Below are 72,089 nucleotides of genomic sequence, written 5' to 3' on the forward strand. Positions count from 1 at the left end.
TCCTGAGAGTCTCTTCTGCTTTTTTTTTTAAATACATATTCTGCCTTTAGTCCTTAACATTTCATTTGCAATTTTCTTATAAAAGATTTCAAAAGAGGAGAATTAAATCCAGGGAAAATACCGTAAGATCCCTTTATGGTAAAACACATAAAAAATCAGTGCTTAAAGGGAGGGGAAGATGAGTATTAATAGAACAAGTTATGCACACAAATAGCTTATGTCTGGCTTTTTTTTTTTTTTCGCGACCCTTGAAAAGATGATAACATTGCGCATGTCTGATGTCTCTAGAACTTTACAGCAAAGGGTTCTCAATGGTCAAATTCATCACGGCACATCCCTTTAAATTTGCCTTAGAATACCACGTGGAATTGAAAATTAATGATTGCATGATTAATAAAATATGGCCTTTCTTGCATATTTAAGTTTACTATAGGGCCTTAATTTGATAATTTCTTCATGACATTTAGTTTTAAGAACGAGAAACTAACATATTTCTGTGAATTTTCTGTTTCCAATTTCTATAAGAATTTCTCAAACGTATTTTTCATTCTTAATTAATCATACCTGATTTTAAGGCAATAGCTTTGTATACTGACTGCAAGTAACATTATTTTAATCTGTTTATTTGTAGATATATCTGTTTATCAAATTTTCCTAGCCACGAAATTTTCACATGCACTTACCTGCGTACCTATTTTTGCACGCTTTAAAAAGTAATTAAAAAGAAATTATCTACCTCCTGATATATTTTTTATGTACCTTGTTCGTCTTATCGACTCTACATATACTATTAACATTCATGGGATATGCAACGATGACCATGAAAGCACAAGTCTATGAATATATACACTTTGCTGTAAAAGCAGCTGAGAAGGTCGAATCTAAATTTCTTGCAAACCTTATGACTTGTCTGTATTCGAATGAAGCCATTTATGTGTAGACCCGTAAATGTTTTAATTAAGATCTCTAAAAATAACAGTTCGAACGAGTGTTCAGTTTTAAACATTTAACCAATAACATTATAATTTTATCTTGCATCTGATTAAAATATCATAATCTTCAAAAGAATCTTTGGACACTTCAAACACTTAACAAAATAGTCTACAGGAGATAACATATATATAACGCAGATACTGTAAAATAGCAAATCATAGAACCCCTGCAATACCAAATTTATTGCATACGGAAAGTTGTGAGTAGTTTTTTGTGCAGCACATTATATAAGTACTATATAATTTTGCATATAACACCATCAGTATTAAGAATAAATAGCATACCTCTTTATGCTTCTCTTTTTATCCAGTCTTATAAACAGTATAAACAAATTCTTAATGTTTGACCTCCGTGAATTTGAGGGGGTTTCCCGAATTTAAACCGAATATATACTATCTAACTCAAGCCTTCCATGTTCCCGGAAGAAAAATGGGGAGTATATATATGATTGTTTTTCTGACTGCAGTAAATTACATCTTACAATTTTTACCCTTCTCTGTTTATAAGATTTAGACAAGTAAATATGCTTTTCTAATTTTGCAAAATATTAATTCTTGCTATCCTCTGAGTCTGAATATATAGCTGCTTTAAGCTTGGATGTACATAACAGGTTTAATGCAGTTATCACTTTTTGCTATTTTATCATTTTCATGTATATGTATAGCCAGAAGTAAACTTGATTAAGCCATAAATTTTACGTTTCAATTAGCACAATAATTGAAGTTGAATAAATTTTTGATAGGCTTCAGTTCTTTTATTATCAATTTTCTAAATAATTCTTAATAAAAGTATTGTAGATGTTAAAAGCATATAAACTATGTATTTCAGTTATAGAATTACCTTCCATTGATGGATCTGGTTCATTTTAAGGACCCAATTGCAATATCCCTCTTTTTTTAAATTTTTATTTAATCTTCCTTTAACCTTGCATCTTTTGACTGAGACCCTCAACCTGTTACCATTTATAAATAAATATAAATTCAATACATAGAAAAATATTAAAATTTTAGGAGGAAACGGGGGGGGGGAGGGGTTAAAAGTTTACAAAAACAATTCGAAATTATTATATATATATTTTTTTTTAATTTTACAGAAAAAAAAATTATCCTTGAAAAAAAATAATATAACCTTTCCGCAAATGCCTGCATTTTCATCGAAAAATATCACCTTAAAATCCTTGAAAACGCAAAAAAAAATTATATTTAAGTGATTGATTATAAGTGAGCAAAGCATCATTAAAAATTATTCAGTAAATACTCGACGCAGTATTCTGCATATAATTTTACCACCAAACATTTAAAATTTTGTATAGTTCATTTAACAGATTCATTTAAATGTTAACATTACATTAAAGGTTTTTCTTTATACATTATATTTTATGTTATTTTACTATGCCATATTGGATGAAATATAAGAACATAACATATCTAAAACACAAAATAAATCATTAATAAGAATCATTCCTTTTCGATTACATTTATTTATCTCCAATTTTCCCCGCAAAAATATACAAGCATAAGTGCATTTATGAAATTTCAACCCATATATTATAAACATTTTAATGTGTTTAAGATAATTTTCCAATCTACAACTTATCTTAAAGCTTGTATAAATATTTGAATTTATGATATTTTATAAACACATCAAAATATTATACCAATTATGAAACAATGTATCTGATGACACTTGATTGTTTTTATAAAATTCCCAAAGCCTGTATGGGAATTCTATTTTTATACAGCAGCTATGTGTCAGTCTTCCCAGTTTATTTTTTGCAAACCTTTGATCTTCATATTCTTTAAGAAACCCCTGAACTTATGTTGGTGTTTCCTCCGTGTTTTGTGTTTTTGTGTGAGATATAAAGAGATAAAAGTTTAGGGAGAGCTGCTCATAGTAGTATATAATCTCCTTAAGTAAAGACTCATTACATATCCTTTCTTATTAAACAAAACAAGTCTATCTTACAAGTAGCTTTAATAAAAAAGGTGAACTTGCAGAAGGATTTAATGTCATTTCTACATAGCCTACACGTTGATGATGAGAAGGGGTTTCATTTACCTTGTTAAACTGTCTTTTGTGCATTTAAAGTCACGATCATTTAAAAAAAAGTTCTGTCCTTCTGAAGGTCTTCGCATGTAAAGGACAAGCTAGAGACAAAAAAAATGGATGCATGGATTGGTACATGTATATGTTTTGGGGACTTAATTATTTTGGTTGTATATGATGCATATATCAAATTCTCAAATATTAAGAAATTGTTGACTTTGTATGATGTTCAATTTTTTTCCTTTTTGTCATTGCCCTTATAAATCTATTTAAAAAACACTTTATAGGACACCATTAAGATAATTTGAATTATAAATGAAACTTTATGCAGCTATATTTATATATATTACTTATTTAAACATATATTTCGTTGTTAATTTCATGATTTTTGGAGAAAAAAGTTTGTAGCGTCTGTCCATAAGTTTGCGTCTACTCTTAAAGGTCAACAGCTTGTCGATTGTACAGGTTTCTAGTTTCAATCATGTTTGTTTCCGTAAACTTGTTAAGAGGACAAGTTCGTATCCTTATGAGTACTGAAAATCCCCAGTGAAAATATATGTAATTTCAAAAAATTTATGAATATACATGTATTTCTGATGAAAATTTCTAATTGGGGTTTTTCTTAAATTTTCACCTCAAAAAGAAATCCGACTTTTATATTCTATAATAGCAATTTTCCAAGAAAAGGGGAAATATAAACATCAGATTATAACCGAACTGAATTATAACGTAACACACACTATCATTTTAAACAATCAGAGCATATGCATCTAATTTTAATATCTACATGCTCTCAAGTATTCTTTAGTGCATCGCTCGTCGTCCGTAAAGCCTTAGAAGTTTTAAACTTCTGTCATATATAGATGTATTTTTGGGCACAGATCCAGAATGTTTATAGCGTACATATTATATTGTCCATAGGTATTACCAGATTTATTTAGAAAGTAGACTAAAGCTAATACAAATAAAAAAGGCTTTTAAAAATATGAAGATTTATAGACTTAAAAACAAAATAAACGAGATAACTCGATCGAAATTGTAAAGTACTGTAATAATTCTACAAAGCCTTAATGTAAATGACGGTGATCCAACTACAATGTATTGCGTTACGTACTTTCTTATAGAATAATCTTCTGGGTAATATTTTTCATGTCTTGTCAACTGTGACAGATTTTCAGTAGTTTTAAGAATCTGGTGTATTGAGGCAAGATGCCTTTTTAACAACTTAATAATTGATAATGGTAAAAAATAAAAATGCGTAAGAGGTCTCCGAAATAACATTTAATTTTAAAATACTTAAAAAAAAAATTCTACTTTGGTATTGATTTTCATTCGGAATACTGCTAAATCCAAGGCAAACAAACTGTATTTTTTCCTGGAAAGACATTCTTTTTCACGATGTAATCGTTCACGACATTTTTTGGCAGCGATGCAATGAAAAATACTCTCCATTGATTGCCCTGACTTGAACCTTATCATTCATCACAAATGATTAACATTTATCTCTTTTAGGATGACCTATTCTGATTATTATGTTATTTTATAACAGCACACATACATGTAGCAAAACAGGATCCTGATTTTTTTTTCTTCGAAGACCACCACTAGAATTGACATTCACCCTGATACCGGTATTTATGAAGATCTCTCGAAAGGGTGATCCAATTCCATCTAATAGATTAATAATTTTGATAATGTGAAGGGAAATTAGGTTGAGATTTTTCAGCGGCTATCGTTGCACCTGGCCTTTTTCTTTTCTCCTGACCATACGAATTTTGTGAAACATTTTCAGGATGACTTTATAATATTTTCTTTTCTTACTTAATAATTTCTTTTCTTACTTTATACAGATCAGTCATTCTACTATGAATGGACAATTTCAGAGTATAAAACATGAAAAAAATATTTGTTTCAAATAGCAAAGTGGATATCATAATTCTCGAAAGGACATATCATTGATCATATTGTCCACAAATCTGGTATCGTTAACTTTTTACAGCAATTTCAATATACCATTGATTTTAAGGTAATGTTACCGAAGTTGATGCTTGATCAAGACATATTATTTTTTAAATAAAGCTGAATTTGACCAATTTTTCGTTTCTAGTGTTCAGTAAAGAACGCTAAAGTATACGTATGATTCATGAAGTCTCGCATGAATCCGAAATTAAATTAAATTTTCGAGAAAAATATCGTTACGGAAGTTAATCGTTACGGTTAATTCCCAGCAATAAAAGTTAAAATTCTCTTCAATAGTTAAAATCAAAGTTTGTTTTAGGATATTAAACAAAAGTATGAAGCATTTCGCTCCCAAAATAGTTACTGTAAAAAAAATATATACCTTTAATGCAAAAACTTTCCTGAATTACCGTTACGGAAGTTAAATTTTTAAGAGAGACAACTGTTTTTGTCTAATTCATTTTCTTATGTCGAAAATGTAATCGTCTAAAATAGCTGACTCGCAACTACAATCGATGATATAAGGTTCCGTGGTCACTTAGTCTTTCAGATAACATTTCAGATTAAACAAGCATTCTGAGAGTATTGCATTAGCAATACTAGTCCCCTACCGGCAAGTGTAATCTGGTTCCCGTTAAGAATTGAAAATGCCATAATTCCGTCAAAAATTAATGAAGCGGGACGAAATGCAAACTTGTTCTATAAGTAATCAAGGTAAAGCCACATACCAAAAATCAGCTCAATATCTACAAGCGTTTAGAAGAAAATTGCGGAAAACCCTTAAAAATTGAAAAGGCCGTAATTCCGTCAAAAATCAATGAAGAGGAACGAAATGCAAACTTGATCTGTAACTCATCAAGATACACTCACATACCAAAAATCAGCTCAATATCTGCAAGCGTTTAGGAAAAAAGTGCGGAAAACCAAGTGGGACAGACTGACAGACAGACAGAGGGACAGACAGACAGACAGACGGACAGACAGACAGACAGACAGACGGACGGACAGACGGACGGACAGACTCAGAGGAAACCTATAGTCCCCTCCGGTTTCACCGGTAGGGGACTAATAAGCATTGAAATTTCAGACTGAAATTTAAAACAAAATCGTTACGGAAGTTAATCGATTTTAAGCGACATGCTATGATTTAGCATGAAAGGAGATCCTTTATGCATTTCTTTGCGAGAAGTGGTTTGATTTTCTTTTTATAGGATAAAAAAACTTTTTTGAACATTCATTGCAATCTTTTTGAAACGGTTTTATGGCTGAAAATTTCATCTTGAAATTTGTAAATAAATGAAGCGACATTAAGATTTGCAGTGGAATACGTTTTTCAACATTACATTACGTTCATATCAAAACTTTAACTGTATATATATATCGGTAAATATTTACAAACCCATGTGTGCATGTTAAGTCTTAGAGTTGAAATCGGTCTTTAAATTTAGAGTTTAGATATTACAACGGTAACTAAAAGATTCTTAATTGGTCATGTTTTTGTAGAATGACTGAGATGCATACAAAGCAGGATTTGATGATTTGACGTAACATGAAAAAACTGGTATTGGCATGTGGTCTGTTTATTGATATATTAAACAAATACATAAGTAATTATGTAAAGAAAAATATGCTCCATGATTGACCATGACTTGAACCCTATAATTCATAACAAATGATTAACATTTATCTCTTGAGGATGACCTATTTTGATCATTATGTTATTTTATTACAGCACACATACATTGTAGCAAAACAGATTTTCTTTCTTCGAATACCACCACTTGAACTGACATCCACCCTTATCTTTATGTTGGTGATTGAATAAAGACCTCTCGAAAGGGTGATCCAATTCCATCCAATAGATTAATAATTTTTAATAATATGAAGGTAAATTAGGTTGAGATATTTCAATAACTATCGTTGCACCTGACCTTTACCTTTTCTCCTAACCTTAGGAATTGTGTGAAACATTTTTAGACTGACCTTATCATATTATCTTTTCTTACTTTATACAGTTGCATACAAAGCAGGATGAGATGATTTGATGTAATAGATAAACACTGCTCTTGGCAAGTGGTCTGTTTATTGATAAATTAAACAAATACAAAGGTCATTTAATTCTTATGTAAGAACGCTTAATTAAACTAAAAGTTTTCACTTTTTTCGTCGTTGATCAAAAGTTACACATTTCGATATTAAGCTATAGCAATACAGATTTCATTTTGGAAGCCTAGCCATATCGCCTTTGAAGATTGTTGGTTGGGTATTTGATAAAAATCCATATACTGTTGATCACATTTTTTTTTTATTCTGACTTATACTTTTTCCTCACATGTTATGTGATTTCTATCCTAGTAAAGATAAAACAAAATTAAAAACAAAATGACATATAAAGTGGAGTGACTAGCAGTGCAACCTTTATAGACATTGATGAGATGTTCTCTGGTCATTTAATTCAATTTTATATAGATATTTTCAACATGAATTACTAAATATGCGCCTAGTTGTTAGCTAAGAAAAATTCTTAAATACTTTTTTCATCTTAATCATGATAAAATGCATCCACTGGTTCGATGAGGTATTGGAAAACGAAACAAGAATTATTCATTCATTGCACATGTTCCATTGCTTAGTACATGTATTTGTTTTATGAGCACATTTAACAGATCTTTGGCATAGTATTACTCTCTAAGTTGTAGAACATATTCCTACAGAATAACTTGCCTGTTCATTCACAGAATTAAAAAAACTAAAAGAAGAAGAACATGCAATATTGAATTTTATAAACTGGATTTTGTTTCTGTTCTGTTGGACAGGAAGAAAGATTCCCCAAAGAGGATTAGTAATATTGAATTTCCGTCTTCAGTCTAAGATTTGGCAGACTGTAGGACATTGCTCTACATGAGTTTATTTTATTTTTCATAAGGGGAAGAAGTGATTCCAAAATGTCAAATTGGTTTGAAGATTTTTGTGGGATATTTAATGAAAAAAATTTCCATATATTGGTGACCACAAATTCCCCCGTTTTTCTACATTTTCATACGTTGTAAATCTTGTTGTTTCTTACATTTTGATAATGTATTTTCTATACTTGAACAAAACATAGCATAAAAAGTTTAATAACTACTACATGATTTTAGATAGACATCGGTAAAATGTTCTTTTATTTAATCAAAGGTTTTATACAGGTATATTCAACTTGAATGGTGTGTCTGACCGATAGAACGATTCCTTAATAGTAAATGTATAAACTTTTTATTACTTTATCGAACACCGGCTTTTTAAGTAGCAAATATTTAAGTCAAATTGCTTGTTTCTAAATACCTTTGAAAAGAGGTGAGAATAACTGTTCCGATCTATTAAAAAAAACTACAAACAATACAAATCTATGAACAGGTCATAAAACATTTCAGAGGTGGGATCAGGTATACCTAGGAGGAGTAAGTATCCCCTGTCGCCGGTCAAAACCGAGCAGTATATTTTGATCAGGTAGATGGAGTCATCCGTAGTCAAATATAGTATAAAAACGATGGCCTATCAATTGGTTTGAAATGTGACGGTCAAAATACGACCCAATGATAGGGTGTATGTGCAAACAAGGTCATTATAACAACCACATAATGGAGGAAACGCTGACTTTAAACGAGGCTGTTGAAATCCCTGTAACAAATCAATTTATTTGTCAGTAACCTGCCTCGTTTTAAAAATTGATCCTACTCCGAGCTTGCTCTTGACTTTGTCTGGTATCGGATTACTTTCAAAGTTGTAGAAGATATTGCCACAGAATCACTGGGCTATTCATCACAGATTTAAAAGAACTTGACCAGCAACTAATGTTGAATTTTACAAAGTGTCTTTTTTAATTCTATCGGACAGGATTAAAGATTCGCAAAAGAGGCGTAATTTGGCAACGTTTAGATAATTATTCTGCCTGAGTTTTGTTCAGTTTTCATTTGTGGAAGAAAAAATTTAAAAAAATATATATATTAGTTTGAAGACTTTTATGAGATATTTGATGAAAATCCCTAAAATGGCGACTAAAATTTTCCAAGTAGCTATTTTCACAGTCCATTAATTCATTTCGGACATACAATAAAGCTGGGCAGAAGGTAGTTTTGATAGATCCAAAACGTTTAAAACACTACTAGATTATACAACAAATCAGAAAAAGAAGCGGTCTACCAAAACATATTGAGCATGGTTTGCTTTACGACGATAATGAAATATGTGCCACATATGATTCAGTACAAACACAGCTCAAACTGCCTTTCAAAAACAAATCAAACAAAGCACAACAAAAACAGCCTTTTGTGGTTGTTGTTGTTGTTGTTAAATGAGACAATCATTACACAAAGCTTGCAATGTAATTTTATTTTAATAGAAAACATATTTTTTAAAAAAAAAACTGTGCTAGGGCACGCCAACAAGGAAGCTCTGAAGTGCTAAGTTGTTCGGAGCATTTGTATTTGAAATCTAAGGATTATACGTATAATTATATATATTCTTTTTCTTCCACTTAATCTTAGTTTATCGTTACTTATCTAATTGCACAAAAATTAATTTAAACAACTTCATACAAAGATTAATGTCTTTGAGAACATTTCAACCATATAAGTACATGTACATGTATGCCTCCTTTGGGTTTTAATCACCAATAGAACCTAATTCTCCATCCTTAAATACCCATCACGTATAAAATATCTGATATTAATTTACAGTATTTTAGAGTACAAAAGGACTTAAAAAGAGAGATTTTCAAAAATGTAATTACCTATGAAGTAATTAATCAACGAAGATTGCATAGAAGTCGTTGGGGACAATCGATATTTTTACAGTGCAGGAAACTAATTTTGTTACAGCATCGATGCTGATTTGAATGCTTCCTTTGCTTGCTGATTTGAATGCTTCCTTTGCTTGCTGATTTAATGCTACTAATCCTTATCCTGATGCTGTTTTATAATTAGGTCAATGCTACCGGAAGTAGCATCATGCTACCGGAAGTAGATAATGAATTTCAGCATTGCCGTTTAAAGCAATAAAAGTGCCTTTTTGATCATAATATCTCACTATGTATTAATAATGTGAATACTTTAACCAATATTCTTTCTTTCTTTTTTAATTTTTTACTGAATTAAAACTCATTGATTTTCTGATGCTAGTAGGATAATGCTGATTTTATGTAGGTCAATGCTGGTTTTATCCTTTGCTTGCTGATGCTGATCCTGGTAATGCTGTTTTTTAAATGCTGATGCTGATGCTAGCTCGATCCTGATGCTACTAATGCTTATGGTGATGCTGGTTTATGTAACAAAATTAGTTCCCTGCACTGTAGATGAACCAGTCAATGTTGTGTTGCAAAGATGGATAAATCATTAGAAATAGAATGATTGAATTTTTTTTTTACTAGATACATTATTGAAATTAGATTTTACTGATTAAAAACAGAGGGAGATAACTCTTCATAGAAAAATATAAATCTGAAACAATGAGACATTATATAGCTGTTAGAAAGATTTCATGAATCAATATTACATACCTTGCTACAAAAAATAACAATTGAACTAAAGGTATCAGTTTTGTATAATTTTGAAAACAAAAAAAAAATTAAATTATCTTTTTTTCACCAATATTTTAATATTAGCTCAGACCAAAGAAGAAAGATCACTCATATGGAGACGCCACCACTTGCAGGTGGAGGGCTGCAAATTTTGACCTATACTCGGCACTCAGGGCCATTAAGTAGTGAGGGATCTTTTTCGTCTATTCTCCTAGTGCGGCACGGAACCTCGATCGGTTTATACGGTCTCATCCTAAAGACCGGTCTCCAAGTCCCACATCGGGATTCAACTCCGCGACCTAAGGATGAACTCCGCGACTCTAGAGTAAATGCTCTAACCATGCACTGCGCCACGCGGGCGACTTAAAGAGGAAACGGTAAAATTTGTAATAAAAATGTTCTACTGTACGGGGCATTTATCTCTTGTTTGTTGTGAATTTGAAAATGAAAAATTAGTATCCTTAAAACAAAACTGAAAAAAATCCCCTATGAATAAAAAATAATACCGGTACATAACAACAATGATGCATAAATATATATGATGAAATGTTTAATAAGGTTTTTCCTTATATATTCATCATGTAAAGAAATCCAACCCTTGTACTTTTAGTGGAAATTTTCGTATATTTTAAGAGGAAAAGAAAATTTTCAGAATCAAAAGATGTATTTTTTTTTATCAAACTGAAATAAAGCTCATAAACAATCAGTATATCTTATTTTGATATCTGTTTGCTTTGATGTGTCGCTCAATAGTGTACAGTATATCTTATTTTGATATCTATTTGCTTTGATGTGTCGTTCATCAGTGTACAGTATATCTTATTTTGATATCTGTTTGCTTTGGTGCGTTGCTCGTCGTCATTAAGGCCTTACAAAATTTAAACCTTTATCATTCAAGGAGGTGCATTTGGGCATAAATCCAGAAAGTATATATATAGCGTATATTGTCCATGGGGATTTCTAGATTTATTTAGAACTGTGGTCTCATTCAAATGAAAAAAAATAGAAATTGCAAAGATTTCAATTTCGCTGACAACAATTAAGATAACTTGAATGAAATTGTAATATGCTGTTAGGGTGTATAATAGTTTTGCAAAAGTCTTTTGTGTAAACAGTAAGGACTCAAAAGATTATTACAAAATAATCCTCTGTGTAATAATTTTTTGTGTCTTATCTTTAATAATTAATTGGATAAAATGCAGTTTTAATCACTGACTGCTAGTAATTGACAATGATTAAAAAAAATCATGAGAGATCACCAAAATACATTTTTAAAATGTCATTTTGTGCTATATAGTCCTAGAAATCCATTCATGTTTCATTTTTTGGGCGCACTTCAAAGAAAATCCGGCCTATTGAATAGGCATCGGGGGGGATGACCCTGGCTTGAACTTATTATTCCTAACAAATGAATAAGATTTATCTCCGTTGAAGATAACCTATTCTAATCATTATATTATCTTCAAACACCACACATACATTACTGTGTAGGCATAACTGGATCATCATTATAAGTTTCCTTTTTCAGAATAGACCACTACTGCAGTTGACATTAGCCCAATCTTTTAATTTTTGTTAGTGAATAAAAGTTTCTTGAAGGGGGATTGAATTCTCACTTATTTCCTAATACTTTTAATTACATAAAAATGAATTAGGTTGAGACATTTCAACAACTATTGTTAGATTTGATTTTGGCATTTTCTCTTGACCTTAAGAATTGTGCGTAACATTCAAAATCCTCATATTATCTTCTCATCAAACTTCACACAGTTGCAACAATTGAACTAAAGGTATCAGTTTTGTATAATTATAACTTCACACAGTTGCAAAGCAGAATGAGAGATGTATGTAGCAAGTAAACCATTGCCGGATTTCACATTTGTCTTAGCATGTGGTCTTATCATTGATAGACTAGTATTAAGCAAATACAAAACTCTGATTTTTTTTTTTTGGGGGGGGGGGGTACATCCTCTCATGAACAGCTTTTAATTAACTAAATTTTAATAAGAAACAGTTGTGTTTCAATCCTTTTTTTCTTGAGATGTCCAAGGTCTTGATACTGAAAAATGATTTTTGTAACCTTTGAGTTAGTAACTTTACACTCATCTTTAAATCATTTTATGCATACAGTCATTAATTAATTTGCATATGGACTTCAACCCAAGTGTATAAGTAGACAAATGATTTTCACGCTTCCTTCTGAATTTCTCATTATAAGCAGGAAACTAGGGATTTATAATTTCAATCAACATTTCATTAATCGCCATTCACATCACCTTTGAAGATATTTGATGAAAATCCATATTTTTCGATCATATATATATATTTTTTGTAAACAGAAACCGTAGCTTTTTTTTTAAAAGAAGAAAAGCATGTTCAGCTTCCTTATCGCCCACATTTTCCGTGCCAAAGCCTTTATATCCTTTTCTATGTTTCCTATAGACTGAAACAAATGTTAATGTTTATAATCCCTCTGTTCACTCACATAAAATGTTGTTTTAAAGCTTATTATTTCACAGAAGAAATGCATTTAATACGTATAATGCAACTAATTTTAGCATAACGCGGGGCAAAATTGAAAAAAAAAAAAAAAAACACGGCATTTTTAACTTGACAAATTTATAAAGAGTAATAGAAATTAATCCAATGATAAGTTATTCTCTTATCAAACTTAACATGTTCTTCGATAGATTTTTGTATTTTTTCAAAGTGGCAAAAAAAGTTCCAAGAGCTCTCAAACACCGTTAATAAAGAGGTTTTCATTTCAATAATGTCTTTCCATTCGAGTTATCTGTTCTTTGTCTTCAATTTGTTTGTTTTGACAATGCAAAACAAAGGCATTTTAATCTTATCAAACTTATAAACTATCCCACAATAGACTTTATCCTACTATCGTTTATTTGAAAATTAAAATAAGTATACTTATTTTAATTTTCAAATAAAAATCAGTAAACAACACTACCCTAAAATGAAATGAACCTCCAATGAAAATGAGCCTCTCTTCTTATTCTAAAATGCACTAATATCTTAATTTGTATGATGTCACTATCTAAATATTCAGGTTCAGAGTGCATATTCTAATACTGTTACTGTCAAGATCAAATATTATTGCTCACTGAATTATAAATGTCATTAAAAGATTACTAGATCGGAGACATTTATCAACCTTTCATAGGAGAAATGATGATATAATTTAGAATGTAATAGGGGCCTAATTATTTAGGCCATATCGATGTCTTATCTTCTATACATTTCAAGATAGAAATCTTTTTAGCGATTAAAATGTAAAAATTGACATTTTATCAGCTGTCTACGGAGTACATGTATATAACGTATTATTTAAATTTCTCGATTTAAAAAAAAATTAAATTATTTTTTTCAATATAAAAGCCTCGGATCATTCTCAGTTCTTTTCATTTGGTAGGATATACATTAAGGGTGCAACGATAAACCGTTTGACGGTATATCGCGGTATATTTTTCCACGGTTCAATTCACGATACGCTAAACTGATATCGCGGTTCGTTTCAATCGGTCCAGAATTATCCGAATCGTCCGTTTTGTTTCCTTTTTTACAATTTCAAAATGGCTCCCGCGCAAAACCACGTGAGGTCGCCGATAAGGCATTAACGGAAGTTAAACTCATCTCCACCATCTTACAGACCTCAGATTTAACACGGAGAAGGACTGAATGTGGTTATAAGTTAAGATGTTAAGACAAATGATAAACCCTTTAGATCTAAACGTATTCTTTGGTAATACACGATATTTCATCACCTGTGCATTTCGATGAAAATTCACTGTCTTGTTGACTAAAACGTGTTAACACGAGAAATATGACAAATGGTTTTCTACGTAAGTAAAATGGATAAAAGAATGAATGTCTTCCTTTTTCATTCCAATTTAAAAGGAAGATTATTAGGAAAGGTCCCGTAGTTCCCTGTAAATGTTCATCATTGGTTTAGAAAATTGTCAAAACTCAAAGATCTACCTAACAATCCAATTCAAGTTAACAAAATTTTATTTTAATTATTATTAAAAAAAATATGAACATTTTATATAACCCTGTCAAGTTAAAAAAAAAAATAATACAAACTTGGAAGACTTTTTAACCTTGTCATGTATCATGATACGTATCGTATCGTGAACTGAATACCGTGATACGTATCGTATCGTGAGGTTAGTGTATCGTTGCACCCCTAATATACATGTACTTTATTAATTAAATTTTCATTATATTGGCAGTGTTTATGTTGTCGTATAATCAGTACAGTTAATATACACGTTTCAATACGGAAGCGTAATCCTCCTTATACCTAATTATAGTCTGTCCCACCAAGCTATTGTCACCACTTTTTGCAACATATCTCAAAATATATAAATAGCTTTAGTGCTTTAAAGGACTGCAATTCACTTCGGATACACTGCTTAAAATATGGTTTAGTGTAATGTATTGGATTATATAGATGTATGTAGGTGTTTGGTGATTGTATCGAAGACTTCCCCTGTGTTCATGGGATTTTTGTTCTCGTGAGGTAAAGTAAACTTTTTTTGTTACAGCTATTGAGATAATTAATCAGGAATTTTACAAAAAATGCCTCCAAAAATTCGTTATGATTTTTACGGCTTCAAATTTATATGACTTTACGGAATATAGTTCAGCCACAGTTGCAAACGACAGTGATAAAAAAACTGTCGACAGATATTCATGATTCCGTATTGAGGCTAATACCTTCAGTGACTTTGCTACTTGCCGGCTCTTCGTTTTCTGTCTTGGCATTGTTGAATTTTCTTGTATAATAATGGTATATGGATAAAAAATATGTATATTAATATAAGTATAAAACGAAACGGATATCTTCTGACGACAGTAACGCATGCGTAAATAACGTCAACGTGCGCTGCGTTTAACGTCAGTGACGTCATTGACGGAAGGCTACGGAAAATAACGAATAAGTAAAAAATAATATATCATCCCTTGCCGAAGTGGCAGCCATTTTGGCAATGTTAAATCCCCGTAGACTTTGAATTTGCCGCCGTGTCAAAACACCGGTTGAACTCGAGGGTTCGGATAAATGGAGGAAAATTGGAAAAAAAAATGATCTATCGATCGGACCTAAGTTGAAGGCCAAGGTATTTATATATTTTGAGATATGTTGCAAAAAGTGGTGACAATAGCTTGGTGGAACAGACTATAAAATGTTGAAATGCAGTAAATAGTTTTTAAATTATGTAGTCTGTAACTTTTGGCCTCTTTAGTGCTTCAAATATCTTTAATCCAAAACTTTTTTAAGAAAAAAAGATGTGAACATTATCAGCGTTAAGGTTCAACAGACTATGGAACCAATGATGACGATGATGTCATTATTAATATATGTATCTTACACTTACACTCAGAGGCGTCTTACCTTCAATAAAATATTGTTTTATACTTTACAATGCATGGATATTTATCGTTTTCATGGTTGGTATTTATATTTATTTATCTATTTATTTATTCATTTGTCTTAAAGTATGTCAGGAATTCAGAAAACTTAACTGTATATTCATTTTAATGTATAAAGCTATAACATTTATTTTTTTATATTTACACCCTTTTCCTCTGCAGATTATGTAGCATGACAATTTTTGTCATGAAACACAATAGAAAATATTTTTTTGATTAACTTTGGCCTCAAAATATTCTTAAAGCATGAATGATGAATGAAACATCTGTACATGTTTATTTCTCCCAAAGAAACACCATCAACATGGCATATTAACTGAAATGTTTCATTTGATATTTCAAGAAGATAAAATACTTTGCTTTGTCCAAATCGAATGACATGCATGATATCTGTGCAGTCTACGGTAACCTTCACACCGTGTCATGACGTCGCATTAGTTAATTGCGCACCTGCTGTGCGCTCCTTCCCTTTTCTGAAAGATTCGGCGATGATATCAATGACATAAGGGGCACGGCTAATTACCGTGTTAGACAGCCTTCTCACAGAACAATGTGTTACCGGAACTTAGGGACAGCCCTTTTCACAGATTCGTCACTCGTATTTATGGTCTTGGTTTGACATTGATTTTATTAGGTGATAATTTTTTTAAAGGAATAACTGTCATCTCTGAATCTGATAATGACAAAAAAGTCTGAACTATTCAGAGAAAAAGACAGGGAAAAACAAGAAAGCAATCAGATATATAATACATGTATATACTTATTGCAAGTTTACAGAATATACTGAGTTCTTTATATTTTTCTTCGAGTTTTACACTGAATAAGTATTTAAAACTTTTTTCAAAATATCATTTTAAAAAATGTCTTATTAAAGATTTAAAATAAAGCGTAAGGTGAATGTAAGTATACATACATAGCTGTTTGACCAACGGAAACATACGGTAACAAGTTTAAGTACCGTTTATATGGAAAAGTCACTCTTGGATGCAATCTAATTTCCATTATCATAATAATGGAGGCGTATCCGTGATATTCGAGTCGTTTCCGACTCATGATTTTAGACAATACCTTTCACATTAGTGATGTTGTTAGCGTGCAATTAGGGGGCGGATTTGGTTTGGAGACCGTCAGATCAACAGTGACATCATTAAATTACCGGGCGCTACCAGATGGCACATCAACCTTTAAAAAGACTGCAGTATGAAATGAAAATATTAGCATTCCAATCCAAGCGTGAGATTATGGTGGACTCTGGTTTGTATTACCCGCTAGGTGTCACTAGAGGGCGGGTAATGATAGCCTTGATGTGACATAATGAAAACCGAGATAAGTGTTCGGAGTAGTGTGACAATTTCAACAAAATTACGTTTCTTACGGATATGAATTAAGTTTAAATCATCTAATGTTGGTATCATTATTATTTTTTTTTTACAGCAACTAAATGTTCGTTCATTAGCTGACTTTTTTGAAAGTCATGTATGGCGCGCGTATTCTTTGATAAGTTCAGGTTACCGAAATTAAAAGGACATTTCTATTTGTTTTATAACTTTAAATAAAGATATGACTTTCCTGAAAATTACACAATTTAAATCAATCGCGTTTCAAAGATGTTAAAAATTTAAAACAATAACTGATTTATTTATTGACTCCACATTTAAATGACAGAATAATTTAAAGTCAATTTAACTATAGAAACGTAAGGTTTTTAAAGCTCAAAATCGTCGAACATTTTTTAATTTGAACGTAAATAACATATATCATGTATATTTACACTCAATCTCGTATTATTATTTTTCCAGCTCAGATACAATATATATAGCTTTAAATAAATTCCAAACCAGTACTACATATTTTATTTATAAATTAATGTTAGTATATATACGGAAACTAAAAATGATATAGTATAATGATTCCATATATCTACTGCCTGGTAAGCAATTGTAGTTATAGATAAAAAAAATAAAAACCGTTTTAACTTTATACAGACAGGGACCTATATATTGTATACAAAACACTAGGCCCCTAGTACTGAAGCGGAAGAAAGTGACATATATAATAGTTGATTTAATTAATCTCAGTCTGGTACATTTATACTTGTAATTAAAGGGTTTTTATCACGTCTCAAAATTTTTTGATATGACAAAGTTTACGTGCTATTAAAATCATATATTTAAAAATCTTTGCTAGAAAATTAATATTTTTGATGTTTCAGCGATTCAAAGTTTGAATTTCTCAATATGCATATTTTGATCGCCGGTGTTATGCGCCATTGCTCTGACGTCATATTAGGTGTCAATCCTGGTCAAGCGAAGTACTTATTGTGTATACAAAAGGGCTCATTTGTTGTGTCTATTAAACCTGTTAGAAAATAATGAAGTGATAATTCAATAATTGACACCTTGTAAGGTAAAATTTATGGCTTTATGGTGCACAAATGTGCACAAGAAAGGTTTTAATAAGAATTTTTCCCCACATTTCCTGGACTTGGTCGAGATATATGAAAGAGGGGCCTTTCTCTGCAAATGCGATGGCGTTTATCTCCATTCAGAACAATCGTTTATGCCCGATACTTTGGGCATTATTCTTCATTAATAATGAATTTAACATTGTTTGAAACAGAATTCATTTTTTATATCGTTGATTTAATTAATAGATTTTCAAATCATTTTTTTTTTCATTGAAAAATATTCTGAACGTGAGTTGATAATAAAATCTGAATCTAGTATAGCGCCACTGATTGCAATTCATTCTTACCATAAAATCTTTCAATGAAATACTTATAAAAAAAAGAAGTTTAATCTACTGATAAATGAAATCAGATTATATGCATTTTCTGTTCTAAATAATCTCGTCATTTTAAAATATATATATGTATGGAAAAGGACCCCCCCACACACACACTCTCCTCTACTTTCATTTTTTACTTCATTTTACTAGCATATTCTATTTGGTATGGATATTGGTATACAGCTATGGCTAAACATGCGGACATCTTTTCATTTCATGCTGAGAACACGAATGTATTTCAGAGATTCTTTTTTAGAAGAGTTCTCATTAATGTTATATTTGTATCATATTGATAAAATTAAACAAATAAAATTATGATAATTTGATTATCAAGATTTTAAATGGCTTCCACATGTAACCTTCATTTTGGTAGGTACAAAAAGGGGTTATCTCTCTTCTTATATCAAATAAATGAAATATTATTTGCAATGCTAGTGATCTTCGGCTGTGTTGCAGCAGCCAATACAGATACAAATCCCTCTTCCTCCCACTTAAAAAAAAAAAAAAAACAACGAAAACTTTCTGCGAGTGAAGAATTTTTTAATTTCATAATACTGACAAGCCTGTATTGATATATAAATTATATATTGATATGAATAATAATTTATATTTGTCTATCTACAATATCACAATAATACTTTGTTTTCACATGAATGTTAGTCCACTCTGTTGATACGGATATGAAAGCGAGTGCACGTGGTGATAACTGTAAGGGTTGGGTTGAACGTGAGGAAGCGCCCCAAACACACCCGCGCTCCAAACCCTTGAGGAATTATCTTCTGTGTCTTGGTATGAAATAGGTCGGTTGTCCTCTTTCTTCGTCGGTTTCTCCAAGAGCGATTCTACGGAAAAACTAAGTTTTGGTTTCTCCACCGTTTTCTGCAAATTGTGCACATTGGCAATTTCTGCAAGAGGCACAGGGCATTCCGGGATTCCTGAGTGGTTAATATTGGAATGTGACGTTGGAAGTATGTCGCCTAACTGTCGGCGAGAGGATTTTGTCTGATAAGGTGAATATCTTGACTTTGGAAACATTTCAGTCCGTGAATAAGGTGTTCGAACCCGATGTTGGCCCGCCATCTCCGCTCTCGATAGTCTAGAAATATCTTTTAATTGCGCATTCTGTTGTCCTTTGCTTGAAAGATCGTTCACCATTTTTTTCAGTTCCTCTAGTGATTTGGTAAGAGCCATGACATAGTTTCTTGCCAAGAGAAGAGTTGACATTTTGGACAATTTCTTAACCGTTGGACCATTAGAGTACGGAAGCACTTGTCTCAAACTGTCCAGTGCCGCGTTCAGGTTGTGCATTCTCTCTCGTTCCCGACTATTCACTCGAAGACGAATATCTTCAGGAACCCGAGATTTTGACGGCGGTGTCTGAAAACTGGAATTGTTGGAAGAGTCAGTAGATAAGTCCAGATCACAAATACCACTGTCGTTGCCATCAGTATCTTCAATTTTGTCCACATTAATTTCAAAATCTTCAACGCTCTCCATTTCCTTTTTCTTTGTATTGTCACTTGTAGACAAGCTAAAGATTTGATGGTGGTCACGACATCCACACCCCCTTTTATTTGCTCTTTGATACCCAGGGATGTTAGAGACCACTCATGTGTGTTGGTCAGGTTCTTTCCACCTCATTGAACCTTGAATTTGTATGAAATCAGACCGGTCATCTCTCCTCACGCGGGGATAATTGCGCCGCCTCGCGGCAAATCTTGCAGCTTCCATGTTGACATATGAAAATACATGTGCAATCTAAAACCTGATAATGTTTCTTTTTGTTGGATTTTCGAGTGACTGCTGTTTTAACGCACAGTTAAGTTGACACGGACACAATCTGTTGCTATTTAACGGAAATATGATTTAATTTGCTTTTTTTTTTTTTTTACATAAAAAAAGCGCAATATGAAAGTTAAAAAAGTGCGAATTTTAAGATAAATATTAAAAATCAAGAGAATATTACAAATTGGAGGGAGAGATTTAGAAGTTTAAAATAATTTTTTTTTTTTTTAAATGTGTTTGTATTCCACAATATACTCAACAACATTCACATTAAAAAGCAAGGTTGCATTTCAATGAAAAGATGTTAAAAAACAACTTTAGTGCACATCATCTATTTACGGCATTTTAAAGGTTAGTACGTCACGAGTTACACTGAACATGATCAATACATTATTTTTTCTGTTAGTTGACTTGGTTCATTAGAATAAAATTCCTTTTGATTTCATCAAATAGTTATTATAGGATTCTGACCTTCTGGTTTAATTTTAAACATTCCTGAATATATTTAACGATTCCTACACTTTCCGTGTTTATGTGACATAAAATTATAATAACAATATATAATAATAATAAAATGTGATGTAATTAATATATGTATGTGTCCCCTTTATTAATGAAATCAGTTCATTTCGCACATTATAAAGACTTGAGAGTAAGACGTGAGAAACATATTTTTAATTGCCTGACAGCTTCATTAAATTATCAAAGGAAATGAATGACTTATTATTATTTTAAATATCATTTTTATTTTATCATTTATTTTCTTTTTCATTGATTTGAATTTCATCGCCATTTTAGAAAAAAAGTAGCACATGTTACTATAAATGTCAAGTTTAGGAATTCTAGGTCGGGGAGCAAATTTTGTTTATTTATTTATTTTTTTTTTTAATGAAAGAACATAATTTTCTCAGAAATCAGTGTCTTCTACTATCTTTGTCTAAATTCTAATTAGTTCAGTTGGTATAATACTTTAGTTTTAGAAAGATAACCTATAGATACACATTGCAATGTGTTAAAATTTCTTAAGCAACGATTTGTGGATAATTATCCAAGTGTCATTATATTTTGGACGATTGGCTAAAGCATTCAGCCTCGGGTTGTCCCTTTATATACAAGTCATTGGAAACGTGTGTCTTAATGGATATCTGGTAAAACATGTTTTTATCCCGTATTTTCTCACATTTGAACAAATTGGCACTTTCCAAATTTCAATTTATGTTTTTGTCAATCTTTTGTGCTAAATTGATTTATTATTACTAAAACAATTTAATGATATAAATACTTGTATAAATGAAATTACGTTTATGATTCATAGTTTTGAAGAATTGGTTTTATATTTGAGATTATTCATATATTTCTTTGACTGTAAACTATTTTTTTTAAAAAGTCATAGGTCGTATATATTAAGTTTAAAAAATAAATGCTTTTTAGGAGAATATGAATATATTATTACAACATATGCAAGCGTTATGCTTTAAAACAATTACGAAGCTTATTTTAAAGTGCCATATTAATGAGCTTTCTTAATTTTATTTTCTGTTTCCTTTTTTTAAAAAGAAGCCTTATTTCAATTTGCATTGAGACTCTTGTCACTTTGATACATGTAAATATCATTTGCATATTTTGCTTTCTTATCGAAAGAACTTGACTATTTTTTTTCTGGTTACCATTGGTTAAGTCAAACTTTTAAATGTGCCTGAGAAGTTAATGTACACGTGCTTATATTTTCATGGAATACTTCAGTCATGCTTTTAAAGCCAGAACTTGGTTTTGGTTATCACATTTCCAATTGTATTAGAATTACGATTATCGAATTTCTGGTGATGCGCTAATCAGTTTTTCAACCTCCCCCTCCCCTTTCTCAAAGGAACTTAGAAAATTATTTGTACGGGGGAAAATTTCTCTGCAAATCAATGTAACATCATATATGTTATGAACTGTGTGGTACTTGTTAATTTAATATTTCTATGCATTTTTTTCTTTGCATTCTTTTTTTGCTGACAATTGTTATATTTAAGGAGAGGAACCAGTAAGTTGTAAGAACTTGTTTCTGACCCATTTGCTTATGTCAATAAAACAGGCCCGTAGCAACGGTTCCAAAAGTGGGGGGGGGGGGCAACTTCCCCCCAAAAAAATCTGACATAAAAAAACAACTAATTTCATGTCCAAATCCCGGAATTTGCCAGTGCTCGACCTTACAACATTAAAAGGGGGGGGGGAGAGAGAGACCAGCATCTAATGGAAAAAATTACTACAGCAAAATATTAAACTCAGAAAAAAGCCCCCCCCCCCCCGCGTTCTACGGGCCTAGCTGATAAAGTATGTTCAAAACAAAACTGTGTGGTTGGGACAACAAAACTGTGTGGTTGGGACAATGACCCATTTAAACAATTAAGCGTTGTTTTTTAATGTTTAGATATTCATCCTCTCTCTCTAAAGTACAAAAATTATCTCTCTGTACGGAATCAATCTGTAGAGTCAACCGCATATATATACATGTATATCCCATGCTATGCGACTAAAAGTTATTGCACAAAATTGTCCAAAAGCATTTGAAGTATGATGATCGTGGAGAAAATCGTTTGTAATGTCCATAACTTAATAATTTGAAAGGTATGACATTATACTAAAATTGACTTCAATTTACAGCATGTACGAATTCTACATTTTCGTGAAGTAGTAATTAAGGCATATCAGTATGGAGAGAGTATTTTCTACTTATTGTATTTGTTGACCCATTTCTTAGTCGTATTATTTTTACTTGTAATTGTCTGTCTATGGCAAACATCATTTATTAAATCAGTTTCAGTTGGGAATTTCTTTTGACTGATCCAAATATTGAAATCATGACAGTCCATTGAATTAACATTATTGTCGCTTTGCCTTCACCTATTACCATTATTTTTTATTAAATTTCAATTTGTAATCACTTAGTATTTAGTGCCTGAATTTGTCATATTTTAAAATAATCTTAGCGCGGGGAAAGAGATGCAAATTAAGTATTGGCCCTGATGAACTGAAACATACATGAAAATATAGTACAGAGCAGATTGCTAATATCATATGATATCATAAAAAAAACATAAAAATACTGTCACAATAGGAAAAATTTTCCAATATAAAAACATTTAATTAATATATATTATTGTTATTGTCAAAAGTGCATTCTTTTGTATATATACTTTTGCGCAGTTGACGAATGTATAAATCGACTAATTTATTAATGGAATTCAAAAAAATAAATTGATTTACGAATTTTAATGAAACATATAAACATCTTCGAATTTGTTTTTATTCATATATGCAGTAAAAAGCCAGGGGCTATAACGAAATTATTCAAAATTAATTTCCTGGAGAAACAATCGACAAAAACGTATTTATTTATTAAGTATCCGATAAAATATACGTAGATAGATTATGGAATATCTACTAGTTATATAATGCCTCAAAATATCTACAGTCCAATTTTTTTTTAATTTAAGGTTTCAACAACCCTCTGACAAGGGAGGTAACTCTCACAGGAGTAAATGACTATTATCCCTTTATGAAATTGTCAAGTTAAAAGACCACTTCTGTCAAATTTGCTTCTGAAGTATTCTGATTTTGTGTGCATTTTAATTATCAATTACTAAATTAGATTTCTTTATAAAAAAAAAAAAAAAACATTTTTTATGAGTTAACAGAGGGGCGATGACCCCTCACCTGTTGGTGTGGAATGAGCAAAAAAGGTTAAAAGAAATAGGCCTCTTTTACAGTTTTCCATGCACGTATAGATTCATTATAAGCACAAAATTCGTTTCGATGTACGAATCCTACTTCATTCCGATACTTGAACTCTGTCCCCATTAGAAGCCCAAGGCGACTCCCAGACTCTGTGATCTATATCTGTGTGATCTTGAAATTTTAACCAAATAAACGATTATTGATCACTTTTCTGAGGTCAAAATGCAAACATGATTGAGTATCATGATGCACGTAAGAATAATAGATGTTCTTTGTCTCGACTGACAAACGTTCGAATGAGAACTGTTTAAAATAAAGTCTTTACTTCAATTATCATAATCAATGCTTTGTCTGGTTTTCGATTATTTTCCTAACTTTAGAATTTATTCTAAGTAGACTATGTAGACTGTTAATCTCTTGTTGCATGAAACATTTCTTGATTTTTAATCATCAGTAAAATCCAGAGAATTCCGATTATGACGTTAAGCTAGGTGCATACATAAGGCATTTTTTTTCTATTTAAGCATAGCTCATTTCTTCTTTTCCAATAAATATTTATGTTGACCTCCAGATTATTTTTGCCAACAAGGAAAAACAACTAAATAATGCATTTCTTTTAGTCTGTTGTTTTATTTACAGTTATTCATTATAATACATGTATGTTCATAGAATGAAAAGCACTGTTTTGTACATTAACAAATCGTTATCAACATTGAAACACTGATAAGCACTATAAATCGCTTTCTTTGTCGTCCATGGTAGAATTATCACTGGGATTTTCAATTCTGTTTGATGACAATCCGAGTAATGACTCAACAGAGAACTTGAGAACAGGCTTTGATGGTGATGAGTTCTGGTTTTTGGTCGGAGTTAAGAAATCGGAAGCTGTAGTAACGAATTCCGGAGCATCTCTTTTGATCGGGTCTAAAGGTGCAGTCACATATTGAGAAAAAGATGAACTCGTTCTGTCGCTGAGCGGAAGACTCAAGAAATCTGGCCTCCCGAAACCAAACGAATCAATTGCATTTTCTTTGAGTTTATAAGGGTCCATGTTTTCTTTCCTCTTAATTGCGGAGTCTTGTAACTTTAAGAGTAGTGGTGAAGCATTTGATCCCTGTGTTGTTGATGTTCGGAAATCTCCCAGCCCGGATTTGATGGGTGTCGATGTATATGGAGAGTACCTTGGTCCTGCGGGAACGAAAGCACTCGAACGGTTTAAATACTTTAATCCACTCCTGTTTTCATACTCGAAGAAATCGCCTTGTGGATCTTTCTTTGACAAGGAACTGACCATGCTTTTCATTTCTTCTATGGAGTGTGAGAGCGATATGATGTGACTCCTTGCCTGTACAAGGGTAGATAACTTGGATAGTTTCTTCCTGGATGGTCCATTAGAGTGGGGTAATACTTGCCTCAGTGCATCTAGAGCATCATTGAGTTCATGCATCCGTTGTCTTTCTCGATTATTGATGCGCAGCCGCACTTCGTCAGGCATTCGGGGTCGAGATTCTGAAGAGTTGAATGACGCAGTCAAGTCAAAAGAGGAATTTACGTCATAAACACCACTATCCTCAGTTTCCTCAATCTTGATGGGTTTTATCTCCGTTTCGTTGAAAGCCATTTTGGGAGTTTTAGGAAATGCGATCTTTAAATTGAATTATGGATCTATATCAGTGGGTTTCTGAAGGGTAGATATACAGAGAGATGCACGGAGGACCATTTTTATACCCAGGACATGCACTTTCACACCTTCTCTTTCCACACAGGTATTGGTCAAAACATGTTATGGTTACCTGCGCTCTGTCAAAATTTTCATTGACCGGAATAATTGCAGGAAATGCCCCAGGACTACATGAAAATCAAACAAGTGACCTTTTTTTAAAAAAAAAAAAATTCTTTTTGAAATTAATTTTCAAGAATAATGTGCATTTAGATGATATTTAAAAAAAAAAAAAGAAAACCTATAAATTAGTTAATATTTAATATATATTTGATATTCAGTGTTATAGTCCCAATACATAAAGCACCAATAATTAAAGTACTGGTGTTTATATTTTATTTACATGTATATATGTATGATAAAATACTTGTACATGTATTTGATAAAATATTGCATTTTGAAGAAACCTATTTATAATCATAACAAACTATTTGTCGCGTCGGATGTTAAAGCACTTTTAAAGATCTTTACCGACTAAAATGCAAATTAATTCACGGAATGATTGATGAAGAGCGTTTTGTTGAGGGAAATGCATAATTATTATGTAAACCTCTCCCAGTCTTACGTAATTTATAAGAGATTTTTTCTCTCCAACAACCATAAAATACAAGTGACTGAATATTAATTTAACATCTTAACGTCTACCATAAGATCTAGTGTTGTAAACACAGGTCTCGTACGTATCAAATCATCATTTGACAGCGTAATGTACCTTGATAAAATGATTTAGCATCATAATAAATCAAGGCTTCAGTTAATGCATAATTTATATTTTTTCCGTCTCTGTTTTTATGTCTCTGATGTTATGAACACGGAATAAATGTATATATTCTACTTGGAATTATACGTTCAGTATGATGATTTTCGTTACATGTGTACGTATAATTCGAGGCTAAGTGAACAAGAAATGTCGATAAACTTTTATCAAACTATTTACTTTAATACAAGAGAAGAAAAATATCGTTGTTTTTCTTATAAAACAACCTTATCAAAGTGCCTCATGTTGATGAAATATCCAATTAGGCAGTACAAAGAAGATGGGTGAACAAGGCGTGCAGAATGCCTATAGCTTCAGATATTAAAAAAATCATATTCAATTTGTGAATTAAGTATTTAAAGTAAAGTTCTTATTATTGAAATTTATGAAATTATGATCAACAAAACTTTTCTGAGAAAAAAAGATCTCGGAAAATATTCTTTTATTAAAAAAAATAAAATGGTATTCGTGGGATTCGAACCCCAAACAATAATAATCCGGAGTATCATATTGCTTTGAGACTAACATGCTAACCACTACGCCACACAGCTCCTGATGAATAGTGGCATTTAAATCATGTTTGTTATATGACCTGACTTAATGGACTTCAAGTATTTCTCGGAAAGATGCGAATGCTTTGTTATACAAGTGTACTTTTAAGGTATAGTGGGTCTTTGCTCCATGTTTTTGTAAACCAAAAAACGTACATTTTTATGCAAACTTTTAGGATTAACTTTCAAAAAAATGGAGCGAAGACCCACTCATATCGAAAAAATTTGTTAAAGCGTGAGAAAATGATCCTTTTTGTCCTCTTAAGTGTGTGTATGCTATTTCGTAGGCAAATAATTTCAGTCTGTGTGAGATTTTTGTAAATTGTAGAGATTTTACATTAAGTATACTTTAAAGTTAGAAGAAATATCAAAGAAAATTTTGATATAATTGAGATTTTATTTTTCACTTCATGTTTGTCGCACTGTAGGCACTTCGCCTGCGTTGTTTTCATCCATCTTCTTTGTCAAAAAATAAATAATAGTTGTATTTTCAAGATGCTGAAGTCAGTTACATGTACGTTCATCCTGGAGAAAATATATTCATATTTTCTTTATTTTATTTATTTGTTATTTATTTATTGTAGGAAAGTAATATCATAATGGAAAGTGCTTAACAATAATAAGAATATAATCATTTCTACAAAAGAGTACTAGTGTAGTATACAGATGTGGGGCAAAACGTTTTACAAGATACAAATTGTTCATGGCTGTTGAGCCGAATTTCCGGAAAAAAGTGTTGATAATACTTCTAATTATCACGCAGTTACACACTAGTTAACGTGTTTTACAAGATGTTCACTTTGCTATTCAGAGGAATTGCATGTCCGTAATATTTGTCCTGAGGCCGTAGGTCGAGAAAAATGGATGCTGAAAACATATGACAGAACGGGTTGTGTGCGTGAGCTAAATTAAATTTTAAAGCCTATAGCCTGATATTCATGATGCCCAACACCTACACATATATTTTCAGTCTATCACCGCATGGATATTATTTTGATTAAGCTGGAAAATTCTTGAAACGGCCCTATTTGAACAGTCTACTCAAAATAGATATACAAACATGCATATATGTAATTGTACATTTAACCATTTATTAATAGTTTATATAGTGCCATGTAAAACTTGAAATGTCTTGTAAATAAATGGAAATTGATGTAAAATAATTGTTATAAATCATTTTCTATCTAAAACTTATATACATGTATTTCATTAATTTTTTAAATCGTACTAAATATTACAGCCCTGATGTTTATACATGTATATCTATGCACAGGTAAATGAGCATGCACCAACGTTTTGCATAAAATATGTTATAAAAATGTAAACATCCCCAGAAGTTTATTTCTTTTGCTTTTTCTTCAAAATTTAAACTATAATTCAAATATTGCGCACACACAATATACACATATACACCCTCACGCATAAACACACACATGTACACATGAATTCATTTATTGCACCCGTTCCCTGCTTTTGTGTATTTAACTGTATTCAGTACTTGCATCTTATCATATTTAGAAATTAATGAATTCCATTTTTCTCGTATATTGTATTTTTAAAGATAAAAAATCTCTCTAAATTCATGTGTCTTAATGACCCAAAACAAACTCTGAATTTAATGATAAATAAATTGGAGGAAAAAAAAATTAAAAATTTTAGATAATAAATTTATCAGTGCCACATGGATTTAAGAACCTTTTTAATATTATGTACATTTCTGATGATATACCGGATACAGTAATTATCAAGGCGACAAAAAATGCCCGGGGATCCGGATATCGCCATGATAATATCAATAACGATAGTCAATTAGTGCTTTGTCGGAGCTATTACAAATTTCTGTTGTCTATATACATGCACGATTATCATTGATATTATATTCAGGGTTTCTTTATTTTTTTTCCCGACGCTTTAATAAATGTTGTCAGTAAGTAAATAGATAAGTAAATATATTTTTTTTATAGTGGCATACTGTATTACATTCATTATACAAATAAGCATATGTACATGTACAACATCCGGCCTATCTTACTTGTAAGTCAATTTTAACAATATACATAATTATACTTATTACATACGTATGGGTTTTCTTTGCCTTATGTTATATGCATTGTATTTGAAACTAGCAGTCTGACATGGCAAAGGAGTTGATAGATATTTAAATAGAGCATTTAACATGTTTGAATTATTAATTTGTAAATTTGAATTTCCAACATTTTTTTAAGCAAATCATATCGAGAGTTCTTATACAGATAACATTTTAATAGAAAATGAAGTCTTTGTTTTTGCTATGGGACTCAGATACATCTAGAGAGTAAATGAGACGCGGAACGCACCGAAAGCAGAATTCGAAATAATTACTCGGAGGAAGTCACATTTCAGGTCAATTTTTACATTTCTTATGTGTTTAAAATGTGTTTAAAACAAGTAGTTCAGAAAGTCATTCATTCTCAAAATATTTAAATTTACCCACTTTTCCCCGGAATTTTATGTCCTATGTCAACATGTCGACTAATTCAATGCCAATTCATCTATGCTTTTATTTCCTAATCTTGAACGTTTCTTGTATGAGAGAAAGAAATGTTGAAACAAAGCACTGTACACCTACGTGTATTGTCACTGCAACCTACATTTTACCTTCAAGAAATACAGTGAGTCATCATAATACAATGTATGTCTCTCTTATGATAATAGTGTCATAAATTAAAATTATCAAAATATGAGTGCAAAGTTTTAACAAATTTAACTACAGTTAAGAGCGAAGAACAAAGATGGTACTCTGTTTCAAAACCGTCTATTTATCGTCTATGTCAACGTTACGCTACATTTATTTACTGCGCAAAACCCGTATAAATCAAACATTGAATCGGAGCATGCGAATTTCACTATTTTTTCGAAGTCTATCAACATTCCTCTTTCTGAGACTAGAGGCCATGGTAACTTGTTTTTGTTTTTCTGTAAAGGGTAAATAATTCAATTTTTTCAAGTAGCATAAATAACTCGATGGTGTTGAATACATGTAGTTCAGAGAAAACATATCTTTTCCGAAGGCAAAAGGCCCGAAATGGGGATGTTTTTCCCTGGTTTGACTAATAACATGAAATGACAGCTTTAACCTTCAATATTAAAACATCTTTTTGTCCACTTATATCATCTCGTATAATCATTTGAATAGTATATTTAGGAACTATTGATCAAATCACAACATTGCCATGTTCGAGGGCATCTGTGTAAAACTAAAATCATACTGTGAATATAAAATAACGCGGATAATGTCTATTCTAATTGGTTTCAATCTAATTTGCATAAATTGTCACGGTCAAGTCATACACAGACAATGTTTCTCCTATCAATCAGAATACCGTTATCAACACGTGAAAGTCATTAACTTTAAAGACGTCTTCATTTCTCTATGCAATTGTTGTTTTGCATTTCGCAATGCATCATATCGTTAGACGTCAAGTGTTTCTGATCCATTCTGCTCCGTCAATAATTGCTACTCAATAAACTAATAAATTTAATGTACTCAATAATATTTTGTAAGAGTATCATTACGATACAACATCTCAGGGGTACTTATTGTTCAGGGTCAAATGTATCGAACTAGATAACTGTTCTCTCAGACTATGACTTATTTAAAGTAGGAGAAAATTAAGAGCTCATAAATTGAAAATAATAAACAATTACGTCAGTATTTGTTCTTGTTTCATTGGCATACCTATCAATTTTACCGAAATTTTCAGTAAATCAAAAAAAAAAAATCTGTAATACTATAATAATATAATAACACACGGAGTGCAACACATTCCAGGTCACCTGGGAACATCTCTGTTAATATCGAGGCTGCCGCGCAATCAAATTTCAATCGAAAAATACAAAACATAAACCAATCTTTTCAGAAGGAACCATTCTTTATATCTCTAACTGCATATGATTTGAAACACCTGTTTAATAACAGCAGCAGTGACAATTCTCCACGACTTCAACATTCGTAGTCCACTGACCGCGACTCCATTACGTGAAGTAGCTACAGCCGCGCCCATTTACCCAAAAGGAACATATAATGCCTGAAATAAACAATAATATTTTGTAAGAATATCATTACGATACAACATCACAGGGGTACTTATTGTTCAGGGTCAAATGTATCGAACTAGATAACTGTTCTCTCAGACTATGACTTATTTAAAGTAGGAGAAAATTAAGAGCTCATAAATTGAAAATAATAAACAATTACGTCAGTATTTGTTCTTTTTTCATTGGCATGCCTAATTCATGCTACAGGCGTTGGCATACCTATCAATTTTACCGAAATTTTCAGTAAATCAAAAACAAAATATGGAATACTATAATATAATAACACACGGAGTGCAACACATTCCAGGTCACCTGGGAACATCTCTGTTAATATCGAGGCTGCTGCATGCGCAATCAAATTTCAATCGAAAAATACAAAACATAAACCAATCTTTTCAGAAGGAACCATTCTTTATATCTGTACCTGCATATGATTTGAAACGCCTGTTTAACAACAGTAGCAGTGACATTTCTCCACGACTTCAACATTTGTAGTCCGTTGTCCGCGACGCCATTACGTGACGTAGATTTACCCAAAAAGAACACATAGTGCCTGAAATAAACAATAATATTTTAAAGTCATATACAGTATGATGCCAGATATATATCTGATGATACTTATAGACTAGAAAGATTTAACCTTGAAATACAGGTACTTGTTTGTCCAAAACTCTGACACACAGACACTTGTTCCGTATATGGGGTCATCCCCTTCTTTTTCTTTCCATAACGTACCTAACTCAATTTCAGGCACCCCGCTTCAAGCTTGTATTTTGTTAATATATCAATTATTAAAGCGACAGTACGGCTCCAAAATGTGTACTTTTTCATCCAAATTTACCCAATATGTCATTAAGAAATAAGGTATAAAGTTGATGTAAGCAGTTTGAGAAACAGAAATATTCTCTACTCAAACAAAATTAACGTAATTAGAATCTGCCGGAAAATCAAGGGTCGTACGAACTGGAGCAATCTTAGATCTGTTTATTTGTACAACGAGAATTCTAAAACGGCACGTGCCTACACTGTAGAGTTTACAGTTATAATGAATATTAGGTGAAAGCAATTTTCAAAAACACAAATTATCATAACTTTCTGATAAATAATCTAAAATAATAATCGTAAAGATTTTAGTCTGCATTCAGGCGAATTTAACAGAATTAAAAGTACAAATGTTTACGTTTTGTGTAATGGGGTCCGAGAAAGGAAAAACCAACTAATCATACGTTATCGCGGCAAATGTCAAACAAAATATTTTTCTGCACAGTTAAAAAAAATTAGCATTTCAAATGGCAACAATGTTTATAAGTCAAAAATTTATTTTTTATGTTGAGTTTACACTATTGTTTTTCTTTGAAAGCGACGGAAAAATGAGAAATGATAACTAGTATCAACAAACCTGTCGAATAGAACCTTCGAGAGCCCTGCGTGAGTGTCGCCGAGTTCCCGTTTCTTCCTTATCCATCGATTTTATTAATCCCCAAACTAAATTTTAGTCAGGAAAGTTGCTTTTTCAAGTTCTATTTTCAGTTTCTTTTTCTTTTTGGTCGACTTTGTCAATGTAGCAGGCCTACCGGGATTCCCTCTCTAACCATGCTGTTTTGTTTATGAAAACTACGCATGCGTGCATAGCATGGAATGTGGAACCCCGAACACGTTGCGATGTATATATTTACGTCCCATAAATAACTATTAATTTTAATGAAATAATCCAAATTATTTAATTGTAAAAGTTGTAATTTTCTGAAAGTTTATACATTTATGAGTAGTAAAAAAATTCCAAATCTTGTCGGAAAATTTTATCTAGTCAGTTTTTTGATGAGATGCGCCGTACTGTCACTTTAACCTACTTTAATATGACATCATTCGCTTCGAGAGACTTTTTCTTCAAATAAATCGTTTCAGACGTCTCTGGTCGAGCCACTTTATTGTAAACCACTTATTTATCCCTCGAAAATTACCTCGATACATTTTAAGACTCTAGGCGGGATACAAGAACTTCCGGTTGGGGTTATAAATGTAGGATAAAACCAGAAACTTCCGAGTTTTCCATTCTGAGGTCTCTAGTTTTATCGTAGATTACAACCCCAACCGGAAATTCTTATATCCCGTCTAGAGTCTTTTAAAAATGTATCAAGAGTGAATCTAAAAAAAAAAATAGTTATACTACGCCAAAAGCGCACTCATCATATTTCTTTTCATGTTGTATGTGAATTCATGTCCTATTCACATATTTCTAGTTTTGAATATTTCATTTAAATTCCTAAATAGACATGCAATATTTGTGTGTGCAGTTTTATCATAAAACCTTACCGAATGTTTGTTATCTTTGGTTCATGATCAGTTCTAAATAACATTTCTAAAAGACTCCTTTCTATTAATACTATTATCTCCCCTTGAAAAAAAAAGGTGAATCCCTCCCTCCATTTGAATTCTTTTTATCTTCCAAGAATGAGCTAGGGCAAATTTGGTTGAAATTGGTTTCGAAATTATGGGGGGATACATACAGACCTACTGTGAAACAGGAAAACTTTTGGCTCAGGTGAATTTAAAAAAAAAAATAAGATAAATACAAATGTAAATTGCTCTTTCGAATCTAATCTGCATAAACGTCACGGCTAATTTGTAAAAAACGCAAATGAGATTACGCCTATTAAGTCAGGACGCTGTGACATATCGTCATTCGGCAGTAAACCATGTTTAAGTTAACAGTTCTGTGTGTTTGTGTTGGAACAATTTACGGATATCCGCCCTTCGCTCTCAATATTCCTAATGGGAAAATAGTACCAAACCCTTGTCCGGGTTATGAAGGTTCGTCATGGACGCTAGTGGGACACCGATTTCCAGATCGTCCGCAATTTTTGAGAGAACAGGGAATTTTAAAAAAGAAACTGGTAGCTCAGGGATTGAATACCATGGACATGAGTATTTCGCTTCTTAATGTCTTTGGAGAGGTAAAATATTATCTTAACATATTTGAATTGTTTTATTCAAATTCATTAGATTTATTGTTTAAGTATATTTAATAAATTTGCTTATAATATGACATTTTAATAAAAAGTTACGTATTTTTTTAATGACCCTCGTAGGTAAAAATTAAATCTGGGTGCTGAAATGAGCAACTCTTGTTGTTCTTGTTTTTTAAACAGAATTATAGCAAGTTATTTTTTTCTAAAGTTTGATTGACATACATTGTCTTTCATTGTAATTTTGTATGAGTGACATTAATCATTTCATTGAGAACACACACACACACAAACACTCACTCACCCACAGAGCTGGACAAATTTCGAATGATGTCAATCTAATTAAAGTCAAATGAGCATAACCAAACTCGGAATTTTTGACTAACAGAACTGTCCTTCAATATAATCCACCGAGATCAATCTCACTGTGTTTGTCAAAAGAAGATTGGCGAACAAGCGAGTGACATGCCTACAGTGCGACTAACATGAAGGTGAAAAAATAAATCTCAATTATAACAAAATTTTCTTTGATATTGTATCTTAAATTAAAAAATTCATCTAAAATTAAGATATACTTTATGTAAATTCTCCACAATGTGCAAAAATCTCACATGAAATAGCATACACTAACGAGGGCAAAACGGATCATTTTCTTATACTATAACACAATTTTTCGGTGTGAGTGGGTCTTCGCGCCATATTTTTGAAAGTTTATCCTCAAAGTTAAAAAATAAATACATTTTTGGTTAACAAAAACATGGAGCAAGACCCACTTTACCTTAAAAATACATTTTTATGACACAGCATTCGCATCTTTCCGAGAAATACTTAAGTCCATTTAGTCAAGGGTCATATCACAAACATGATTTTAATGCCAACAGTCCTCAGGATATGTGTATCGTAGTGATACATGTAAGCGTGTTATTAGTCTCAAAGGAAAACGATACTCAGGATTTTTATTGCTAGGGTTCGAACCCCACGAATATCACACTATTTTTTTTAATAACAGAAAAATTTTTGCCGAGACAATTTTCCTCAAAAAAGTTTCGTTTTCCATAATTTCATAAATTTCAATAATGTTGAGGTAACTTTGCTCTAAATTCTAAATTCGCGAACTGAATATGACTTTTATATATCTGAAGCTATAGGTACATGTATTCTGCACGCCTTGTTCATCAATCATATCTAAAAATAAAGGAATATTTGTCCCATTTGCAGATACATGTACTTATAAACGTATAAATAAATTTGAAAGATCAATGATTGTGTAGATTATAAAAATACAAATTGTCTTATTGCCTCAACGCTCTCTTCACTATAAAATGCATAGATCTGTCAGATAAATGAATATTTATTGTGATTATGTCAAAAATAAATTGTTAATTCAAACTAAGCCATAGGTTAATTTTATAGTAGTTTCGCTACAGTCTAAGTGAGCTGACATTTTTTTTTTTTTTGGGGGGGGGGGGGTCATTGTTCTTCTAGAAGCCCAATCTATTACAAGTCTGATTTGTATAGGCACTTGTCGTTACAAATCACATTTTTCTTTAAAAAAATAAGATAGCCCCATAACTTACAAATTTGATTAATAAAATATGGGGTCCTTTTTATATATTAAGAAAAATACTTAACGTCAGGTATATATATATATATATATATAAAGCACTAAAAATGACCAACGACACGAACAATAATAATTGTCAAATTTTCGGGACAACCTGTCCCTTCCTCAGGACAAAGAAAAAAGTTAAGAAGTCATAAAAACAAAGGAAATAGAGAAGCAAAAACAACTAGCACTACTACTAAACTACCAAACACTAAATATTTACAATGTTACATGTTTAATTTTGAGTTTATAGACAGTTGTGAACAAAGAAATCCGGAGCGCTATGAATTGCGTCCGGTCTATCGGGTGTACTCTGGTGAAGTGTGATTTACATAATTGAACGAATTAATTATCGCTAATTAATTACGGCCAACAGTAAATCGTACATTGTCTTGTTCTCTCAAAATAGCGTAACTCTACATGATAAAAAGAAATTAAAGAAAGATAATATGGAAGGACAATTTTGAAATATGAATTTGGATATATTATAAATTTGAAAAAAAAGAAATAAACAAAAATGTGAGCTGTAAATATTTGGGTAGGTTGTTCCAGGATTACTAATACGAATTAACGGTAAAGTTTACACTATATAGAGAGAATGAACTTGTTTGTTACAATTCGGGATTGGGTCTAGTTCACGTTCATCCTGGTGAAGTCATTAAGTTTGTTAATACCATTAGGGCGGAATGACTTCAGCCTGTGCATCCAGAACTTTTCCTTGCCTTTTCTCTGCGCGTCTGTCCATCTTGGATTATGGTCAATAACCACTACTGTCATGTCCTCCCATTTGTGACCTTCAAGGTTGAAATGTTCCCCAACGGGTTCATTGAGTTTTTTGGTCCTAATGGTAGAACGGTGATTATTGACTCTCCTGCGGAGATCTCCTGTTTCACCAACATACTGTTTGGAGCAAACTTTGCAGCTGATGAGATAAATGCAGTTGTCTGTTTGACAGGACAAATTCCCTAGTATTTTGTAGCTGCGGCCTGTAACGGGGCTGTTAAAACTGTCTGTGTCAGAGCTGTACTTACAGAGAAGACATCTTCTGTCAGAGCAAGTTTTAAAGCCCCCGTTAGGTAATGGATTGTCCAATCTGGTTCTTACTACCATGTCCTTCAGGTTCCTCGGGCGCCTGTATGCAGCCAATGGGGGCTCCTTAAAGACCTCTGCCATTCGTTCATTTGAGTGGAGAATTGGTAGATTCTTTTGAAGGATACCGCTGAGGTTCTTAAGGACGGGATGGTATGTGGTTACCAGAGGGACCCTGCCGCTATTGTCTTTTTCCTTGTAGCGTAATAGGTTTTGCCTGTCATGTCCCGCCATCTCATCAATAGCAGTTTGTACGGTGCGGGCATTGTAGCCTCTCTTGCATAAGTGGGACTTAAGGAGACCGCTTTGTTCTTGATATAAGGCAGGGGATGAACAGATGCGCCGAATTCTGGTGGCTAGACCCTTAGGCACACCTTTAAATGTGTGTGGGGGATGACAGCTAGTTGGCATAAGGTACAGATGGGAATCTGTGGGTTTCGTGTGGAGACTGAACTCGATTTCACCATCAGTCAGGGTAGATGTAGTATCTAGGAATATGTTTTTCGAATTAGATACGTCTACTGTAAATTTGATAGACTGATGAAAGGTGTTGGCGAACGAAATGAATGCCTCGAGGCTCTCGCGACATTCCACCCACTTCATCTCTATATCGTCAATGAAACGCAACCAGCTAAGGGGCCTAAATGGTGCTTGAAGTAGCAAGTTGCGTTCCAGTCTGCCCATGAAAATATTGGCATAAGATGGTGCCATTTTCGTACCCATAGCAGTGCCATTAACCTGCAGGTAATGTTCTCCATTAAACATGAAGTTGTTATACTTGAGAACATGTTCAAGGAGCTTGGCAAGGGACTCGGTAGAAGGAATTTGTATGGATCTACTATCCCAGACTTCTCTACAGGCTTCGATACCCTCATCGTGCGGAATATTGGTGTACAAAGATGTGACGTCCATAGTCACGAGAAGGGTATGATCTGGAAGGCCAGTAGAGGGCGTCTTGTTAATGTAGTCCGTGGTGTCCTTGAGATAGGATGGCAAATTCTCTACGTGTGGACGGAGATGTAAATCGATGTATTCAGAAATTTTCTCCGTGGGGTGTCCAATAGCGCTAACTATAAAGCGTTTGGAGATCGGTCATGTCTATAAAAAGTAATCCAACATTCAAACTTCTGAAGAAACAACACCAAAAATCAATCAAAACTGAACACCGGGTCTCGAATTTACAGACCTACTTAGAGTGTGACATTATACCTAAAGGTTTCCAGATTAATGTCACGCCTAACATAGGGCCGATCTCCAAACGCTTTCAAGAACGTTGGGAAGATATTACAAAGAGGTGTTCTAAACAATTGATGTCACTCTGTCTTTCTTGGGATATCCACAAGTTAGGGCAATTTGAGAGTGATATCACTTCCTTAGAATCATCCCTCACTGATAGCATGTCCCAAGCTGATCTTGATGAAGCCCATAATATTATTGACACCTATAATATGGCCCTAACAAATGAACTCAACAAGACTCAAAGAAAGAAATTTCTCCGAGACAGTGTTCCACAGACCAGGAACAACCGATCAGAGGTCCGAGTTAACAAAACACGTAAACCCCGCTCGAGACGCTTCAAGCGCTTAGCGACAATCGCGAGGGACGGACCCTCACAAACTCCTGACGTCTGCCCAGTGCTCAATAGATCTAGTGTTCCTCTCTCCGAATCGGAGACCTCACTTCTTTCCAAGGGGCTGAATTTCTGTCCCACGCCACATGAGGTCGACGAAAAACAAGTCAGAGAGGACACCCGAGCTTTCTTTCGGAGACTTCGGTTGAAGGAGCATTTTTCTAGAAAAAACTCCGAAGTTGACTCATATGACTCTTCTCAGCCACAGTTGCACGACCTAGAGGAACACAAACTCTATCGGCCAAAAAGTGACTGGGAACCTGCACCGGGCAAATGCGGAGCCCTTTAGTCGTATATTGACGCCGTTGAGTCAGACATAGAGAAACTCCTTTCAATGCCAGACAAGGCTCCCGACAATTTGAGTAAGGAGGAGAGATCCGCCTTACAATCATTAAAGAATCGGGATGACATTGTAATCAAGAAAGCAGACAAAGGCTCTACAGTAGTAGTGCTTGACAAAGAGACGTACATGGCGGAGGCCCATAGACAACTCTCAGACGAACGTTTCTATAAGAAACTGGACTCTGACCCCACTAAAGAATTCTCCACCGCCATCACCAAAACTCTTGACGAAATGTTTGAGAAAAACGAGATTGGTAACAACGTCTATGAGACACTCAATCCTATTGACTGTAGACCAGGACAATTTTATCTGCTTCCTAAGATACACAAAGAAGGTATGCCAGGTCGCCCTATAGTTAGCGCTATTGGACACCCCACGGAGAAAATTTCTGAATACATCGATTTACATCTCCGTCCACACGTAGAGAATTTGCCATCCTATCTCAAGGACACCACGGACTACATTAACAAGACGCCCTCTACTGGCCTTCCAGATCATACCCTTCTCGTGACTATGGACGTCACATCTTTGTACACCAATATTCCGCACGATGAGGGTATCGAAGCCTGTAGAGAAGTCTGGGATAGTAGATCCATACAAATTCCTTCTACCGAATCCCTTGCCAAGCTCCTTGAACATGTTCTCAAGTATAACAACTTCATGTTTAATGGAGAACATTACCTGCAGGTTAATGGCACTGCTATGGGTACGAAAATGGCACCATCTTATGCCAATATTTTCATGGGCAGACTGGAACGCAACTTGCTACTTCAAGCACCATTTAGGCCCCTTAGCTGGTTGCGTTTCATTGACGATATAGAGATGAAGTGGGTGGAATGTCGCGAGAGCCTCGAGGCATTCATTTCGTTCGCCAACACCTTTCATCAGTCTATCAAATTTACAGTAGACGTATCTAATTCGAAAAACATATTCCTAGATACTACATCTACCCTGACTGATGGTGAAATCGAGTTCAGTCTCCACACGAAACCCACAGATTCCCATCTGTACCTTATGCCAACTAGCTGTCATCCCCCACACACATTTAAGGGTGTGCCTAAGGGTCTAGCCACCAGAATTCGGCGCATCTGTTCATCCCCTGCCTTATATCAAGAACAAAGCGGTCTCCTTAAGTCCCACTTATGCAAGAGAGGCTACAATGCCCGCACCGTACAAACTGCTATTGATGAGATGGCGGGACATGACAGGCAAAACCTATTACGCTACAAGGAAAAAGACAATAGCGGCAGGGTCCCTCTGGTAACCACATACCATCCCGTCCTTAAGAACCTCAGCGGTATCCTTCAAAAGAATCTACCAATTCTCCACTCAAATGAACGAATGGCAGAGGTCTTTAAGGAGCCCCCATTGGCTGCATACAGGCGCCCGAGGAACCTGAAGGACATGGTAGTAAGAACCAGATTGGACAATCCATTACCTAACGGGGGCTTTAAAACTTGCTCTGACAGAAGATGTCTTCTCTGTAAGTACAGCTCTGACACAGACAGTTTTAACAGCCCCGTTACAGGCCGCAGCTACAAAATACTAGGGAATTTGTCCTGTCAAACAGACAACTGCATTTATCTCATCAGCTGCAAAGTTTGCTCCAAACAGTATGTTGGTGAAACAGGAGATCTCCGCAGGAGAGTCAATAATCACCGTTCTACCATTAGGACCAAAAAACTCAATGAACCCGTTGGGGAACATTTCAACCTTGAAGGTCACAAATGGGAGGACATGACAGTAGTGGTTATTGACCATAATCCAAGATGGACAGACGCGCAGAGAAAAGGCAAGGAAAAGTTCTGGATGCACAGGCTGAAGTCATTCCGCCCTAATGGTATTAACAAACTTAATGACTTCACCAGGATGAACGTGAACTAGACCCAATCCCGAATTGTAACAAACAAGTTCATTCTCTCTATATAGTGTAAACTTTACCGTTAATTCGTATTAGTAATCCTGGAACAACCTACCCAAATATTTACAGCTCACATTTTTGTTTATTTCTTTTTTTTCAAATTTATAATATATCCAAATTCATATTTCAAAATTGTCCTTCCATATTATCTTTCTTTAATTTCTTTTTATCATGTAGAGTTACGCTATTTTGAGAGAACAAGACAATGTACGATTTACTGTTGGCCGTAATTAATTAGCGATAATTAATTCGTTCAATTATGTAAATCACACTTCACCAGAGTACACCCGATAGACCGGACGCAATTCATAGCGCTCCGGATTTCTTTGTTCACAACTGTCTATAAACTCAAAATTAAACATGTAACATTGTAAATATTTAGTGTTTGGTAGTTTAGTAGTAGTGCTAGTTGTTTTTGCTTCTCTATTTCCTTTGTTTTTATGACTTCTTAACTTTTTTCTTTGTCCTGAGGAAGGGACAGGTTGTCCCGAAAATTTGACAATTATTATTGTTCGTGTCGTTGGTCATTTTTAGTGCTTTATATAAATTTCCATCCGTGACCTTGTATCTACTTAGTAGATCCGACACTTAGGATATACAGTGTTGTTGGTTTTTAGTGCTTTATATATATATATATATATATATATATATATATATATATATATATATATATATATATATATATATATATATATATATATACGTCAGTCTGTCTGTACGTCCGTCCGCCCGTCTGTAACGCTTTTGGGTACACATATCTTATCTGCAACTCTTATACCACTGAACAAAATTTAATGATACTTTCACAGAATCTTTGTTACATAGTTCCATTGTGCACCTCCTAATTTACTTTTTGATGAGACATATATTTTGGGTTTCAAGTAGCAAGACATAGACACTGCCATTTTTCAATAATATTGAGGGGTACCCATCTCTTATCCGCAATTCCTCCTATACCACTGAATAAAATTAAGTGATACTTTCACAGACTCTTTGTTAAATGGTGCCATTGTGCACTCCTATTTTACTCTTTGATCTGACACATATTTCGGTTTTCCAACAGCACAACATAGAACACTGCCATTCTTTCTATAACATTGAGGGGTACCCATCTCTTATCCGCAATTCCTCCTATCCACTGAATAAAATTTAATGATACTTTCACAGAATCTTTATTGCATAGAGCCATTGTGACCTCCTATTTTACTTTTTGATCGGACTCTCATTTGGGATGTCCCATAGCAAAACATGGACTTTGCCATTATAAACATTTGGGAAACGGGGGTATCATTTTGTGAGCTCAATACTCACAGTTCCTCTAGTTTCTATAATATTGAGGAGAACTCGTCTCTCATCCGCAACTCCTCCTATTCCACTGAATAAAATTTAATGATTGATACTTTCACAGAATCTTTATTACACAGTGCCATTATGCACCTTCTAGTTTACTTTTTGATCGGAAACTTATTTCGGGTCTCCCATTGCAAAACATGGACTTTGCCATTATAATCATATGGGAGGCGGGGTATCATTTTGTGAGTTTAGTGCTCACAGTATCTTTTAAAGTAGGGAAGCCGGTTGAATACAGTACCCGCAAGAGGTTCTTATTGATTAATCGTAAATGCATATTTCTCGATTTTTAAAAGATCTCTATGTATTTATATTATTCTGTTTGACCAGAACACTTTATAAATTTCAATTTTAATTCCAATAGGCAAGAAAAAAATAAGAAAACCATTAAACATGGCTTTCTTCTTTAAATCCAATCATTTCTTTCAACTGAAAATAGAATGAACTTAGTCCAGAGGAACTGTGAGAACAGAGCTCAAAAATGATAACCAACCAACCCCCCAACCCCCGCCTCCCATATGTTTATACATGTAATAGCAAAGTCCATGTTTTGCTATGGGAGATCTGAAATAAGAATAAGTGTCCGATCACAAAATATAAGTGAAAGTAATATTAAATCTTATTGAGTGGTATAGAAGGAGTTGCGGATAAGAGATGGGTACCCCTTTATATTACAGAAAGAATGACAGTGTTCTATGTTGTGCTATTGGAAACCCGAAATATGAGTCCGATCATAAAGTAAAATAGGAGGTGCACAATGGCACTATGTTATAAAGATTCTGTGATGAAAGTATCATTCAATTTTATTCAGTGGTATAAGGGTAGTTGCGGATAAGAGATGTGTAACCCAAAGAGTAACAGACGGACGGACAACCACATCACTATACACCCCCGCTTTTCAAGCGAGGGGTACATGTATAACAACAGAACACTATTTGGAATTGGCAAAGACACACAGCAGCTTTATTATATTGTTCAAATAAAAAAAGATCATTATATTAAATTGAGTTCTTTAATCCAACCTCATGAAATATTCATGATGTTGGATTAAAGAACTCGATTTTAATAGCCTTCTATGAAAAATTTGAAATTTTATTGTGCTGTATGTCTCCAAAACTGGTATTTAAACAATTATTCACCTCATATATAGCCTTTCGTACGAACCACTTCTAAAGACACAGGTTTTCGAATGAAAATTACGAATATGTAATTTACTGTAACACCAAGCAGGGATCGATTTCTGTCGTATTCACATGGGCTATCAGAGACAATGAAAATTTTTCGGATCAAATGACAGATATGTACATTCTGCATTCTCACCATAATGATAACTAAGAATGGACGTTAACGTAATCACTTAATCTAAAATGCTTGTTTAATATTTTTCAAATTTAACTATCAATTTGATAGATAACTTCAAAGGGTAGACAGGATAACAATATACAGGAACACATTAAAATCATTCCGCAATATATTCAACGGTGATCTATCTACCGTAACAAAAAATGCAATGTACTATGCTTTACCATAGTTTACTATAGTTAACTACAGTTTTCAATAGTATCAACGTTTTTACTTCTGTAGATCAAAGTTTTTAGTATAGCAAATTAAAGTTTTTTTTTACTATAGTAAATCAAATTGTTTTTACTATGGATTTTAAATGATTTTAGTGTTATTCTTTTGATGTTCCCCAATTCATGCCTGCACATTTTTGATATCAAAATATGACTTGTACATTCACATATTACTTCAATATTTTACATAATTGGTATTGAAGTTAGGAGATTTTAAGCTTCGTAATCTAAAAAAAGAAAAAATCGAAAGTAAAGTTTCATAGTAATTGAAAGTATCAAAGAATATACTATTGTCAACTTTAGTTCACTATAGTTAACTATTGTACACTGTAAATTTTTGTTAGGATAATGTCATTAAAATATACAGGACAAGATTAGTAACGACGTGGTGTAAAGACGACGGTGATTAAAACTTATCAAACTGACCTATTACTCCAACAATCCAAATCTAGATTTACAGATTTCCAGAATAGCCTATCAACGTTTAGAATTTTTTCTAAAATGAATTCTAAGGACACTGCATTCAAATTTACACTTATCTTATTTTTTCCGACTTATCGTTACAGATCTATCGTTGCGACAAAATAATCGGTTACAAATTGCAATCCATAATTTAAAGAAAAATTACAGTTACTGTAGTTTTATTATAATTGCAGTTCTTCAACTTGTAAGGGGAAAAAAAACTATACTTATTAATCCTTAACGTTAAGTGTATGGTCATAAAATATGAATAATGCACAGTAAATTCACAGTAAAAATGTTGTTATACCAACTTAAACCGAGTAAAATGCAATATCTTGTTGTACATGCAATGGTCTTTAATTGATTCACCTTCCATTTAAAATGGTTGATGATAAGAAGAGGCTTTTCAATGAAAAGCTCTTTACTTGGTATCAAAATGATATTTCTGACCAACTTTGATCGCAAAAAGAAATATTGGTGTAATCCTACACCAAATTTTTATTTAATGAATGTTTAAGATATCCCTTTTTAAGATATGGTCTCAACTTTGAACGACCGATACTAATTCTGAATTATTTCTTATGATTTTTTTTTTTTGCATTTTTTCAGAGAAAATGTAAAAATTGTTTTATTTGAAATAAAATACATACTGATACGCTGTTTTCATTTTCTGAAATCAGTTGTCTAAACCACAACATACTATAACTGTGTGAAATTGTCATCAGTTAATTTTATAAATATTTTTATATTAAAAAAATAAAATCGTTAACTGTCTTTTCTTCACACATTTTATTAGATACTCGTACTATGCTACTATGCAATCATTAACAGCAAAACCCTGGAGAGTATTATTTGCAAATAAAACTATTTCTATATTGTCTCTGGAAAAATGCCAAAAAAATCTTATAAAATACATATAATGAAATGCGACTAATGTCAGTTTTTCAATGATGAAACCTTTGAAGTTTAAAGCATTCGTCCTTAAATGGAATTTTAGAAAGACTGTGCACAGAATATTGCCCACAATCGGAAATTAATCTATGACGAATGTCAGCTTTGTAGAAAAAAAATTTATAAAGTGCTGTTTTAAAAGTATGCTTACTAGTATCTGTACACTCATTGAATATTTTAAAAGATATGTATAGTCATTCTGCTTAGTTTTGTAAAAGTTGTAAAATTGGCTAAATTTTTCAGTAAATACATGAATTTCCTTGTCTATTTATTAATTACTTGTATTTCCTAAAACAGCCAGTAAAAACATGTATTTACTGAACGATTTAGGAAATACATGAAATTCCTGATATCGCAAATTTACTGTAACACACACACGCCATATATATATATATATATATATATATATATATATATATATATATATATATATATATATATATATATATATATATATATATATATATATATATATATACTTATGGCTTCTTAATTGCAAAACTTAATACAATTCCTCATACTTTGGATCGCGTTTATACAAAATATACATATCACATTAACCTTTATTCTTAAACAGAAGGATTGCAATACAATACTTGTACCCTTAATTCAATCAAACAAAATGTTTCTGTTTTAGGCTTATAAAAACGCCTCTCTTAGCTGGCTTGGGGTATGCCAGGAAGATTCTGATGGTGATGGTCTGACAAACGGACAGGAATTAGGGGACCCGAATTGTCAGTTCACCCCAAGAACACCAGGCACAGCAACACCAATAGCAAGCATAGGCACCCCAATAGGACATCCAGGTCTCTCTCTCTCTCTCTCTCTCTCTCTCTCTCTCTCTCTCTCTCTCTGTATGTGTGTGTGTAATTGCATCATCATATGATCATGATTGTATTTCCAATTGTTATTTATTTATTATTTTGTAGGAATATGTGACAACAGCCAATCTGATATGCCAAACTGCATAGCTCCAATGAGTGAGATTTGCCCTAGAGCACCCCCAGTAGCATCTTTACCAGTCGTGTAAATTTGATCACAGAAAGAGGGCAGAATGAGATAAAGGAATGACAGTGTTTTTATCTGTATAAAGACGCGTTAAATTCTTGTTAATGTTGTGTAATTTAGTTAAATAAATATTCTGGATTATACATACTGGATTACACATAATAAAAAAAACAGAATTTTTATTAAGAATGTATACATTGAAACGTTGTATTTACGTTGAAGTTTAAGGTCGAGATTTTATTGTAATAGAATTATTATCAATAAATAACTTTATAAAAATCCAAACATAACCTAATTATTTTTTAAGACATTTAACAGAGCTTTCTATAGCACTTTCCAATGGCTTAGCTTTATCACAATTAATCCCCCTAGCAAGGGGGGCGCCACTATGCTTCCGCGGACTATCTTAGTTTCAATATCAAGTAAATATGTAGACGATGCTGATATTGATAGTTACAAAGTTCCTGAATTGAAATCATACCAGATCTTCCAACAATCTGTTGGAATTCCCATGGGTACCAATTGCACCCCTTATTAGCAGACTTTTTTTGTATTCATATGAAGCAGAATTTATTCAAAAACCTCTACATGAGAAGAAGAAAACACTTGCTGTGGCCTTCAACTCGACATTTCGATATATCGACGACGCATTATCAATTAACAATGGTTACTTTCATTCATATGTGACTCGATATATCCCAGTGAGCTTGAAATAAAAGATACCATAGATTCTGACACATCTGTTTCATATTAAGATATTTTACTAGAAAAAGACGTAAATGGTAACCCAACAACAAAGTTTTATGATAAACGTGATGACTTCAACTTTTCAATCGTCAACTTCCCTTACTTACATGTATGCTGCAATATACCTTAATCACCTGCATATGGGATTTATGTCTCTCAGTTGAATCGATACGCAAGAGCATGCTCTACGTATGAAAAATTTCTAAAACGAGGTAAGCTATTGACAAACAAGTTATCGAAACAAGGATATCAACAGTCTCGTTTGAAGTAATTTTTCCGCAAGTTTTTCGGTCGATACAATGAGCTTGTCAGTATATACAGCCTATCACTGAGTCAAATGCTGACTAACGTTTTTCATGCTAATTTTTAGGTCATTATTTATACACTGAACTGTCTACGGATCATGACAAGGAGCACACGGCGGGTGTGACGGTCGGCAGGGGATGCTCACTCCTCCATGGCACCTGATCCCACCTCTAAATTTTGAGGTCCGTGTTTGCTCTGCTCCAAATTTGTATCGTTTTATTGGACTTTCGAAATTGAATACTGTTCGTTATCTTCATATTTCATCTGAGAAAGTATGGACAAAATGTAAGTGGGAGAAAAAAAGGACTTCCTATATCATCATGTCAGTGACGAATGTTCACACTGTTTTATCAAATGTAAAATTATTCCTCCCTTAGCAAGTAGCAAGAAGAAGGAGACCCCAGACTATGAGGTCTGGGCAGTGCTGTTCAAAGTCACAGGAAACGTACATTCCGCTGATTGTATTTGCACAACAGGGTATGCATACCTTGTTAATCCATGAATATGTTGATGTAGATGCATGTAATTGATGATAGATCATTCCCTTGTTTTTAAGCGAAAAATTAATTTTTAAAGATGAAATAGGTGCTGAAATCTTTTTGATACGCAACTTTGTATTATGAAAGTAGAACAGATGAACCGGTAAGAAGGATATCCAGGGTATATCTGTGTTCGACATACCAAATGTATCATGACTCATAAGATCTCTCATCTGATGATGCAGTGTTAATATTCCAGGATTATTATTCAAAGTTTAAAATTTCATTGGAAGAAGGTAATGCAATTGAGAGAAACGCTCGGGGTCAAACTAGAAATAGCTAATGGAATTTTCAAAGATCTGAAAAATTATAAGCTCAATTTTTTGACGTGTTTTTATTGCAAGGCTAGGTGGGTGGTAAAAAGGCTGTTTCAGTACAAAAATTTTAATAAAAATATCATAGAAACTAGGAGAATATATGAAAATATCCAGAATACAGCGGGTGTTGAATGAAGGAGGTTTTGTGCAGCAATGTGGATGATTTATAAATCCAGCTTAGTATCCTCATCTACATGTAGGTGCAAGTCCAGATAGACTAGTCTTGACCCCCCCCCCAAAAAAAAAAAAACACCACTGACCCCCAAGGTATTTTGGAGATAAAGTGTCCAACACCATAATCATGAAAAACTTCGACTCCCAGGAAATATGCACAATTGAATATAATACTGGTGCACTGATTCTGAAACTGATCATCTAATTATTATCAAATACAGTGTATACTGGTCATTACTGAAAGGCAATGGTATGATTTTGCTGTTTGGACAGTCAATAAAACAGCCTTTATCAGTTAATAGAATTTTATTTGAAAAAGAATTTGGGTATAGGTATGCTTACAAAGTTGAACAAGTACTATATTCAGGCTGTTTTACCAGAACTGTTTACAACACCATGTGCGCAGAGGTATCTCTGTGTAAAAAATCGTTTTCTTAGCAATATGATCTGCATCTATGAAAGAATTGTGGACATGAAAAAGGTAGATTTTTTTTTATAATGGAGAAATATTGTTTTAGAGTGAATAAAAAGATTGATGTACATTTATGTTTTCAAATAATATAAGGGCGAATAAAATTTTCATACTACATATATGAACTGTATGCAACTTTTATGTGTACGTAAATCTTGTTAAATTTTTGATTTTGTTCGAATGGCATCACTCAGTAAATGTTGATGTCAACTGTGATTGAAAATCTTCATAAAATTATATATATATATATTAAATTGCAGCTAGATGTCATCGTATTTAAATATCCAAGTTCATAGCTTCAATTTTGTTGTGTTAATATCTGTGTTTGTAGATTGTTTTTTTTTAGACCAATCACTGCTCCTTATCTTCACCTGTTTCATTTCAATGAAAGCGGCAAATTTGTCGATAAAAATTATCTTGAAAAAATGCAAAAATGTTTTTTCCCCAAAAAATTTCATAATTCTCTAATTTTAATCGATATTGAGATTATTCATTGACATTGAATATACCGAAGAACTTGCTTATACGGAAGTGCTGAGATGCTGCATCCCAGTGAAGAGAACCTTTATAGTTTTTTGAACATGTCATTGGTTTTTATCTTAATATTTGATTTATTCCTTAACCATGTAAAAATATCCCTGTTAAGACCATGGATTATTAACTGGCAAGACTGGAAATATTCAGCTTAGTCGTTTCCATCTTTTAGCGTCAAAACAATTGATGATAGACAATGCCATGGGCGGGTACGAATTGTCGCGGTAGTCTGTGAAAACACTGGATTGAAATTCTAGTTTAAAACTCATGTTCAATCCACCTCAGCAACAATGTAACCACAGTGTTACTGATTGATCCACAAGACAAATAATTTCAATTTCGGAATAGTTTGAAAATATCAATCAGAATTTTCTGTCCAGTATTTTTTTTTTTTTTTTTTTTTTTTTTTTTAGGAAATAGCAGGGAGTCGACAATTTGATTCCTGATTTTATTTCTTTGTGTGTGTGTGTGTGAAAGGGGGGGGCTTGGAAATAAATAAGAAAGTTTTGAGTTTGGACACTCCCCCTCCCCGTTTTTCCTTGTCAAACATCTATCAGTAAAGAAGAAAATGAATTATATCTTTTGTTATCCTAGAAATAAATATATTCTGTTATGTGAAGGCATGTACATAAATAATCTGACTCGACAAAATATTAATTTCAAACTATATATACATGTGGGAATTGAAATTATTTGTTTTTTTTTTTTTTTAATCATTCTTTAACATTTTGCATATGAAAATACCTCAAGTGGATTGAAAATGAATTTCGAACTAGAATTTCAATCGAATGGTTTTTCTGAGACGTACAAATGTACCCGACAATTTCAATGTCTATCATCAAATGTTTTTGACTATAACAGACGGAAATGCCGTAAACTGCATATTTCAAATCTTGCCTGTAAATGTTCCATGGCCTTGTATACAGCTGTAGAAAGGATATTTACGCCATACAAGACCTTATAAAGTTTACCAGTTTTGAATACAACATTGCTTTTATGGCAAATAACTTCATTCAGAGAAGAATTTATCTGGGTGAAATCCCAAGCACTTGACACTACCTAATTTTCTTATTAAAGCAAACATGTAACCCCATACCTAATTATTAGGTTTGTGGTTATATTTGTTTTTGATAAGAAAATATGTAACGTCAAGTGCCTGTGGGTGAACTTCATTATTTACCTTGTATCAAGTGCAGACACGTGGTTTTTGGTTTTAAATTTCTGCATTAAATAAAAGGAACATCCTTCGTATTTCGTTAAAAAGGAGATAAGCGGCCTTGACACAAAATCGGACTACATCTTAACCAGTTGTTAACAGTAAAACGATGTTTAAGTTAGATAACAACGTAGATAAAATGGACCCTAGATTAATGGATAATACCCCAGGATAACACCCCCGGAAATCATGGAAACAAACATCAAGTTTTTATTAGTATGGATCCTTCTTGCCATAGATATTGTGACAGTGCAAGCAGGTATGGGAATTTTATCATGTTTATATTGATCCCCTATGTTCATGTACTATGTAAAATATGGATATATGTAACAAAGCATCGTTAAATATACCAATACCAGTATAGGCAGTAATTGGATAGCAAAAAATTTCACAACTTTTCGTCGGTGAAACCGGAATAGAAATGTTCTATTTCAGATTATAGAGTTTTGCACGGGGAACACCATCCCGAAGCGGCAAATTCAAATTAACAAATCTATAGTACAATACAAAACATTTATTTAATGTAGTTTAAGATTGATGTATAGTCAGTTTTGAATTATCCGAAATCAAAATTTAATGTAAAAAGTATTATTAACTTTTTTAAACCTACAGTTGTTTCTCTCTATTCCTAGAATAAATTCAATTGCATTTTTATTAGAGCCAGGAAAGCTTTCTTTTGCATCCTACTTTAATAATGGTATGGTGCTACAAAAAGCTCCCCAGTCTGCCCAGGTCTGGGGGTACTGCTCCAAACCGGGACAAAACGTCACTGTTACTGTCAACGGACAACAACATGTAAGGGCATTTTCTGTGAACTATCCGAACGTACACGGCGGGGTGTGGACAGTCTCGCTATCCCCTCAGGAAGGTCCTGAACCAGTCACTATTGAGGCAACAGACGGACAAAACAAAATCAATCTGACTGATGTTCTGTTTGGAGATGTTTGGATTTGCTCTGGTCAAAGTAACATGGAATTCACGTTAGATATGGTGAGCGAAAATGTTGTTCTAAGTAAAATCAACAAGTTCTATGTATACATGTACATGAGTTTCCTCCACTCAATTTGAACTTACGCTGAGTGAGGTACCCAGTAATGATTAACATTAATACATCAAAATAGTTTATTCCAAACATGGTTCATTTCTTTCATTTCTTTTTTCTCCTTTTTTAATTACATTGTATTTTTTCACATTTTACCAAAAATGTTCTACATGAACTATTCGCAAGATTTGATCAAGTTTTTACGATATCTAAAGACTATTTAGAAAACAACTACATGTTTAAGAACTTGATATTTGGCATATTCATTTTCACTTTTCTTTTTAATAAATATACAACTTCTTCACAGAAAACGTGCCTGTTTATAAAAATAGAGGGTTAAATGTTTTAAATGTTTAATAAGAAAAATATGTAACTTTAAGTGCCTGTGTTAAAAAGGCATTTGTTGACAATGTTTTGTAAATAAACAATTTTTAAGGCCTCAGAAGTATAAGTAGACTGATCCTCATGTTCTGAAAATCAGGAGTTGAGTAATTGCAAATACTCACAAAAATGTCTCTGAATTCTCAAAAAATGTGTATTTACACATGGCATTTCTTTAAAGTTTATTATTATTGTTATTATTAAATAAGGAAAATTTCAAATTTCAAGTATGTTTTCAGGAAACGCTTGCCAATGCAATTAATTTAGATAAATTAAAGTCTAGGTTTTTTGACATCAGAGAATCTGCTTTTTCAATAAAAATGGAACTCCTAAATTTACTTACTAGTCTTCCAACAATCTGTTCGAATTCCGATGGGTTCTTATCCCCCCCCCCCCCCGGTTATAAACAAACCTATTGTTGTATTCAAATGAAGCAGTATTTATGCAAAAACTTCTATATGAGCTTCCCTTATATACAATGATGCGCAAAATTGTAAAATTTTCCGTTTGAATGGATTGTTTTGAGCTTAAATAATGACACATGCCCCATCTCTTCAGAAAGGAACAAGATGTGTTTGTGAAACACTGATGCTCCTGTATGGCAGCTTGTGGCGAAGGTTAAAGTTTCTCAAATGCAAGTCAAACTCCATCTTGTCACAAGTGATACACATGATCCGGAAATGTGAAAGCCCTAGAACCAAACGTTCAAATGTTATAGCCAGTGTTAAAGTTTTTCAAAGGTAGGTCAAACTCCAAGATCAAAGGGATAAAGTTGTTGGTATCTAAAGTAAGGTCTTGTCACAAGGAATGCATATGTGAAGTATGAAAGCCCTAACACCAACTGTTCAAAAATTATGGCCAAGGTTTAAATTTTTTCAAGAGCAGGTCAAACTCCAAGATCAAGGTCAAAGGGTCAAAGTTGTTGGTATCTAAAGGAAGGTCCTGTCACAAGGAATGCATATGTGACATATGAAAGCCCTAGCACCAACTGTTTAAAAGTTATGGCCAAGGTTAAAGTTTTTTCAACAGTAGGTCAAACTCCAAGTTCAGGATCAAAAGGTCAAAGTTGTTGGCATCGAAAGAAAGGGCTTGTCACAAGAAATACACATGTGAAATATGAAAGCCCTATACAAACTGTTCAAAAGTTATGGGTAAGGATTAAGTATTTTCAGCAGTAGGTCAAAATCCAAGGTCAAAGGGTCAAAGTTGTTGGTGTCCAAAGGAAGGTCTTGTCACAAGGAATACCCATGTGAAGCTTGAAAGCCCAAGTACCAACTGTTCAAAAGTTATGGCCAAGGTTAAAGTCTCATAAAATTTTTGAAAAAGGGGGTCAAACTCCAAGGTCAAGGTCAAAAGAACAAATATGATGGTACCCAAAAAAAGATCTTATTACAAGGAATACACATGTAAAATATGAAAGCCATAGCTTCAACCAGTCAAAAGTTATGGGCAAGGTTAAAGTTTTTGCGGACAAACAGACAGCTAGACAGATAGACAGACAGACGGACGGACAGGGCAAAAACTATATGCCCTAGAATCTTCGATTACGGGGGCATAAAAAGCCGTCACATTTGAATTACTTAGTACGTCTTTGATATACTGTATACAATAGCCAATCAGATTGGCAGTTTACATAAACACTGAGTAAACACGTGTTCGATCGATGCATGTGTTGTAATAACTTGAACAGGCATGATATATTCATAATTTTGTACATATTAGTTGAATACGTGAGTTTTGCTGAATCGAAGATTCTCTCACTCTCTCCTTACTTCATAAAATCCTCATTTCATCAAAGTTCGCGTTGCTAGTCGCAGAGAGATGGGTGTCTCAAAACATTGCAGCGAATATTGCTTTCTCCTTTGTAAAGAAATGAGCATGTCATTACGTAATAATTGCCGTTCGATAAGAAAGACCCAAACGTTTCATTCAAACGTAAAATTTTACCACTTGAATGTACATCATTGTATGTAGCAATATAAAATGATCACCTGCATATAGGATTTATGCCTCCCAGTTGATTGGCATCTACATATATTCTAAAACGAAGCAAGATACTGACAAAAAAGTTGATGATACAAGGATATCAACAGTCTCGTTTAAATTCAAAATTTTGCAAATTCTATGGTCGATACACTAACAGTGACCTTGTTAGCAAATACAGCCCATCTCTAAATCGAATATTGACTAACTTTTTTCTTACAAATTGTTAGGTCATTATTTTAACACTGAATTGTCTACGGATTTTTCCGTTTGCCCGATCATGACAAACAGCTCACGGCGGGTGTGACCAGTCGACAGGGGATGATTACTCCTCCATGGCAACTGATCACAAAACGATTTTTAGGTCCCTGTTTGATCTGCTTCCAATATGTATTGTTCCAATGGACGTTTGAGCTTAGTTACTGTTCCTTATCTTTATATTTCATAAAGTAATTTCATTGCCCCCCACCCCCTCAATAATTTTGCCGATCTATAGTATACTTACCATACTATAGAAAACAAAGCTACCTAAGAGATGTGTTCCTTCACCAATATTGTTTTTGTTTGTCAAGATATTTTTGCTTGGTGGTATCCCTAAAGTGAAAATGTTTAGTTGTGCCCAAACCCCCAAACTGAAATTGCTCCCTACGGGCCTGAACCCGGTCTACTCATCCATCAGTCACCGGGCTTATATAGGCTATACCTGCCGCCCAATCCATTTATGTTTCAGTACATAATAAAATATGTTCAAATCAAATTAGTCACACTATCTTTGAGGCAGTAGCCAATTTGTCTATTGGAGTATGATTGGAGGTGTCCTGTAGCTGTACAATTATAAGATTTCTGAGTTTTCATCTTCATCCGGGGGGCAATTTAGGGCCGAAAAACTTTTTTCTTGAAATAATATGGTTTCCAGAACTCCTTCAACACTTTACGAAATAGTTATATTATCTTTTAGAATATGATTTGTGGTGCAATACGCTTTTGGAATTTTTATACGAAACGCTGATTAGTGCCGAAAAACACAAACCAAAACTCCCCTCATATTTTAAGCAATATGAAATATATGAATCATATTTTGGAATATGATTGAGGATGCCCAGTCCACTGTAGATGTGCAATATGGTTCCCCTAAAATGAAAGATGAAGATAACAAACAGTATTCAATCTCGAAAGTCCAATGAAACGATACAAATTTGGAGAAGAGCAAACACGGACCTCAAAATTTAGAGGTGGGATCAGGTGCCATGGAGGAGTGAGCATCCGCTTCCGACCGGTCATACCCGCCGTGTACTCCTTGTCATGATCGGGAAAAAACCGGAAATATCCGTAGACAGTTCAGTGTATAAATAATGGCCTAACAATTATAGTATGAAAAACGTCAGTCACCATTTGACTCAATGATAGGTTGTATGTGCTGACAAGGTCATTGTATCGACCGCAAAACTTGCGAAATGATGACTTCAAACGAGACTGTTGATATCCTTGTTTCATCAACTTGTTTTTCAAAAGCTTGCCTCGTTTTAGAAATTGTTCATACGTAGAGCATGCTCTTGCTTATCGAATCAACTGAGAGACATAAACCCCATATGCAGGTGATAAGGGTATATTGCTACATAAGCAAGGGAAGTTGACGATTGAAAAGTTGAAGTCATCACGTTTATCAGAAAGCTTTGTTGTTAGGTTACCATTAACGTCTTTTTCTACATAGTAAAATATCTAAATATGAAACAGATGTTTCAGAATCTGAGGTATCTTTTATTTCAAGCTCACTGGGATATATTGAGTCGACATATGAACGAAAGTAACTATTGTTAATTGATAGTACGTCGTCGTAAAAACATCTTTCTAAAACTCTTTTATAACAGAATTTCTGGTTCATTTAAATTTTTTACATAATGATTTATGAAATGAAATACTTACATAAGTGACTCATGGGCCACATGCTCACCTGAGCAGTTTTTGTTCAATTTGATACATACATATAACTGTAAATTATAGAATAACCATTGTGGCTTCCTAATAAACCAGATGAGTAGAAGAGTGCAAACGCTTGTGGTTATGACAGCATCTGTATTTCTTTCTTCAAAGAGTTTGAGTTATTTACTTGTTGGTGTAGATATCGTGAATTAAGCAATACTTTACTCTGACAGATTTTATTTTAAATGACAGGCATTAAATGCGTCATACGAATTAGCAGATACTACAAATTATCAGAATATACGGGTTTTCACAGCCACAAAGAGAACGTCCTCAAATCCAGAATTAGATTTACTCCAAATTGACGAGCCATGGTCTAAACCTTCCAAAGGTAAAGTATATGCAAATTAGACCTTTAATTCACTAATCTTATGAAATTTTACATGTACAATGTTTTTATGAAATTATTTGTATTCTAAAATCTCTCTCTCTCTCTCTCTCTCTCTCTCTCTCTCTCTCTCTCTCTCTCTCCTGACAATAATTATATGTATTTTAGACAGCTTGGGACATAAGCCATGGACGTATTTCTCCGCTGTGTGTTGGTTATATGGTAAATACATATACCAAAAACTGAAATACCCTGTTGGGCTCGTTGCTTCGTCATGGGGAGGAACCGCTATTGAGCTCTGGTCATCACCTGATGCACTCAAGCTCTGTAATACCCCAAACAAGGTGAAAAGGTTGGTTAATATACTAGCACCTTATCCTTATATCAACTAATTTAGATATTTTCAGAAAACTTTTCGGCCCCTAAAGTTTGTTAATATGTATTTTTATGTGATGCACATTTTTTTTTATTTTTTTTTTTAAAGTTTATTTAACTTTGCTCATATTCTGAGTTACGGATCATTTCATTTTAATGATAGGCAAAGATACATATATAACTTCATTTTTGGTTTCTCTGATTTTAGCTTGTTTGAAATTTTCAAGTCTAACTACCTCTTATTTTAAAAGAAAGATATTTTTCAGTCAAAGAAACGCCATTTCAAATTCACAGTTATGGAATGCAATGATGCATCCCTTTACAAAGATGACGATTAAAGGTGCAATCTGGTATCAAGGTTGGTAGCAATGGCCCTCCTTTTTCCCCACATGCAAAATCATACATTATTTGAATGAATTTATGAAGCAAAAGTTAAAAACCTTAATTATAATACTTAATCATGACATACTGAAGTGAAACTTTCATCAATATTTAATTTGAAAAAAGATATACTTTTAAAAGAAACGTTCATAACTATAAATGCATGTACCTGTATTTGTAATACATTCACGCTTGGAATAAAATTCATGATAGTTGTAGATTATTTTTTTGTCTGTTAAATCAACATGTATGTATATGTTCTAGGTGAGGCAAACGCTGGCAAACCAGATAAATACAGCTGTTATTTTCCTACAATGATTGATGACTGGAGAAAGAAATTCAATGCTGCATCAGGAACAGCAGCGAATTTTCCGTTCGGATTTGTTCAGGTAAGTGTCCGGAACTGAAATAATTGCAACTTATATATTTCCAGCTAATACGTATCGTTAATAAAGTCTTGGAAAAATGAAATGTGATTATTCTTTGTTTTGAATGATTTATTGTTTGGCATGTTAGAAGTCATTTTAAAATAGTTATACATGTAGTTTAGTAGACTTCAAAAACTTTTTGTAGAGAATGACAATTTCAAAGGTTATATTTTCATCTATTACATGTAATCATAATTTTTTACATCCCATGCAAAGAAGAAAAAAAGGTTCCCGATTGTCATAATTTTTTTTTTAAATTTCAAATGTAATTTGATGTATTTTTTTTTATTATAATTATAACAATACAAATACACATATACACACAAAACAAAAATACATGTTTATCTTCGTATTTTCATTTATTACATACAATTATAATTTTTTTACGTCCCATGCAAAGAAGGAGAAGAAAGGTTCCCGATTGCCATATCATGATTTTTTTTTATAAAAAGGTCTCAAAGATTTTATGGTGTAATTCATTTTAACTGTTTTATTTTATTATTATCATTTCTGTGAAAAAATTACTTACCAATTAGGGGACAGAAATATGCCACTTAACACAAATGTACACTACCGTCACTTTCAATATAATATATTTTGAATTATTCAATGCTTGAAGGTTGCAAGTTACTGTATTATGAATCGCAGGAACTATGTATGCAAATTTGACGTTTGTAAGTTGTGTGCATATCTTAGGTGGTTTACAGCTAAATTGCCAAAAATGCAAAAAAAATAGCCATTCAATGCTTCAGTGAAATTTTCAGCTCGCCCCCAATCGTAATGATCCCTCAGTGATAACTGGATTCCCGGATATTCGCTGGCACCAAACCGCGGACTATGGATACGTTCCAAACTACAGAATGCAGAATGTGTTCATGTCTGTAGCTATGGATTTACCAGACTACAAGTCACCGTACGGAAGGTAGTAGATCATTATTGTTTAACAGTGCAAGTCCTTAAAGCAGGGGATAATGTACTTGTACTTGTATACCAAACACTATAAATAACGATATATTTAGATACATTTATCTAGATATGATGATGATATAAGATACGCTAGGAAGAATTTGTCAAATTCACTCAGAGGATAAAATCAAAGGAATTTTTGTTCAAAATTGTTGATGTCAATTTTATTTTTAGGTAGAAACTTTATGGTAAAACTTTGAAATAAAAAGCGAAAGGAAGGCATAGCTTTTTTTTTTAAATTAGAAAGATGTGTAATAAATTTATCTTGCTTTAATTTCCCTCCATATATTTCGTTCAAATTCCTTTTGAACAATATATGTTGCCAAATTTTGATTAATTTGGGTTTTTTATAGTCCTGAATTGTTGTCATTAAAATATAAATTTTCATGCATCATAATTCACTATGGATTCATATCATTTTGCTATTTTTATTGTTTTAGTATTCACCCGCGAGACAAAGAGGATGTGTGCCATCGTCTTGCCCTGGCAGGTCTTTCCGTTGCTTATAACATGCAAGTAGGCCCATTCCAGGGACCGAACATCACGGCATTTTACGTGGACATCGGATTTTTTACTGTTGGGTTCGAGTTTGATAATGCAGTGGAAATAGAAGTCAGGTCAAAAACTGGATTTGAGGTAGATTTGAAAATAGAAAAACTTCTTAACAAATGTTCCTATAAAGATCTTCATTTTTTTTTTTTTTTTTTTTTTTTTTTTTTTTTTGAGAGTCAGTAACATGTTACTATAATAGTATCACTCGAGAATCTGATTTTAACTTTTCTTAGACATACGGTAATTATTCCAGTTTTTGTGAGACAATATCCTGGCATTATGCCGCTAAAATATAAAGTTTCCATTAATAATATTTGATATAGAGTACAAAAAATACGTTATTCCATTATAACTTGCAGAGAAAAAAGATTTTAGCAATTAACCTTTTATTTATATTTTAGCTGTGTAATGAAAATTAATATATAATTTCTTTTCTTTTTTAGCTTTGTTGTTCTTCAAATAACCAGTCGAAATGTGACGGAACAGACTCAGTGTGGATGGAAACCCCAATCATAAAGGAGGAACCTCACAAAATAACCGTCTCCTATAATGGTACATGCTCCAACAAATACGTCATGGGATACCGTTACGCCTGGCGAGAATCCCCGTGTCCCTTCAAGATGTGTGCCCTGTATGTAAAGGGCACTGATATTCCATTTTCTCCGATGTTCGGCAAGGGATTAATAAACTCCAAGCACATTAAATTTTATCAGAATAAAATTCCAATATTTGTGAGATGAAGAAAAACGTGAAATATAATTTAACTTTCCCTGAATTCTCATTAATTTAAATAAATTCACTAAATTTGTATAATGTGATGTTCTACTTGTAGCACTAATATACACAGTTACTGAAAAATAGAGTGCATCATAAATTGTACTTTTTTACAGTGATATTTGATTAAATTTAATATGCAAACTGAAACACAAAAATGCCATAGATAACTTTTGCTTATACATGTGTAAGACTTATTCTTTTCCAAAAAGAATATACATGTATTCTATTATTTGTTCTTTTTGAAATTCTAATATTGAAACAATTTTCTGAAGTACAAACTTAAAAAAATGATATTATATAGTGAATTCTTTCATTTAGGATTGATAAATTTGAAGTACTTCATAAGCTGAAAATGAGTGCATAAATCAAAATTTCTTTTCGCCAAGGCAAAGTCACTTGAAGGAATATATTGGAATTACAATGTCTCTCCAAATACAAAACTATCTTTTGTCTCTCTGCCCGACCTGCTTCTTGTACTGTTTCATACATTTGTAATGGATCTCCTACTTGTGTGACCGTGTAAATTTGGACAGTACTAGAATTTCGTCTGGAACAGCACCCGTTGTTTGCAGAACGAACGGGGTGAGGGAATGTTGGCGTAGAGGGTACAAGGTATAGGTAGAGGCGTTGTGTGGCCGTAAGGTAAAAACGATCATAAGTGTGCCGTATACCTGAAGATCCACCAACATGCAATTCCAGAGATAAAACAAATGATGAAGGATTCCGTATTTATAAGATGAGTCTCAACGATGGCAACAGATTACATGAAACAACAAACAGACATATTGAAAATGATCGAGTCGGATCTGACCGAAGTGGCCACCGGACTCAGAGTCCTGACGAAGGAATGTCACTTATATTTCTCGGAATCTGTTCTTTTCACACAGGTAAACACAAGTTTTGAAAACTGTATCCTGGTGGTCAAAAGAGGAAGGTAATGAACGCGTTGTCCATGAATTGTTGAAGTGATGTTGCCCATCGTTGATATGTTTGTCGAACAATTCACGCTTAGCACAGTGGTTCATTTGAGTGGGGGGAGGGGGAACTCGCTTACTGTAGAGCTACGTTCGGAATCTGACCCCTGCAAAATATATGCAGCGGCCCCGGGCGTTGTTTTAACCTTAGGATTCATCCACCATTTGTGACCGTGTAGATTCTTACGGTACATAGATTTCTTCTGGAACTGCATCCGTTGTTTGCAGAACGAACGGGGTGAGGGAATGTTGGCGTAGAGGGTACGAGGTATAGGTAAAGGTGTTGTGTGGCCGTGAAGTAAAAACGATCATAACTGTGCCGTATTCCCGAAGGTCCACCAATATGCAATTCCAGAGATTAAACAAATGATGAAGGATTCCGTATTTATTAGATGAGTCTAAACGATTGCAACAGATTACATGAAACAACAAACAGACATTAATATTATACCTCACGTGCAATGATTCCTAGGTCATTATTGCTGTAAACGGTACTTTTTGGAGTCATTATTGAGTTTAAAAGCCTTCTAACAAGCCAATCAAATTTGAGTATTCTTCATAGAGGTATAATAAATTTAATTAAACACTTAGATTCGTTAAATATATCGTGAGAAATAAAATGTGACAAAAGGAAGAAATTTAAAAGTAAAGTCCAAAATACAGGGTTTTTTCTGGAACAGTGAATTTTACTCTGTGATACTTGGATGGAATGTTGACAAGGGTAAATAATTTAAAACATTTTTGATAAAAGCTTGAAACCAGATACATTTGGAAAATTCTTTTTCGGACCCGTACCATTCATGTCCTCTGAGTTAAGAGTTAAAAAGAAAATGGCCATATATATTAAAATGCAACACACTTTAGATAATGTGTTACTTCATAATGATAATCATAAGCAGGTAATCCTCTACCGAGGATATAAATTTATGCCCCTAAATTCAGACTTCTAGCCATGATACGTTCGTTTGATATAAAAATATATTATTTATATAAAAATATGTTTATCATTTTAACAAGTCCACTGACAACTACTAGTATTTCAGACTTTTTCCAAATACAATTTTGGTATTAACATAGTACTTGCAGAGATAAGCAAGGAAGAAAAATGATAATGAATTAAACTTTTAATTTAATGATACAAGTATCGAAAGAATACACTTCTTATTTTAAAAGAGTTTCCACCCGGCAAAAGACGTTCTTCCATAAGAGTTGCTCTGGATGTAGTCCGACGTACCTAAGGTAAGCGTAGCATGTGTTCTTACGTAAACGTCGTCTCCGGCGTTAACGTGGGCAACAACAATACCTGTCTCCTGTGCTTCTAGACCATTAACTGTCTGAAGATACAACGTACCGAATACGTCTTTGTTTATCAGTAGTTGAATTGAATGATCGCGAGATCCTCCCATTCGAAACGTCCATGTGAAGACATATACACCCGATTCAGGAACTATAAATAGCCCAGTCGATGGATGATAAGCATTTCCGATATTAGTTTTGACATCGTCAAAGACCAGCACCTGGTGTGTGTTTGGTGACGGTAACCAGGCTGACATGTATGCATAAAACGCTATAGAACCATGTGAAGTTGTTGGAGGGGAGAGTAGTCTTTCTGTAGAAGGAGACAATGAGACAATACTTGTTAAAATACATACATAATAGTTTTATGAAAAATGCTCTCGATATGAAGCTTTTTTATATAATTTTTTTATCAATATATTTCTTTTTTCCTGATTTTTAAAAAGAAAGGGATCATGCATTTTTCTTTAAATAAACGAAGTAGATACGGTTAGTAATATCTTTTATCTTACTCTGGATTCTCTCGACGTTCTTGTAGTTAGTTGATCTGTTGTCTTCTATAGCCTTTTCACAGGAAGAGTTCCTTTCTTCATCTCGTTTTTCAAATTTATTTTCCAGTTGAATAAGGCGCTTTTCTAATCGATTGATATACCTCCTATCGTCCTCCTTTTCCTGTTTTAGTTTATTAATTTCACGATTTTGGTCCATTATAACACCCTCAAATGTACGTAAGCGGGTGTCCAGATTGCTTATCGCTTGATAAAGTTCGTTTTTAATCCGCTCAAAATTTTCTTTGTCCTCATGTAGTTTGAGTTCTAGATCTTTATTTTGTTGTTTCAGGATGTACATCATGTCGTCTTTCTTGTCGCTCAGGTTGTTTGGAAGAGCATTTATGTTTTCAAATATATAGTCTTCCCCGTCGCTACTTTCAACACAAACCCTTTCAGGTAAAATAGCATTTAGGAGAAAGAATATAAGCCATGCTTTCATGATTGTTTTGTTTTCAATCACAAATGAAAGCAAAGTCAGATCCAGAGTAGTTTGCAAAATTCTCAACACTTATCTCTGTTCTACCTTATTCATATGTTACCGTTGTCATTGAAAATTGGCACAGTCGTCAAATTATCTTTAGTTATCTCAATTCATTCTGGAAAACATGAACTACAATGATTCTTATTCCTGTATTCCTTTTCAAAGTACATTGGATTTAGAAGGCCTAGAAGTAAGTCAGCTGACCTATTGTGTGAGTTTTCATCCGTTAGTATAGGTTTGGCATAAAAAGTAGCACTTTTGACATTTTATCTGGAAACACTAAACAAATCAGTTTCACCAAACATGCTGAAAAGCACCTTTTGGTGATTAATGTCCTTCTCGAAAGGGAAATAATTAAACTCCGCAAAGATAGGGTACGTTAATCTTAAGGATTGCCTCGAGAACTAAATAATTTACATGAATGTTTCTTAATATAAAAAAAACAAACCATAAAGCAGTTGTAGACTTAAGTCAAATTTACAGTAATTTATAGATTGAATATTTATTATAACCTGACGGTTGAAAATTAAAATTACTCACATAATAGGAAAACAGTTTTGAGAAAAATTTCGATTTTTATGTGTTATGCATAATAAACCTTTTAGCCTTTTAGACAATATGGCAATTTTGGCTTAAGTCAAAGACTTCGTGATCTTGAGGGCTGAAGATTTCATAAAAAATTAACTGATATTGTTAAATACTATCAAGATTATGCTAACCTACATGTTATGTTAATTCTGCATGTCCCAATTCTCTTTCATCGTTACCGACCATCGCCAAATTCTAGTTTTTTTATTCTTTTCATTTCCATCATACTTTTACAAAATTTCACAAATCCCCGACTGAAACTGACAACCGTAGAAAATTAGAGTTTTTGAAATAGTCAAGAAACGGGACGCTTGATAAGTTTCCTCAAGCATGAAGGAACAAGCTTAATGTGTAAAAGATAAAGATAACGAATAGTGATTAATCCCATCAATCCAGTTAACAAAACAAATCGCGAAAAAGGCAAAAACGCAGACCCTCGGAAACACCAGAGGTGGGATCGGGTGCCTAGAAGAAATAAGCATCCCCTGTTAAGGCAGGGGGAAATCTGACCGTATATCTACTGGGACTGCAGTATTTGCTATTAAGAGCACTTTTAGAAATTAGAAAACAAAGATCCCTTTTGCAGTAACATATCCATCACCGATTTTACTTTTTGCAAAGTCGCTTTCAAAGCATTTGAGATCAATTTCTTGTTACGGCATACATTGTCGCTGTGAAAATATTTGTCGACGATTAGTAAGATAAATCTACAGTTGTCTGTTACGTAGACATAAATGGTGCATCTATGCTCAAGCGTAGGTCTTAATCATTGAATCTGATTTTATCCTTCGTTTACACAAATTGAATATATGTCAATGTATTTAACATTGTTTGTGCTTAACAAAAATAGCGAAGTAGTTTTGAAGTAAGCAAACTAACGAATGTTGCATTTGCATTCATATGTTATGATGCATGCATATAATCTTTCAAAGTTTCCAACCTGCAAAAGATGATCTTCCATCAGAATCACTCTGGATAAAGCTTGCTCGCCATAATCCTGGCTATTTGAATCTTTTCCTAACATAAACATCTTCTCCAGTGGTAACCTGGGCAACAACTATTCCAGTCTCTTTTGCCTCCATGTTTAGCGTTGTTCGGTGATAAACAGAACCAAATTCTACTGTGTTTATCATAAGTGAAATGAATTGCCATTCAGGTGAAAACATAGACACCTTATTCAGGAGCAATAAATAATCCAGTTGAAGGATGGTATGCATTTCCAAGGCTTGTTTTCACTACGTCAAAGACCAATCCTTGGCGTGCACACGGGTGACTTAATATCGATGACATATGTGCATAAAATGCAATAATACCAGTTCCATTTGACCTTTTTTAGACAGATCTCTCTGTAAAAGTAAATTTTATAATTCGATATTAAAATAAAATATGCATGTTTATCTTTGAACTCATGCTTAAATTTTGCATTTTGCAAATTGTCTTCCCTTAAAGGGTTTTTATCACGTCTCAAAATTTTTTGATATGACAAAGTTTACATGCTATTAAATATCTATCATATCTATCATATATTTAAAAATCTTTGCTAGAAAATTAATATTTTTGATGTTTCAGCGATTCAAAGTTTGAATTTCTCAATATGCATATTTTGATCGCCGATGTTACGCACCATCGCTCTAACGTCATAGGTGTCAATCGTGGTCAAGCGAAGTTACTGTACTTATTGTGTATATAAAAGGGCTCTTTTGTGTTTTCTATTAAACCTGTTAGAAAATAATTAAGAGATAATTGGATAATTGACAGCTAGTAAGGTGTATAATTTAAAGTTTTAGGATGCACAAATGTGCACAAGAAAGGTTTTAGGAGGAACTTTTATTTCCACATTTCCTGGACTTGGTCGAGAGATGAAAGGGGGACCTTTTTCTGCAAACGCAATGGCGATTATCTCCATTCAGAACAATCGTTTATGCCCGATCGATCACAATTTTTTTCTGTCCTATAAAATATTTTTAGGAAAGATACCTTTTTAAAAAATAATAATAAATGACAAACACGCATTTTTTAAAAGTCGCACAGAATCTAGTAGGAATGTTATGAACTTCGTAATGGCGTACGGCGCCATTGAAAAAGTGTCATTTCTAGTACATGATATTCAGTGCTGGAACAGATAGAAGATATACAGGATTTATCGATATATAATTCATTAAAATAATAATGAAGGAAAATTTAAAATTCCCATATTGATAAATGTTTACGAGGTTAAACTTTAGTAATACGTTCTATTAAGTCGAAGTCCCGAGTTGACAACGGCTTCGTCTTCGGTGACCTCTCCAATTGTCGGCATGTATTTTCTGGTTATTTCTCTCTGCTAGACGTTCATATACACTGTATGGAAGATTGACCGTCCATAACCAAATAAATATAGCCGATGTCAAAATTTCAACCGGCCATATTGTGTATTCTATTTATTTAGCGTAATAATCTATTCAATATATTTTTTCTTACGATAAGCTTTACGAGTTCTATTGACCATTGACTCCTATGACGTTTCAGTACCACGTGACCCATTATCCAATTAGTGGAGATTCTTACTTCGAGGATCCTATTTTACGTGCGTTTTATCGTCTAATTACGGCCGTTTTCAACTTTATTTCATAATTTAACGATAATTATATGTTTCAAGAATATAATAGTTTTTCATTTTTAAGAAATATAGATACGTGATAAAAACCCTTTAATGCACGCAGAACAACATGAACTATAATGTTTCGTATAACCCGTTTCCAAATGTACATAGTACTATATGCTGGTCAGGTAAATTAAAATTAAACGACATTCAATATTATTTTAGGTCACCTGAATCACTCAGGTGACAATGAGTTTTCTTCCGCCGTTGTGCGTATATAAATACTTCTAAATCTTATTTTTTCTCAGGAAATACTGAACCACTTCCATTAAACTTGCTTCAAGGTACCTTTTGATGACAATGTTAGGTTGTTCATATGAAGAGCCTTTTACAAAAAGAGATAAATAAATTAAAAAATAGCAAAAATGGGATCTTGTAAAGAATTAGAAACTTGCAAGAAATCTGCTTGATTGAGGGAATATCAGAGTTCTTATGTTTGTCTCCGAACACAGAGAGCAGATATCTTTTAAACATTATCAAGAAACATGAAGCCAAAATTGGGTAAATTTACATACAACAATATGAAAGTTTTATGAATCATTAAGCATGAAGAAAGGAGGGGGTGAGATCTAGGGTGAAAAATATTACATAAATTTCAAAATATTCTCCCTTTACCTTCAAGTAATTTTGAAAAATCTTTGCGGCCCTTTGTTTACTGTTAATAATTTGTTGCTGATTAATTTTAAGCGTTTTTCTTCTCTCGTTCTAGAGAGCGAATTTCACCTGTGACACAGAACACAGCTTCTACCACCTGTGTCACAGAAAACAACAAATCTGACGTCACTTCTTAAAAGGGCCGATACTATAATTTAAAAAAAAACATATGGAAAGTGGTTTCCTTAGTACATTGTAAATGATTTCTAATATCAAAATGTGGACCGGTCACGGTAGCCTAGTGGTAGGGAGTTCACTTCGTTATCGGGAGGTCCGGGCTCGATTATCGTTCGCTGCGCCGCATCAAACCTGACAAAGGAAGTGACTGTTTCTTTGCCGAGCGCCCGGCATTAAAAGCCGTGGGTCTTTTGAATGAGACCTTAAAAACCGATATTCCGTGTCACGGTAGGCGTTCACACGATAAAGCACCCTCATTGCTCAATGACCCTGAGTGCAGAGGGGAGGAGGGCATAATTTGAATCCGCACTGCCTGAGGATATAACTAATACAAGTAATTGCCCTGCTGTTCTTCCGGACACTTTTGGACATTTTAACATAGAAATTCCATGTTAAACTTTGATTAACTTTGTTTTATAAGCACCACTTTACCCCCGGTGGTATAATTTGAACAAATCTGACAAAGAAAGCTTCAACATCAGCAAATGGCAATCCTAGGATTCCGCTTCGCTCCATACAAAGCTCGGTTGAAATTGGTGGAGGAATAGGCATCAAATCAATGTGTTTCTCCGCCGGAACTACTTTTAAACTCATTTCATATTTTGAAATGAATAAAGTTCACCACAAAAAAAATCTTCCATCTTGTCTAATACCTTCTTGTATATTTGTTTGATTGCAACCTTCTGTTAGTTGTTTTAAAAGCAGAAACATAGTGTTGGACATGTCACAAGTAAATCGGATTTCAAAGAAATAACATATGGAGGAATTTCGGATTCGATCACATAATTGTATAAACATAATGGTAGAATACCGGTCACGTCCAAAGTTAGTGTGCGAGGTACGAGCCAAGTGAGGAACTCCGATTGTCCACATAAGTGTCATCTTTTCTGGCCATTTGTTCTTAAGAGGAATATTTTAATTGATTCCACCCTTTCACTTCTAGTATTTCTTCACTACCTCCCCTTGAAAGAGGACTTGGCCCATTATTTGAACAAACTTGAACCCCCTTTATCAAAGGATGCTTTCTGGGAAGTTTGAATGATATTGTTTCAGTAATTCTGGATCGGAGAACAAGATGAAATTGTGAGAAGTTTACAGACGACAATCACAGACAACGAACAAATTTTCATTACAATAGCCCAGTAGAGCCTTTGGCTCTGCTGAACTAAAAACGAATCTGCTGTGATACTGTCCTTCATCATTCAAGATTTTCACTTCCAACCAGATATGTGGATGTTATGTAATGGCTGCACAATAATCTTTTTTCTCACGATTCTCTAATGAGCAGCAACAATCTAACTTTGAAATAACTTTGTCAATGAAAGTCGGAATTCTATTTTTTCAAACTTGAACATGCTGTACTTCTTTTATTAAGTTATACGAGAGAGAGAGAGAGGTCACACACTTAAAATTTTACGTTATATAGGCAAAATGATCTAATAATGCTTAAGCTAGGACTTCCATCACTCAATCTGATTTCAAATATTAAAGGATATTTATCAATTTGAAAAAAAAAAAAGGTTTTGAGATGAACAGATTGTTTTGCATTTATAGTTAATGATACATGCACATGTTTTTATTTTTAAAGTTTACATCCTGCAAAAGATGATCTCCCATCAGAATCACTTTGGATATAGTGTGAACTCCCATGAAAATATACTGATTTTATCCTCACATATACGAGGGTTGTCCGTAAAGTTCGTGGACAACATTGATAATTACTGACAATCATTGATAAAATATATGAAATCATTATTTTCATTAAATTCAGGTTTCAATTTATTAATTTGCAAGTTTTATTCACATACGAAGCACAAATAGTTATATTTTATCAGATACAAAATAGATACACACTCATACCCGGAGCACTAAAATGAAAATCCTTGACGTTACTCGACGTCAAAAGCTAAATACATTTAAGTTTTCTCAACGTAGTCACCGTTAAACTCAACACATTTCTTATGTCGCTTCAACCAGTCATCAAAAATGTGCACAAACTGTTCTGGTTTAATTTCATACGTGAAATTATAATATTTAGCAGTCTCAGATCCTGCAAATCATCAAACCTCTGTCCGCGTAAAACGACTGTATGTACGGAAATATGGCAAAGTCACGTTACGAACTTCATTTTTGACAGCACTACAATCTCGGAAAGATGGTCGTCCTTCACGCATGTCATCCAGTAAACGTCTCTTCCGTCCGAAAATCTTCTGTGCCACTTTAGCACTAAAGAATAGATTACTTTGCCATGATTTCCCGACTGTTTAAGGAATTTATGGGTCTCTGTTGGTGTTTTTCCGATGTCTACACAAAATTATATCACTACTCTCTGCTCCACCTTTTTCGAAAACGTCCCTTTTTCGAACAATGACGATCCTGTCTTCATAAACTCTGACCTCGATTTCTCTGCCATTTCGAAACTTTGAACGTTCAAATTTAACAGGTTTGACATAACTTTTGTCAACATTTTAATGTAAAAGCCATCCAAATTTCCGCGGAATTTTACAAAATACAAATGAAATGTATAAAGTGATAAATAACTTTTTAATTAAAACTTTGTTGTGCTCCAGGTCACCATCCCAAGTCTTATAATGAAGTCATAATTGTAATCATACACTTAAAATTGAATAAATTTTTTTTCATTTTGTAACTCACATGTACACATAATAAAGAATTATAAATATACTAATGATAAATATCTATGACGCAACTTTTATTTAAATATTAGCTTGTCCACGAACTTTACGGACAACCCTCGTACATTGTCTCCAGTGGTAACATGGGCAACAACAATTCCTGTCTCTTCTGCCTCAACAATATGCAGTGTGCGATGATAAACAGATCCATATTCAACTGTATTTATCATGAGTTGAACTGAGTGGCCATCACCATTCCCTGATCGAAAAGTCCAGGTAAACACATAGACACCTGATTCAGGAACAATAAAGACCCCAGTTGAAGAATGGTATGCATTTCCAATGTTGGTTCGAACTACATCAAAGACCAATACTAAGCGTGTACTTGGGTTCCAAATTCCGCGGAAATTTGGATGGCTTTTACATTAAAATGTTAAATGTACTTATGGTCCGTTACCACTCCTTTGAAAATATGGTGATTGTACCCTCTCTAATTTCCGAGATCCGCCCCTCAAGATTTTTACCCTATTGTATAATAATGTGTGGATAAACAGTGGGCTAGGAAATATAGAAGTCCCCCGCCCTGGGGTCTGAAAATTTCAGTGTAGGGTATTAGTAGTCTGATATCATTCCTATGAAAATATGGTGATGGTACCATCTCTAATTTCTGACCCTTAAGGTTTAACCCTACTGTATTATACTGTGTGAATACTAAGTAAACATCGGGCTAGGAAATATCAAGTCCCCTGCCCTGAGGTCTGAAAATATCAGGGTGGGGTACTTGTGTTCAGATACCACTCCTATGAAAATATTGTGATGGTTCCGTCTCTTGTTTCCGAGATCCGCCCCTCGGAAGTTTTTTACCCTACTGTATTATATCGTGTAAGTAAACAACGGGCTAGGAAATATAGAATTCCCCTGCCCACGGGATCTGAAAATTTCAGGGTGGGGTGCTAGTGGTCAGATACCATTCTTGCGAAAATATGGTGATGGTATCATCTCTAGTTTTGACATACTCTCCTCAAGTTTTTACCTCACTGTATTATATTATGTGAATAAAGATCGGGCTAGGAATTATCGAAGTCTCCTGCTCTGGGTCTGAAAATTTCAGGGTGGATTACTAGTGTTCAGATACCACTCCTATGAAAATATGGTGATTGTACCATTTCTAATTTCTGAAATCCGCCCCTCAAGATTTTAACTCTACTGCATTATACATGTTATACGGTGAGAATAAACATCGGGCTAGAAAATATTGAAGTTCCCTGCCCTGGGGTCTGAAAATTTCAGGGTGGGGTACTAGTGGTCAGATACCACTCCTTTGAAGATATGGTAATGGTATCATCTCTTGTTTCCGAGATCCGCTCCTCAAGATATTACCTCTACTATATTATACTGTGGGAATAAACATCGGGCTAGGATTCTATAGCTAAGTATCGAAGTCTCCTGCCCTGGGGTCTGAAAATGTCAGGGTTGGGTACTAGTGGTCAGATTCCCCTCCTATGAAGATGTGGTGATGATACCATTTCAGACCCCGGCAATCGGCAATCCTCGGATGATCCGCTATGTTCCATACAAACTTCGGATGTGATAAGTGGAGGAATATGCATTTCTCCGCCGGATCTGCTTTCAACTCATTTCATATTTCGCACTGCGCAAAGTTGACCCAAAAAAGTCCCCTATCTTGTTTAATGCTTTTTTGTACATTAGTGGTGGATCTCAAAAACTAGAGATGGCACCATTACCCTTTTTCACAGAAGTGGGAACTGACCACTAGTACCCTACCCTCGAAAACTGCGTTCTAGAATGCAGTTCGCTTTTGAATTGCGAATTGCGAACTGCATTCCAAAATCTGATTGCCGTTAACAACTATACCGAAGAGTTTATGTTTAAGTTTCATAACTCGACCATGCAATCATCCTATCATGGGAAGCAATGAATTATTCTTTCCTCTCACTTTGACTCATTAAACATTAACATATGCTGCAAAATGTCTCTTACTTTGAATTCTCTCAGCGTTGATATTGTCCATCAATAAGGATTTGGAGGCATTTACACGGGAACTATTTTCTGGGTCACATGGATTTTGAAACTGTGATACATGGATTTTTTCCACTTTTGCAAGTCGGTGTTTTAAATGGGTAATAAAACTTTTTTCTCCTACTGAACTTTTTCTCTGTATCATAAGATCACGTTCTTGACTCTTTGTAATATCCTCAAGTTTACGTACACGAGTTTCCAGAGCTTGTATTTTTCTACTATACTGGTCCTTCGTTTGCTTGAATTCTTTTTG

General features: G+C 33.5%; 5 protein-coding genes across 5 annotated transcripts in view; 2 read left to right on the forward strand and 3 right to left on the reverse strand.

The window, feature by feature from the left end:
• Positions 1-19,432: 19,432 nt before the first annotated feature.
• LOC133201658 (neurogenic differentiation factor 4-like) lies at positions 19,433-20,547 on the reverse strand. Its single transcript, XM_061337446.1, has one exon. The coding sequence runs from the start codon at positions 20,282-20,284 to the stop codon at positions 19,433-19,435; it is 852 nt and encodes a 283-aa protein (XP_061193430.1). The 5' UTR covers positions 20,285-20,547.
• A 4,431-nt stretch (positions 20,548-24,978) lies between these two features.
• Positions 24,979-25,916, reverse strand: LOC133201736 (uncharacterized). Its single transcript, XM_061337527.1, has one exon. It carries the CDS (start codon positions 25,914-25,916, stop codon positions 25,026-25,028), a length of 891 nt encoding a protein of 296 aa, XP_061193511.1. The 3' UTR covers positions 24,979-25,025.
• An 8,142-nt stretch (positions 25,917-34,058) lies between these two features.
• Positions 34,059-46,489, forward strand: LOC133201686 (temptin-like). Its single transcript, XM_061337477.1, has 3 exons — positions 34,059-34,354; positions 45,930-46,098; positions 46,222-46,489. Exons 1-3 carry the CDS (start codon positions 34,097-34,099, stop codon positions 46,320-46,322), a joined length of 528 nt encoding a protein of 175 aa, XP_061193461.1. The 5' UTR covers positions 34,059-34,096; the 3' UTR covers positions 46,323-46,489.
• A 4,334-nt stretch (positions 46,490-50,823) lies between these two features.
• On the forward strand, positions 50,824-59,790 carry LOC133201659 (sialate O-acetylesterase-like). The gene is made up of 9 exons (XM_061337447.1): positions 50,824-50,864; positions 51,238-51,595; positions 56,184-56,322; positions 56,488-56,671; positions 56,961-57,052; positions 57,340-57,464; positions 58,268-58,425; positions 58,910-59,105; positions 59,465-59,790. The coding sequence occupies exons 1-9, from the start codon at positions 50,824-50,826 to the stop codon at positions 59,759-59,761; spliced, it is 1,590 nt and encodes a 529-aa protein (XP_061193431.1). The 3' UTR covers positions 59,762-59,790.
• A 2,107-nt stretch (positions 59,791-61,897) lies between these two features.
• Positions 61,898-72,089, reverse strand: part of LOC133201660 (uncharacterized) — a 10,375-nt gene continuing 183 nt past the window's right edge. The window contains exons 1-4 of the mRNA XM_061337448.1: positions 71,798-72,089; positions 69,902-70,088; positions 62,581-63,008; positions 61,898-62,381 (exon numbers count right to left, since the gene is read on the reverse strand). The exon at positions 71,798-72,089 is cut by the window's right edge and continues 183 nt beyond it. Coding sequence (XP_061193432.1) covers positions 61,939-62,381; positions 62,581-63,008; positions 69,902-70,088; positions 71,798-72,089 — 1,350 coding nt within the window. The 3' untranslated portion in view covers positions 61,898-61,938. The remainder of the gene's footprint in view (positions 62,382-62,580; positions 63,009-69,901; positions 70,089-71,797) is intronic.

This window comes from Saccostrea echinata, unplaced genomic scaffold, assembly GCF_033153115.1.
Source record: "Saccostrea echinata isolate AGI-Se365-2 ecotype Australia unplaced genomic scaffold, CSIRO_AGI_Sech_v1 ptg000045l, whole genome shotgun sequence".
Taxonomy (NCBI): Eukaryota; Metazoa; Mollusca; class Bivalvia; order Ostreida; family Ostreidae; genus Saccostrea; species Saccostrea echinata.

Bases quoted from the DNA above. Each gene is read 5' to 3' on its own strand.
- LOC133201658 (XM_061337446.1), bottom strand. From the start codon at position 20,284: ATGGAGAGCGTTGAAGATTTTGAAATTAATGTGGACAAAATTGAAGAT.
- LOC133201736 (XM_061337527.1), bottom strand. From the start codon at position 25,916: ATGGCTTTCAACGAAACGGAGATAAAACCCATCAAGATTGAGGAAACT.
- LOC133201686 (XM_061337477.1), top strand. From the start codon at position 34,097: ATGTTTAAGTTAACAGTTCTGTGTGTTTGTGTTGGAACAATTTACGGA. The intron at 34,355-45,929 runs GTAAAATATTAT...TTTCTGTTTTAG, and splicing joins TTCTTAATGTCTTTGGAGAG to GCTTATAAAAACGCCTCTCT. The intron at 46,099-46,221 runs GTCTCTCTCTCT...ATTATTTTGTAG, and splicing joins CACCCCAATAGGACATCCAG to GAATATGTGACAACAGCCAA.
- LOC133201659 (XM_061337447.1), top strand. From the start codon at position 50,824: ATGGATCCTTCTTGCCATAGATATTGTGACAGTGCAAGCAG. The intron at 56,323-56,487 runs GTAAAGTATATG...TATGTATTTTAG, and splicing joins ATGGTCTAAACCTTCCAAAG to ACAGCTTGGGACATAAGCCA. The intron at 56,672-56,960 runs GTTGGTTAATAT...GATATTTTTCAG, and splicing joins ACCCCAAACAAGGTGAAAAG to TCAAAGAAACGCCATTTCAA.